The sequence below is a fragment of the Pristiophorus japonicus genome, chromosome 9 (assembly GCF_044704955.1).
Source record: "Pristiophorus japonicus isolate sPriJap1 chromosome 9, sPriJap1.hap1, whole genome shotgun sequence".
Classification (NCBI taxonomy): domain Eukaryota; kingdom Metazoa; phylum Chordata; class Chondrichthyes; family Pristiophoridae; genus Pristiophorus; species Pristiophorus japonicus.
This window is the reverse complement of record NC_091985.1, coordinates 191,055,246-191,127,334: the sequence shown is the minus strand read 5'-3', so window position 1 is coordinate 191,127,334 and position 72,089 is coordinate 191,055,246. Positions and strand designations below refer to the sequence as shown.

The following is a 72,089-nucleotide window of genomic DNA, read 5'->3' as shown; positions in this document are numbered from 1 at the left end:
TGTCGCACAAAAGGGTACTGCACAAGGTAAAAGTTCATGGTGTTGCAGGTAATAGATTAGCATGGATGGATGATTGGCTAACAAACAGAAAACATAAAATCTGGATAAATGCTTCATTCTCTGGTTGGCAATTAGTAACGTGTGGGGAGCCGCAGGGAGCAGTGCTGGGACTCCAGCTATTTCAAAACTATATGAATGACTTGGAAGAAGGGGCCGAGTGTAAGTTAGCTAAGTTTGGTGATGATGCAAAGATGGGAGTAAAAGCAATGCGTGAGGAGGACATATAAAGTTGCAAATGAATATCGACAAGCTAAGTGAGTGGGAAAATAACGATAGAGTATATTGTTGGAAAGTGTGAGGTCATGCACTTGGGCAGAAAAAAATCAGAGAGCAAGTTATTATTTAAATTGAGAATGATTGCAAAATGCTGCAGTACAGCGTGACCTTGGACTACTTGGATATGAAACAAAAAAGGATAGTATGCAGGTACATCAAGGGATCAGGAAGGCCAATGGTACCTTGGCCTGTATTGCAAAGGGGATGGAGCATAAAAGCTGGGAAGCTTTGTTACAGCTGTACAGAGTAGTGGGTGAGGTCACTCCTGGAATACTGCGTGCAGTTTTGGTTTCTATATTTACGAAAGGATATATTTGCTGCGGAGGCAGTTCAGAAAGGTTCACTAGGTTGATCCCGGTGATGAGGGGGTTGACTTATGAGGAAGGCTTGAGTATCTTGGGCTTCTACTGATTGGAAATCAGAATAATGAGAGGTGACCATATCGAATCGTCTCGAATTATGAGGGGGCTTGACAAGGTGGATGCAGACAGGACGTTTCCACTCGTGGGGGAGAGTAGAACTACAGGGCATGATCTTAGAATAAGGGGCCGCCCATTTAGAACTGAGATGAGGAGAAATTTCTTCTCTCAGTGGATTGTGAAGCTGTGCAATTCGCTGCGTCAGAGTGCTGTGGAAGCTGGAACATTAAATACATTTAAGACAGAAATGGAAAGTTTCTTAACCGAGAAGGGAATAAGGGGTTATGGGGAGCCGGCGTGGAAATGGAGCTGAGTCCATGATCAGATGAGCCATGATCTTATTGAATGGCGGAGCAGGTTCGAGAAGCCTTATGGCCTAATCCTGTTCCCATTTCTTTTGTTCTTATAATAATTGTTAGGCCAATGGGGAAAAACAGCTTGTTTAGCAAGAAAACTATTGTGATTGATAACGGATATGTAAATTAATTCTCATTATATTGCGTTGAATTGTAACGATTATATAATTATGTAACACAGAATTGTGTGGCAGCGGATGTGAGAGCAATTTAAAGAAAATAACTGTTTGTAATGAGGGTTAGACATTTTAAAAGCCGAAGGTACTCAGCTTGGAACGATGACACATTCGAGTGATCAAGGAACCATCATCAGAAGTCAAAGCAAAATGCACCATTCAACGTGTGTTTAAGTGCTATTGCATGTACCGGGTGTTCAAACTACTTATATCACGTCACTTCAATGTTGAAGAACCTTATTGTATCCCTCCCTGTCACAATAGCCTTAGTAAATTAAATGTCAATGCGCTTCATTTATTAATTGTGATTAAGGTGAAACCTTACCCGGCGCTTTTTAACATTCCACTTGATCCTGAGATTCACCAAAAGCCAAACTCCACATGGTTGCAGGCCCCCCGTGTATCCCCGGCTCTACCAGTCCGGCTGGCATCTAGCTCCTGGGAAAAGTGCGAGTGCATTGCGGGCAGTTTTGTGCAATAGGTACTTTCTCATTGAACGTACAACAATATTTAAGCCTAACCGACAACACGTAGAGGTTTTAATTCTGTCAGGCAGCGTAGCCACTGCACGCAGCTGCCAGCACGAGAAGCCGAGTTGAAAGTGACCATATACTTCAATATGTGCAGGTAAAACAGAAATCAAAATTTGCCATTACATTATGGTGTCACACTTCATCCCATGCAGTAATCGCCCCTATTTCTAATTGAACAGTTGACGTGTATCCTTGACATTCTCTATTTACAATGTTAATGGGCAATGCTGACAGTCTCGCTTCCTCCATTTGTTATTAACCAGGTAAAATCTTTCCATGTCCTCTATTTCTAAATAAATGGCTAATCTGCCACACCATGTCCCTAGTTACATTTAACCTAAATTCCCCTCTTTTTTTATACTTAAGCATTTAATGCATTCCACTAACTTTTCCCATTCTCTAATTCTAACTAAACATTCACTGTGTTACCTTTACTGCCCCTGTCCTCTGGTTCTAATTAAACTGTCACCGTGTTCGCCTTACTGACACCATTCTCTCTTTCTATTTAGACACTCACTCATCTCCACTTACTGCCCCTGCTCTCTATTTATAATGAAACACTCACTCTGTCCTCCTCACTGCCCCCACTCTCTTTTTATAATTAAACACTAACTGTGTACCCATTACTGATCCCACTCTCTATTTCTATTTAAACACTCACTGTATTCCCCTTACTGCCCAAATTCTCTATTTCTAATTAAACACTCACTGTGTTCCCCTTACTGCCCCCACTCTTATTTCTAATGAAATACTCACCGTGTTGTCCTTAGTGCCACACTCTATATTTCTAATTACACACTCGCTAGGAACCACTTACTGCCCCACTCTCTATTTCTATTAAAACATTCATCGTGTTCCCCTTAATGCCCCCACTCTCTATTTCTAATTAAACACTCACTTTGTTCCCCTTACTCTCCCTATTCTCTATTTCTAACAAAACATTCGCTGTGTTCCTCTTATTGCCCCAACTCTCTATTTCAAATTAAACAGTGACGGTGTGCCACTTACTGCACCCACGCTCCATTTCTAATTAAACACTCACTGTGTTCTACTTACCGCCTTCATTCTCTGTTTCACATAAAACACTCACATTGTTCCCCTTACCGCCGCACTCTAAATTTCTAATTAAACACTCACTGTGTTCCTCTGACTGCTCCCACTCTCCATTTCTAATTAAACACTCACTGTGTTCCACTTACTGCCCTCACGCTCTATTTCTAATTAATCACTCACTGTGTTCACCTTACTACCCGCACATTCTGTTTCAAATTATACTCTCATTGTGTTCTCCTTACTGCCCCCATTCTCTATTTCAAATTAAACACTCACCATGTTGCACTTACTGCACCCACTCTCTATTTCTAAGTAAACACTGTCGTGTTCCCCTTACTGCCTCCTCTCTCTATTTATAATTAAACACTCACTATGTTCCCCTTACTGCCCCCACTCTCTGTTTCAAATTAAACAATCACTGTGTTCACCTTCCTGCCCCCACTCTCTATTTTAATTAAACACTGATTATGTTCCCCTTACTGCGCCCACTCTCAATTTCTAATTAAACACTCAAAGTGTTCCCCTTATTGCACCCACTTTATATTCTAATTAAACACTCACTGTCTTCCCCTTACTGCCCCTTCTCTATTTCTAATTAAACACTCACTATGTTCCCCTTACTGTCCCCACTTTCCATTTCTAAATAAACAATCACTGTGTTCACCTTCCTGCCCCCACTCTCTATTTTAATTAAACACTGATTATGTTCCCCTTACTGCGCCCACTCTAAATTTCTAATTAAACACTTAAAGTGTTCCCCTTATTGCACCCACTTTATATTCTAATTAAACACTCACTGTCTTCCCCTTACTGCCCCTTCTCTATTTCTAATTAAACACTCACTATGTTCCCATTACTGCCCCCACTCTCCATTTCTAAATAAACAGTCACATTGTTCCTCTTACGACCCCGTTGTCTATTTCTAATTTCTAATACACACTCACTGCCCACAATCTCTCATTATAGTTAAACATTCACGGTTTTACCTTTACTGCCTCACTCTCTATTTCTACTTAAACACTTACAGATTTTCATACTGCCCCCACACTTCCTTTCTAGTTTAACACTCACTGTTTTCCGCTTACTGCCCCTACTCTCTATTTCTAATTAAATACTCACTGTGTTCCACTTACCGCCCACTCTCTATTTCCAATTAAACATTAATTGTGTTCACCTTACTGCCCCCCAATGTCTCATTCTGATTAAACACTCAGTTTTACCCTTACTGCCCCACTCTCTATTTCTACTTAAACAATCACTGTGTTCGTCTTAACGCCCCCATCCTCTATTTCTAATGAAACACTCACTGTGTTTCCCTTCCTGCCCCCAGTCTCTATTTCTAATTAACAACCCACTGTGTTCACCGTACTACTCCCACGCTCTATTTCTAATTAAACTGTCAATGTGTTCTATTTACTGACCTGCTCTCTATTTCTAATTAAACGATACTATGTTCCCCTTACTGAACTCACTCTCTACTTCTAATTTTCGAGTCACTGCATTCCCCTTCCTGCCCTCACCCTATATTTCTAATTCACGATTCATTGTTGTCCCTTTACTGACACACCCTCTATTTCTAATTAAACGCTCACTGTGTTCTAATAACTGCCCCCAAGCTTTACTTCTTATTAAACACTCATTGTGTTCCACTTACTGCCCCCTCTCTCTATTTCCAATTAAACACTCACTGTGGTCAGCTTACTGCCCCCACGCTCTATTTCAAATTAAACACTGATTGTGTTCCCGTTACTGCTCCAATTCTCAATTTCTAATTAAAACCTCACTCTGAAGCCCTTACTGCCCCAGTCGCAATCTCTATTGAAACAATCAGTGTTCCACTTACTGCCCCCATTTAAACACTAACTGTTTTCATCTTACTGCCCCCACTCTCTATTTCTAATTAAGACCTCACTGTGTTCCCCTTACCGACCCCACTCACTTTTTCTAATTAAACACTCAGTGTTTTCCCCTTGCCGCCGCCATTCTCTATTTCTACTTAATCACTCATTGTGTTCCACTTACCGCCTCCACTCACTTTTTCAATTGAACAGTCACTATATTCCTCTTTCAGCCCACATACTCTATTTCCAATTAAACACTCACTCAGTTCCCCTCACCGCCCGCACTCACTATTACTAATTAAACACTCACTGTGCTTCCATACCGCACCCAATCTCTATTTCTAATTAAACACTCACTGTGATCCACTTACTGCCTCCTCTCTCTATTTCTAATTCAACACTCAATGTGTTCCCCTTACTGCCCCCACTCTCTATTTCAAATTAAACACTCACCGTGTTGCTATTCCAGCCTTCACTCTGTATTTCAATTAATCACTCACTGTGTTCCACTAACTGCCCCCAATCTCTCATTCTCGTGAAACACTCACACTTTTACCCTTACTGCCCAACTCATTATTTCTAAATAAACACTCACTGTGTTCCCCTTACTGCCCCTCTCTCTATTTTTAATATAAGACTCACTGTGTTCCGCTTACTGTCCCCACTCTCCATTTCTCCTTAAGCACACGGTCTTCGCCTTGCTGCCCCCAATCTCTCTTTCTAGTTTAATAATCACTGTTTTCTGCTTACAGCCCCCACTCTCTATTACAAATTAAATACTCACTCTGTTCCACTTACCGCCCCACTCTCTATTTCCAATTAAACACTCGTTGTGTTCCCCTTACTTCCCCCACTCTATATTTCTAATTAAACAATGACTGTGTTCCCCTTACTGCCCCGACTCTCTATCGCTAATTAAACACTCACTGTGTGCCCCTTACTGCCCGCATTCTCTATTTCTAATTCAACAATCGATGTGTTCTAGTTACTGACCCACTCTCTATTTCCAATTAAACAGTCACTCTGTTCCCGGTACTGAACCCACTCTCTACTTCGAATTATACAGTCACTGTTTTCCCTTTACTGCCCTCACTCTATATTTCTAGTTAACGATTCAATGTTTTCCCTTTCCTGACACACCATCTATTTCTAATTAAACGTTCACTCTTTTCTACCTACTGACCCCAAGCTTTATTTCTTATTAAACACTAATTGTGTTCGCCTTACTTCCCCCACTCTCAATTTCCTATTAAATACTCACTGTGTTCCCCTCTTTGCCCCCACTCTTTATTTCTAATTAAAGAATGACTGTGTTCCCCTTGCTGCCCCGACTCTCTATTGCTAATTAAACACTCACTGTGTGCCCCTTACTGAACTTTCTCTATTTCGAAGCAAACACTTTGTTCCCCTTGCTGCCAACACTCTCTACTTCTAATTAAACAGTCGCTGTTTTCCCCTTACTGCCCCCACTCTGTATTTCTAGTTTAACAATCACTGTGTTCCAATTCTTCCCCCAACTCTCTATTACTAATTAAACACTCACTGTGTTCCCCTTACCGCCCACACTCTCAATTTATAATTAAATACACATTGTGTTCCATTTACTGCCCCACTCTTTTTTTCTAATTAAACACTCACTGTGTTCCCCTTACTGTCCCCACTCTCCATTTCTACTGAAGCACTCAATGTTCGGCTTCCTGCCCCCACTCTCTCTTTCTAGTTTAACACTCACTGCTTTCCGCTTACTGCCCCCAATCTCTGTTTCTAATTAAACGCTCACTGTGTTCCAGTTACCGTCCGACTCTCTATTTCCAATTCAAGACTCAATGTGTTCCCCTTACTGCCCCCACTATCTATTTCTAAATAAACACTCGCTGTGTTTCCCTTCCTGCACTCCACTCTCTATTTCTAATTAAAAACTCACTGTGTTTCCCTTCCTGCTCCCCACTCTCTATTTCTAATTAAAAACTCACTGTGTTCCCCTTACTGCCATCACGCTCGATTTCTAATTACACACTAATTTTGTTCCCCTTACTGTCCCCACTCCCTATTTCGAATTAAACACTTACTGTCTTCCCCTGACTGTCCCCACTCTCTATTTCTAATTAAACACTCACTGTGTTCCCCTTACTGCACCCACACTCTATTTCTAAATAAACCTTCGCTGTGTTTCCCTTACTGCCCCCACTATCTCTTTCTAAATAAACACTCGCTGTGTTTCCCTTCCTGCACTCCACTCTCTATTTCTAATTAAAAACTCACTGTGTTTCCCTTCCTGCTCCTCACTCTCTATTTCTAATTAAAAACTCACTGTGTTCCCCTTACTGCCATCACGCTCGATTTCTAATTACACACTAATTTTGTTCCCCTTACTGCCCCCACTCTCTATTTCGAATTAAACACTTACTGTGTTCCCCTGACTGTCCCCACTCTCTATTTCTAATTAAACACTCACTGTGTTCCCCTTACTGCATCCACACTCTATTTCTAAATAAACCGTCGCTGTGGTTCCCTTACTGCGCCCACTCTCTATTTCTAATTAAACACTCACTTTGTTCCCCTTAGTGCCCCCACTCTCTATTTCCAATTAAACACTTAATGTGTTGCCCTTCCTGCCCCACATTCTCTATTTCTAATTAAACAAACAACGTGTTCCCTTTACTGCCCCGATTCGGTTTGCTTTTCCAACACTCACTGTGTTCCATTTACGAACCACACTCTATTTCAAATTAAACACTCATTGTGTTCTCTTTTCTGCCACCAATCTCTATTTCTATTTAAACACTCACTGTGTTCCCTTACTACCGCCACTCTCTATTTCAACTTAAATACTCACTGTGTTCTCCTTTGGCCACCACTCTCAATTGCTAATTAAACACTCACTTTGTTCCCCTTACTGCCCCCACTCTCTATTTCCAATTAAACACTTAATGTGTTGCCCTTCCTGCCCCACATTCTCTATTTCTAATTAAACAAACAACGTGTTCCCTTTACTGCCCCGATTCGGTTTGCTTTTCCAACACTCACTGTGTTCCATTTACGAACCACACTCTATTTCAAATTAAACACTCATTGTGTTCTCTTTTCTGCCACCAATCTCTATTTCTATTTAAACACTCACTGTGTTCCCTTACTGCCGCCACTCTCTATTTCAACTTAAATACATACTGTGTTCTCCTTTGGCCACCGCTCTCAATTGCTAATTCCCACTCACTGTGTTCCCCTTACTGCCCCCACGCTCCATTTCGAACTTAGCACTTAATGTGATCCCCTTACAGCACGCACTCTCTGTATCTAATTAAACATTCACTGTGTCCCCCTTACTGCCCCCACTCTCTTTCAAATTAACAATTGCAGAGTTCACCTGACTGCCCGTCTCTATTTCTATTTAATCACTTACTGTTTTCGCCTTACTGCCCCCAATCTCTATTTCCAATTAAACGCTCACTGTGTTCCCCTTCCTGCACCCATTCTCTACTGCTAATTAAACAATCCCTGTTTTCCCCTTACTGCCCCCACTCTCTGTTTCTATTTAAACACCTATTGTGTTCCCTTACTGCCCTTAATCTCTATTTCTAATTAAACACTCACTGTGTTCCCCTTACCGCCGCCACTCCCTATATCTAAATAAACACTCACTATGTCCCCCTTACTGCCAACACTCTCTATTACAAATTAAACAATCACTGTTTTCGCCTTACTGCCCCCACTCTCTATTTCTAATTAAACACTCACTGTGTTTCCCTTACTACTCCATATCTCTATTTCTAACTAAACACGCACCGTGTTCCCCTTAATGCCCCCACTCTCTAATTCCAAAAAACACTCACTATGTTCCCTTACTGCCGCCACTCTCTATTACTTTTAAACACTCTGTGTTCCCCTTAAAGTCCCCACTCTCTCTTTCTAAATAGGCACTCACTGTGTTCCACTTACTGCCAGCAATCACTATTTCTAATTAAATGCTCACTGTGTTCCCCTTACTGCCCCCATTCTCAATTGCTTTTTAAACTGTCACTGCGTTCCTCTTACTGCCCCCTCTCTCTATTTCGAATCAAACACTCACTCTCTTCCCCTTACTACCCTCACTCTCTATTTGTATTAAACAAGCTGTGTTCCCCTTGCAGTCCCCACGCTCTATTTCAAATTAAACACTCACTTTGTTCTCCTTAGGCCCCCACTCTCAATTTCCAATTCACACTCACTGTGTTCCACTTACTGCCCCCACGCTCCATTTCGAATTTAGCACTTAATGTGAACCCCTTACTCTACCCACTCTCTGTATCTAATTAAACAATTGCAGTGTTCACCTGATTGCCCCGACTCTCTATTTCTATTTAAGCACTTACAGTGTTCCGCTTACTGAGCACAATCTCTATTTCTAATTGAACACTCATTGTGTTCCACTTACTACCCCCACGCTCCATATATAATGAAAAACGCACTGTGCTCTCCTTACTGCCCCCACTCTCTATTTCCAATTAAACGCTCACTGTGTTTCCCTTACTGCACCCACTCTCTATTTCTAATTAAACACTCACTGTGTTCCCCTTACTGCCGCCACTCTCTTTTTCTAATTAAACGCTCAATGTGTTCCCCTTACAGCCCCTACTCTCAATTTCTATTTAAACACTTACTGTGTTCCACTTACTGCCCCCATACCTCTATTTCTAATTAAACACTCACTGTCTTCCAATTACTGCCGCCACGCTCAATTTCTTATTGAACACACACTCTGTTCCCCTTACTGCCCCCACTCGCTATTTCAAATTAAACGCTCACTGTGTTCCCCTTACCGCCGCCACTCTCTATTGATAATTAAACACTCCCTGTGTTCCCCTTACTGCCTCCAATCTCTATTTCTAATCAAACACTTACTCTGTTTCGCTTACTACACCCAATCTCCATTACTATTAAACACTCGGTGTTCCCCTTCAAGTCCCCATTCTCTATTTGTAATTACACATTCACTGTGTTCCACTTACTGTCTGCACTCACTATTTCTAATTAAACACTCGCTGTCTTCCCCTTACTGCCCCCCACTCTCCATTTCTAATTAAACACTCACTCTGTTCCCCTTACTACCCCCACTCTCTTTTACTATTAAACACTCTGTGTTCCCCTTAAAGTCCCCACTCTCTCTTTCTAATTAGACACTCACTCTGTTCCACTTACTGCCAGCAATCACTATTTCTAATTAAACGTTCACTGTGTTCCCCTTACTGCCCCCATTCTCTATTGGTAATTAAACACTCCCTGTGTTCCTCTTACTGCCCCCAATCTCTATTTCAAATCAAACATTCACTCTGTTTCCCTTACTACCCCCACTCTCTTTTACTATTAAACACTCTGTGTTCCCCTTCATGTCCCCATTCTATATTTGTAATTACACATTCACTGTGTTCCGCTTACTGTCAGCACTCACTATTTCTAATTAAACGCTCACTGTGTTCCCCTTACTGCCCACATTCTCGATTGCTTTTTAAACTGTCACTGCGTTCGTCTTACTGCCCCCTCTCTCTATTTCTATTCAAACACTCACCCTGTTCCCCTTACTACCCCCATTCTCTATTTGCATTGAACACTCTGTGCTCCCCTTGTAATCCCCACTCTCTATTTCAAATTAACTACTCACTGTGTTCTCCTTTTGCCACCACTCTCAATTTCTAATTCCCACTCATGGTGTTCCCCTTACTGCCCCCACGCTCCATTTCGAACTTAGTACTTAATGTGATCCCCTTACTGCACGCACTCTCTGTATCTAATTAAACATTCGCTGTATCCCCCTTACTGCCCCCACTCTCTTTCAAATTAACAATTGCAGTGTTCACCTGACTGCCCCGACTCTCTATTTCGATTTAAGCACTTACTGTGTTCCCCTTCCTGCACCCATTCTCTATTACTAATGAAACAATCCCTGTTTTCCCCTTACTGCCCCCACTCTGGGTTTCTAATGAAAGACTCACTGTGCTTCCCTTACTGTCCCCCCGCCTCTCTATTTCTAATTGAACACTTGCTGTGTTCCCCTTACTGCCACTACTCGCTATTTCTATTTAAACACTTACTGTGTTCCCTTACTGCCCTTCATCTCAATTTCTAATTAAACACTCACTGTGTTCCCCTTACTGCCCCCACGCTCCATTTCTTATTGAACACACACTGTGTTCCCTTTACTGCCCCCACTCGCTATTTCAAATTAAACGCTCACTGTGTTCCCCTTACCGCCGCCACTCTCTATTGGTAATTAAACACTCCCTGTGTTCCCCTTACTGCCCCCAATCTCTATTTCTAATCAAACACTCATTCTGTTTCCCTTACTACCCCCACTCTCCATTACTATTAAACACTCTGTGTTCCCCTTCAAGTCCCCATTCTCTATTTGTAATTACACATTCAATGTGTTCCACTTACTGCCAGCACTCACTATTTCTAATTAAACACTCGCTGTATTCCCCTTACCGCCCCCACTCTCCATTTCTAATTAAACACTCACTCTGTTCCCCCTACTACCCCCACTCTCTATTACTATTAAACAATCACTGTTTTCCCCTTACTGCCCCCATTCTCTATTGCTTTTTAAACCCTCACTGCGTTCCTCTTACTGTCCCCTCTCTCTATTTCGAATCAAACACTCACTCTGTTCCCCTCACTAACCTCACTGTCCAATTGTATTAAACACTCTGTGTTCCGCTTGCTGTCCCCACTCTCTATTTCATATTAAACACTCACTGTGTACTCCTTAGACCCCGACTCTCAATTTCTAATTCACGCTCACTGTGTTCCCTTCACTTCCCCCACGCTGCATTTTGAATTTAGCACTTAATGTGAACCCCTTACTGCACCCACTCTCTGTATCTAATTAAACATTCACTGTGTCCCCCTTACTGCCCCCACTCTCTTTCAAATTGAACAATTGCAGTGTTCACCTGGCTGCCCCGACTCTCTATTTCTATTTAAGTACTTTCTGTGTTCCGCTTACTGAGCCCAATCTCTATTTCTAATTGAACACTCATTGTGTTCCCCTTACTACCCCCACGCTCCATTTATGATGAAACACTGACTGTGCTCGACTGACTGCCCCCACTCTCTATTTCCAATTAAACGCTCACTGTGTTCCCCTTACTGCACCCACTCTCTATTGCGAATTAAACAATCACTGTTTTCCCCTTACTGCCCCCACTCTCTATTTCTAATTAAACACTCATTGTGTTTCCCTTACTACTCCAGATCTCTATTTCTAACTAAACACGCACTGTGTTTCCGTTACTGCCCCCACTTTCTAATTCCAATTACACACTCATTATGTTCCCCTTACTGCCGCCACATCTCTTTTTCTAATTAAACGCTCAATGTGTTCCCCTTACTGACCCTACTCAATTTCTATTCAAACACTTGCTGTGTTCCCCTTACTGCACCTACTCTCTATTTCTATCTCAACACTTACTGTGTGCCACTTACTGCCCTTAATCTCTATTTCTAATTAAACAGTCAATGTGTTCCCATTACTGCCTCCACTCGCTATTTCAAATTAAATGCTCACTGTGTTCCCCTTACTGCCCCCACACTCTATTTCTAATTAAATACTCACTGTGCTCCTCTTGCTGCCCCCACTCTCGATTTGTAATTAAACACTCACTGTGTTCCCATTACTGCCTCCACTCGCTATTTCAAATTAAACGCTCACTGTGTTCCCCTGACTGCCCCCGCTCTCCATTTCTGATTAAGCACTCACTGTGTTCACATTACTGCCCCCACTCTCAATTTCTAATTAAACACTCACTGTGTTCACCTGACTGCCCTCACCCTTTATTTCTAATTAAACACTCACTGTATTCCACTCACTGCACCCACTCTCTATTGCTAATGAAAGACTCACACTATTCCCCTTACTGCCCCCACTATATATTTCTGATTAGAAACTCACTATGTTCCCCTTACTGCCCTCACTCTACTTCGATTTAAACACTCATTCTACTCCCCTTACTTCCCCCTCTCTATTTCTAATTAAACACTCACTGTTCCCCTTACAGCCCCGACTCTATTGCTATTTAAACACTCACTCTGTTCCCCTTACTGCCCCACTCACTATTTCAAATTAAACAATAACTGTGTTCCCCTTACAGATCATATTCTGAATTTCTAATTAAACACTCACTGCTTTCCCCTTACTGCCCCACTCTATTTTTATTTAAACACTCACTATATTCTCCTTACTGCCCCCACGCTCTATTTCTGATTAAGCGCTCACTGTGTTCCCCTTACTGCCCCCACTCTCTATTTCTAACTAAACACACACTATGTTCCCATTAGTGCCCCCACTCTATTTCTATTTCAACACTCACTGTGTTCCACTTACTGCTTCCACTCTCTATTTCTGATTACACACTCACTGTGTTCCCTTTACTGCCCTCACACTCTATTTCTACAATTAAACACACTATGTTCCCATTAGTGCCCCCACTCTATTTCTATTTCAACACTCACTGTATTCCCCTTACTGCACCCACTCGCTATTTCTAATGAAAAACTCACTCTATTCCCCTTACTGCCCCACTATCTATTTCAGATTAAACACTCACTGTGTTACCCTTGCAGCCTTCACGCGCTATTTCGAATTAAATACTCACTGTGTTCCACTTACTGCCCCCACTCTCTATTTATAATTAAACACTCACTGTGTTCCCCTTACTGGCCCCATTATCTATTTCTAATTGAATACTCGCTGTGTTCCCCTTACTGATCACACTCTCCATTTCTAATTAAACACTCACTGTGTTCCCCTTACTACTCCCATTCTTTATCTCTGATTAAACACTCACTGTGTTCCCCTTACTGCCCTGTTTCTATATTTGCGATTAAGCACTCACTGTGTTCCCTTGCTGCTCACATTCTCTATTTCTAATTAAACACTCGCTGTGTTCCCCTTACTGCCCCCATCCTCTATTTTTAATTAAACACTCACTGTGTTACCGTTACTGCCCCATTCTCTCTTTGTAATTAAGCACTCACTGTGTTCCCCTTACTGCCCACACGCTCTATTTCTAATTAAAAAACTCACTGTGTTCCCCTTACTGCCCCCCATCTCTACTTTCAATTGAACACTTACTGTGCTCCTCTTACTGACCCACTTTCTATTTCCAATTAAACACTCACTCTGCTCCCCTTACAGCCCACACTATCTAATTCTATTAAAAATTCACTGTGTTCCCTTACTGCTCCCATTCTCTATTTCTAATTAAACACTCACTATATTCCCCTTACTGCCCCCACTCTGCAATTCTAATTAAACACTCACTGCGATCGACTTACTGCCCACACTCTCTATTTCTAATTAAACACTCACTCTAGTCCCCTTACTGCCCCACTCTCTATTTCTGATTAAGCACTCACTGTATTCCCCTTACTGCCCTCACCCTCTATTTCGAGTTAAACACTCACTCTGTTAACCTTACTGCTCGCACTCTCTATTTATAATTAAACACTCACTCTGTTCCCCTTACTGGCCCTACTCTCTATTTCTAATTAAACACTCACTGTGTTCCTGCTCCTGACCCCACTCTCTATTTCTAATTAAACACTCACTTTGTTCCACTTACTGCTCCCACTCTCTATTTCTAATAAAACACTCAATGTGTTTCCCTTACTGCCCCCACTCCATGTTGCTAATTAAAGACTCAGTGTTCCCCTTACTGCCCCCAATCTCTTCTAATTTAACACTCACTGTGTTCCCCTTTCTGCCTCCGATATCTATTTCTAATTAATCACTGAGTGAGTTCCCTTTACGGCCCCCACTCAACGTCAAATTAAGTACTCACTGTGTTCTCCTTACTGCCCCGAGCATCAATTTCTATTTAAACAATGCGTTCCTCTTCCTGCCCCCAGTCACTATTACTAATTAAACAGTCACTGTGTTCCCCTAACTGGCCCAACTCTCTATTTCTAATTGGATACTCACTGTGTTCCACATACTGGCTCCACTCTATATTTCTAATTAAACGCTCTCTGTCTTCCCCTTACTGCCCCTTTCTCTGATTCTATTTGGATACTCACTGTGTTCCCTTACTGTCCACACTTTCTATATCTAATGAAACACTCACTCTTTTCCCCTTACTATTCTCACTCTCTATTTCTAATTAAACACTCACTCTGTTCCCCTTCCTGCCCACACTATCTATTTCTAATTAAACACTCACTGTGTTCCCTTACTGCTCCCATTCTCTATTTCTAATGAAACACTCACTATATTCCCCTTACTGCCCCCACTCTGCAATTCTAATTAAACACTCACTTCGATCGACTTACTGCCCACACTCTCTATTTCTAATTAAACGCTCACTCTAGTCCCCTTAGTGCCCCACTCTCTATTTCTGATTAAGCACTCACTGTGTTCCCCATTCTGCCCTCACCCTCTATTTCGAGTTAAACACTCACTCTGTTTACCTCACTGCTCGCACTCTCTATTTCTAATTAAACACTCACTGTGTTCCCCTTACTGCCCGCACTCTATTTCTATTTAAACACTCTATTCCCGTTCCTACTCCAACTCTCTATTTCTAATTGACACTCACTGTGTTCGCCTTACTGCCCCCACTATATTTCTATTTAAACACTAACTGTGTTCCCCTTACTGCCCCATCTATCTATTTATAATGAAATATTCACTGTGTTCCCCTGACTGCCCCTACTCTCTATTTCTAATTAAACGCTGACCCTGTTCCTGCTCCTGGCCCCACTCTCTATTTCTAATTAAACACTCACTTTGTTCCACTTACTGCTCCCACTCTTTATTTCTAATTAAACACTCACTGTGTTCCCCTTACTGCCCTCATTCGGTATTTGTGATTAAACACTCACTGTGTTCGCCTTACTGCCCCCAGCATCAATTTCTATTTTAAAGATGCGTTCCTCTTACTGCCCCCAGCTTCTATTTCTAATTAAACACTCACTGTATTCCCTTTACTTCCCCGGCTCTCTATTTCTAATTAAACACTCACTGCGTTCCACTTACTGATCCCATCTCTATTTCTAATTAAACACTCACTCTATTCCCCTTACTTCCCCGGCTCTCTACTTCTAATTAAACACTCACTGCGTTCCATTACTACTCTCACTCTCTATCTATAATTAAACACTCACTGTGTTCTTCTTACTGCCCTGATTATCTATTTGTGATTAAAGACTCATTGGGTTCGCCTTACTGCCCCCAGCATCAATTTCTATTTTAACAATGCGTTCCTCTTACTGCCCCCAGTCTCTATTTCAAATACAAAACTCACTGTGTTGCCCTTACTGCCCCAACTCTCTATTTCTAATTAAACACTCACTGTGTTCCATGATCCGCCCACTCTCTATTTCTAATTAAACACTCACTGTGTTCCACTTACTGCCCCCATTCTCTACATCGCTTTGAACACACACTGTGTTCCGCTTACTGCCCCCACTCTTTATATCTAATTAAACCCTCATCTTTTCCCCTTAATGCCCCCACTCTCTATTTCTAATTGTACACTCACTGTGTTACCATTGCTGCGCACACTCTCTATATCTAGATAAACATTCACTGTGTTTCCCTTACCGACCCGATTCTCTATTTCTGATTAAACACGCACTGTGTTCTCCTTACTGCCCCACTCTCTATTTCTAATAAAACACTCACAGTGTTCCCCTTACTGCCCCCACTTTCTATTTCTAATTAACCACTCACCGGGCTCCAGTAACTGCCCAAAATCTCTCTGTTTCTAATTAAATAGTCACTGTGTTCACCTTACCGCCCCCAATCTCTATTTCTAATTAAACACTCACTGTGTTTCCCTTGCTGCCCCCACTATCTATTTTTAATTAAACACTCACCATTTACGCTTACTGCCCACACTCTCTATTCAAATTAGACACTCACTGTGTTACCTTTTCTGCCGCCACGTTCATCTTCTAATTAAACATTCACTCTGCTCCCCTAACTGCCCCAACACTCTACTTCTAATTAAACACTAAATATGTTGCCTTACTGCCCCCACTCTCTGTGTCTAATTAAAGCTTCACAGTGTTCCCCTTACTTTCCCCACTCTCTATTTCTAATTAAACAATCACTGTGTTCCCCTTACTGCCCCCACTCTCTCTTTCTAATTAAACACTCACTGTGTTCCCCTTACTTTCCCCACTCTCTATTTCTAATTAAACACTCACTGTGTTCCCCTTACTGCCCCCACTCTCTATTTCTAATTAGATACTCACAGTGTTGGCCTTACTGCTCATACTCTCTATTTCTAATTAAACACTTACTGTGTTCCACTTACTGCCCCCATTCTCTCCTTCTCTTTGAACACTCACTGTGTTCCTCTTACTGCCCCCAGTCTCTAGTTCTATTTAAGCACTTACTGTGTTCCACTTACTGCCCCCATTCTCTCCTTCTTTTTGAACACTCACTGTGTTCCTCTTACTGCCCCCACTCTCTATTTCTAATTAAACACTCACTCTATTCCCCTTACTGTCCCAATCTCTATTTCTGATTAAACACTCACTGTGTAGCTCTTACTACTCTCGGTCTCAATCTCTAATTAAACACTCACTGTGTTCCCCTTACTGCCCTGATTATCTATTTGTGATTAAAGACTCACTGTGTTCGCCTTACTGCCCCCAGCAACAATTTCGATTTTATTAATGCGTTCCTCTCACTGCCCCCAGTCTGTATTTCTAATTAGAAACTCCCTGTGTTCCCCTTACTGCCCGAACTCTCTATTTCTAATTAAACACTCACTGCATTCCACTTACTGATCCCACTCTCTATTTCTAATTAAACACTCACTCTATTCCCCTTACTGCCCCCAATCTCTATTTCTGATTAAACACTCACTGTGTAGCTCTTACTACTCTCACTCTCTATCTCTAATTAAACACTCACTGTGTTCCTCTTACTGCCCTGATTATCTATTTGTGATTAAACACTCACTGTGTTCGCCTTACTGCCCCCAGCATCAATTTCTATTTTAACAATGCGTTCCTCTTACTGCCCCCAGTCTCTAATTCTAATTAAACACTCACTGAGTTCCCTACTGTCGTCATTCTCTATTTCTAATTAGATACTCACTGTGTTGGCCTTTCTGCCAATACTCTCTATTTCTAATTAAACACTTACTGTGTTCCACTTACTGCCCCCATTCTGTCCTTCTCTTTGAACACTCACTGTGTTCCTCTTACTGCCCCCACTCTCTATTTCTAATTAAACACTTACTGTGTTCCACTTACTGCCCCCATTCTCTCCTTCTCTTTGAACAATCACTGTGTTCCTCTTACTGCACCAAATCTCTATTTCTAATTAAACACTCACTGTGTTCCATGATCCGTCCCCTCTCTATTTCTAATTAAACACTCACTGTGTTCCACTTACTGCCCCCACTCTCTATTTCTAATTAAACACTCACTCTATTCCACTTACTGCCCCCAATCTCCATTTCTGATTAAACACTCACTGTGTAGCTCTTACTACTCTCACTCTCTATCTCTAATTAAACACTCACTTTGTTCCCCTTACTGCCCTGATTATCTATTTGTGATTGAAGACTCACTGTGTTCGCCTTACTGCCCCCAGCATCAATTTCTAATTAAACACTCACTGTGTTCCATGTTCCGCCCACTCTCTATGTCGAATTAAACACTCACTGTATTCCCCTTACTTCCCCAACTCTCTTTCTAATTAAACACTCACTGCGTTCCACTTACTGATCCCAGTCTCTATTTCTAATTAAACACTCACTCTATTCCCTTTACTGCCCCCAATCTCTATTTCTGATTAAACACTCAATGTGTAGCCCTCACTACTTTCACTCTCTATCTCTAATTAAACACTCACTGTGTTCCACTTACTGCCCCCATTCTCTACTTCTCTTTGAAGACACACTGTGTTCCCCTTACTGCCCCCACTCTCTATATCTAATTAAACACTCATCTTGTCCCCTTACTGCCCCCACACTCTATTTCTTATTGTACACTCACTGTGTCACCATTGCTGCGCACACTCTCTATTTCTAGTTAAACATTCACTGTGTTCCCCTTACCGACCCGATTCTCTATTTCTGATTAAACACTCACTGTGTTCTCCTTACTGCCCCACTTTCTATTTCTAATAAAACAGTCACAATGTTCCCATTACTGCCCCCACTTTCTATTTCTAATTAACCACTCACCGGGTTCCCGTTACTGCCCAAAATCTCTATTCTAATTAGACACTCACTGTGTTACCTTTTCTGCCGCCACGTTCAGCTTCTAATTAAACATTCACTGTGTTCCCCTAACTGCCCCAACTCTCCACTTCTAATTAAACACTAACTATGTTGCCTTACTGCCCCCACTCTCTGTGTCTAATTAAAGCTTCACAGTGTTCCCCTTACTTTCCCCACTCTGTATTTCTAATTAAACACTCACTGTGTTCCCCTTACTGCCCCCACTCTCTCTTTCTAAATAAACACTCATTGTGTTCCCCTTACTGTCGTCATTCTCTATTTCTAATTAGATACTCACTGTGTTGGCCTTACTGCCCATACTCTCTATTTCTAATTAAACACTTACTGTGTTCCACTTACTGCCCCCATTCTCTCCTTCTCTTTGAACACTCACTGTGTTCCTCTTACTGCCCCCAGACTCTATTTCTAATTAAACACTTACTGTGTTCCACTTACTGCCCCCATTCTCTCCTTCTCTTTGAACACTCACTGTGTTCCTCTTACTGCCCCAAATCTCGATTTCTAATTAAACACTCACTGTGTTCCATGATCCGCCCACTCTCTATGTCTAATTAAACACTCACTGTGTTCCACTTACTGCTCCCATTCTTTACTTCTCTTTGAACACACATTGTGTTCCCCTTACTGCCCCCACTCTCTATATCTAATTAAAAACTCACTGTGTTCCTCTTACTGCCCCAACTCTTTATTTCTAATTCAACACTAACTGTGTTCCCCTTCCTGCCACCCTCTCTACTTCTAATTAAACACTCACTGTGTTCCCCTTACTCACCCCACTCTCTATTTCTAATTAAACACTCACTGTGTTCCCCTGACTGCAGCCACTCACTCTTATTAATTAAACACTCATTGACAGGGGGCAGGTCACTGGGTGTGATAAGTGGCGGGTCACTTGCCGGACACGAGGCAGGACAGTTGGCAGGGCAGTGGGCAAGACATTGGGCGGGAGAGTGGGCGAGGCAGTGTCCGAGACAAGGGTAGAGGCAGTGGGCGCGACAAGGGGCGGGACAGTGGGCGGGACCACGGGCGGGAAAGTGGGTGGGACAGTCGCCTGTACTTTGGATTGGAAATTGGGCGGGACTTGCGGCGGGACCGTTGGTGGGTCAAGGGGAGGGACTTTGGGCGGGACTTTCTGTGGGAACGTCGACTGGACATAGCGCGGGTAAGTGGGCGGACCTTTTGGCTGGAAGTTGGGCGGGGCAATGGGCGGGAGAAGGGGCTGTGCAGTGGGTGGGGCAGTGGGCAGGAATATGGGAGGGGCAGTGAGCGGGACAGTGGGCGGGACAGTGGGCGGGGCAGTGAGCGGGACAGTGGTATCCTGGAAAAATACAAAATCCGCCTGTTGGAAAAAAGGCGCCTTCACCCATGGGTGTGTTTTTGGCACTCGAACCATGTTTGACAGGTACCGGCAGCGTATCCCCCTTCTTTAGCTCAGCTCAGCTCATGTCATGTCATGTCTTTTGATAATCAAAGATTTTATATATATAGCGTTTTGAATGCTGCTGCTGCTATTGCTGCTAGGCAAGCAGGCAATGCTTGAGGCGGGCCTCTGTGGATGCAGCCAAATGGCCAGCTATTGCACAGGACTCGCTTCTGGATTGTGTAAGTGTGTGTGTGTGTGTGTTGGGCTTGTTGTGTGCTGCAGGCTTGCCTTGTGGAGAGTGGCTTTGGCAGCAGGAGCCAGACAGTGGGATCGCCCTATTGTGCACCCTGGAAAAGTACAACAGCACGCATCTTCGAAACAAGGTGACTTCACGCAAGTGTTTTATTTAGGCACCCTAACAAGATGCGACAAGTTCGGTTCCGGCAGCGTAAACCCTTCTTTAGCTCAGCTCAGATCCTGTCATGTCATGTCATTTCCTTTGATAATCAAATATTTTACATATATATAGTCTTTGTCGATGCTGCTGCTGCTGCTAGGGAAGCAGGCAATGCATGAGGCGGGCCCCTGTGGAATGCAGCCAGCCAGCGAGCTATTCCACAGGGCTCCATTCTGGGGGGGACATTGCGCGGGACAGTGGGCGGGACAAGAGTGGGGACATCGTGCGGGTCAACGAGTGGAACATTGGGCGGGGCAGCACGCAGGTCAGTGGGCGGGACAATGGGCGGAACAGTGAGCAGGACAAAGGGCGGGGCATTGAGCGGGACAAGGGGAGAGACAAGGTGCGGGACAGTGAGCGGGACAGTGAGAGGGGCATTGGGCGGGGCACTGGGCTTGACAGTAGGCTGCGCAAGGGACGTGGCAGTGGACTGGGCAATGGTTGAGACAAGGGTCGGTGCAGTGGTCGGGTCAGGAGGCGGGACTGTGGGCCAGATAAGGGGCGGGGCAGTGGGCGGAACAACGGGCGGGGAACTGGGCGAGGCACGGGGCGGGGCAGTGGGCGGGACAGTATGCGGTAAAGAGGGCGGGAAAATGGCTGTGGCAGTGGGCGGGGCAAGGGACGGCGCAAATGGCGTGGCAGTATCCGGGACCAGGGGCGGAGCAAGGGGCGTGGCAGTAGGCGGGGCAAGGAGCGGGCTATGGGCCGGTGTAGTTGGCGGGTCAGGGGCGTGACAGTGGCCCAGATATGCGGCGTGGCAGTGGGCGGGACCACGTGCGGGGCAGTCGGCGCGGCACTGGGCGGGGCAATGGACGGAACAGTGTGCGGTATAGAGGGCGGGACAGGGGGCGGGAAAAGGGGAGTGGCAGTGGGCGGGACAGTGGTCGGGGAAAGGGGTGGGGCTGTGGGCGGCACAGTGTGATCCTGGAAAAATACAAAAGTCCGCGTGGCTGTGGGCGGTGCAAGGGCGGGATTGGGGCGTGGAAGTGGGCGGGACGACGGGCGGGGCAAGGGGCGTGGCAGTGGGTGGGACAAGAGGCGGGACAAGAGCTGTGGAAGTGGGCTGAACGACGGGCGGTGCAAGGGGCGTAGCAGTGGGCGGGGCAAGGTACGGGCTAAGGGGCGTGGCAGTGGGCGGGACGGAGGGTGGAGTATGGGGCGTGGCATTGGGCGGGGCAAGGGACGGACCAAGGGGCGGGTCACTGGGCGGCACAAGAGGCGTGGCAGTGGGCGGGGCAAGGGGCGCGACATTGTTTGGGGAATTGGGCGCGGCAAGTTTCGGAGCAGTGGGAGGGAGGAACAGTGGATGGGACAAGTGACGAGACTAGGTGTGGGGCAAGGGGCGAGACAGTGGGCGGGGCAAGAAGCGGGGCAGTGGGACGGGACAGTGGGCGGGGCAGTGGGCGGATATGGGGCGTGCCTGTGGGCGGCACAGTGTGATCCTGGAAAAATACCAAAGTCCGCCTGTTGGAAAAAATGCGACTTCACCCAGGGGTGTGTTTTTGGCTCCCTAACAAGGTGGGAAAGTTCCGGCAGTGTATCCCCTTTCTTTAGCTCAGCTCAGCTCAGCTCATGCTCATGACATGTCTTTTGATAATCAAATATTTGATATATATATAAATATATCTAAAACCTTTTTCAAAGCTGCTGCTGCTGCTGCTACACAAGCATGCAATGTTTGAGCCGGGTCACTGGATTGCAGCCAGCCGGCCAGCTATTTCTCAGGACTCTCTTCTGTATTGTGTGTGTGTGTGTTGGGTTTGTTGTGGTCTGCAGGCTTGCCTTGTGGACGTTGGATTTGGCAACAGGAGCCACACAGTGAGATCATGCTATAGTGCATCCTGGAAAAGTACAACAGCACGCATCTTCGAAATATGGCGACTTCACGCAAGTGTTTTATTTAGGCACCCTAACAAGATGCGACAGGTTCCGGCAGCGTATCCCCGTTCTTTAGCTCAGCTGAACTCATGCTCATGTCATGTCATGTCATGTCCTTTGATAATCAAAGATTTTAAAGTATTTTTCAATGCTGCTGCTCCTGCTGCTGCTAGGGAAGCAGGCAGTGGTTGAGGCGGGCACCTGTGGAATGCAGCCAGCCAGCCAGCTATTCTACAGGGTACCCTTCTGGCCGGGACAGTGCGTGGGACAGTGGGCGGCGCAGTAGGCGGCGCAAGGGGCGTGGCAGTGGTCGGACAAGGAGCGGGTCAGGGGGCGGGTCAGGGGGCGGGATGGGCCAGATAATGGGCGGGACAGTGGCACGGGACGCGGCGGGGCAGTGGGCGGGTCAGTGTGCAGGATAGAGGGCGGGACACGGGGCGGGGAAAGGGTCGTGGGTGTGGGCGTGGCTGTGTCCGAGACAAGGGGCCGGGCAGTGGGCGCGAGAAGGTGCAGGAGAGTGGGCAGGGCAAGCGGCGGGACAGTGAGTGGGACCAGGGTCGGGAAAGTGGATGGGACAGTCGCCCACACTTTGGGCGGGAAATTCGGCAGGACTTGCGGTTGGACTGTTGGTGGGACAAGGGGCGAAACTTTGTGCGGGACTTTGTGCGGGTAAAGTCGGCTGGACATGGAGTGGGACAGTGGTCGGGACTTTTGGCTGGAAGTTGGGCGGGGCAGACAAGGGGCTGGGCAGTGGATGGGGCAGTCGGCGGGACTGTGGGTGGGGCAGTGAGTGGGACAGTGGGATCCTGGAAAAATAAAAAATCCGCCTGTTGGAAAAATTGCGACTTCACCCATGGTAGTGTTTTTGGTCTTTCTAACAATATTTGATAGATACCGGCAGCGTATCCCCCTTCTTTAGTTTAGCTCAGCTCATGCTCATGTCATGTCTTTTGACAATCAAAGATTTAATATATATAGCGTTTTCAATGCTGCTACTGCTGCTAGGCAAACAGGTAATGCTTGAAGCGGGCCCCTGTGGATTGCAGCCAGACGGCCAGCTATTCCACAGGACTCCCTTCTGGAATTTTTGTGTCTGTGTGTTGGGGGTGTGATGTGCTGCAGGCTTGCCTTGTGGACAGTGGCTTTGGCAGCAGGAGCCACAGAGTGGGATCGTCCTATTATGCACTCTGGAAAAGTCCAACAGCACGCATCCTCGAAACAAGGTGACTTCACGCAAGTGTTTCATTTAACAAGATGCGACAGGTTAGGTTCCGGCAGCGTAACCCCTTCTTTAGCTGAGCTCAGCTGATGTCATGTCATGTCATGTATTTTGATAATCAAAGATTTTATATATATATAAATATATATAAAGACTTTTTCAATGCTACTGCTGCTCGGGAAGTAGGCAGTGCTTGAGGCGGGCCTCTGTGGAATGCAGCCAGCCAGCCGGCTGTTCCAGATGGCTCCCTTCTGGGCGGGACATTGTGCGGAACAGTGGACGGGACAAGGGGCGGGACAGTGGGCGGAACAACGAGCCGGAATTCATTGGGCGGGAGATTACGCGGGACATTTGGTGGGACAGTGAGCAGGACAGTGAGCAGGACAAAGGGCGGGGCATTGCGCGGGACAAGGGGAGAGACAAGGTGCGGGTCAGTGGGTGGGGCCGTGGGCGGGACAACGGGCGGGGCAGTGTGCGGGGCATTGGGCGGGATAAGGGGCGGGGATTTGGGCGGGACTTTGGGCGGGACCATGGGCGGGAAAGTGGACGGGTCAGCGGGCGGGTCAGCGGGTGGGACAAGCGGCGTGGCACTGGACTCGGCAGTTGGTGGGACTAGGGGCGGGAGAGTGGGCGGGGCAGTGGGCGGGACAAGAGGCGGGGCAGTGGGCTGGTCAGCGAGAGGGACAGTAGGCCTGATAAGGGGCGGGGCAGTGGGCCGTACAAAGGGCGGGGAATTGGGCGCGGCACGGGGTGGGGCCGTGGGCGGGACAGTGTGCGATAAAGACGGCGCGACAAAGGGCGGGAAATGTGGAGTGGCCCGCAGTAGGCGGAGCAAGGGGCGTGGTAGTAGGCGGGCGAAGGGGCGGGGCTGTGGGCCGGTCAGGGTGCGGTGCAAGAGGTAGATAAGAGGCGGGGCAGTGGGCGGGTCAGTGGGCGGGGCAGTGGGCGCGGCACTGGGCGGGGCAATGGGCGGAACAGTGTGCGGTAAAGAGGGCGGGACAGATGCCGGAAAAGGGGAGTAGCAGGTGGCGGTGCAGTAGGCGGGGCAGGGGGCGTGGCAGTGGTCGGGTCAAGGGCCGCGGCAAGAGGCGTGGCAGTGGGCGGGACGACGTTCGGAGCATGTAGCGTGGCAGTGGGCGTTGCAAGGGACGGACCAAGGGGCGGGGCAGTGGGCGGGACAAGGGCCGCGACATTGGGCGGGGCTGTGGGCGGGGCATGTTTCGGGGCAGTGGGAGGGACAGTGGACGGGACAAGTGACGAGGCAAAGTGTGGGACAAGGAGCGTGGTAATGGGCGGGTCATTGGGCGGGGCAAGGGGCGTGGCAGTCGGCGGGACAGTGGGAACCTGGAAAAATACAAAAGTGCGCCTGTTGGAAGCAAGGCGACTTCACCCAGAGTTGTGTTTTTTGTGGATTGTAGCCAGCCGACCAGTTATTCCACAGGACACCCTTCTGGATTGTGTCTGTGCGTGTGTGTGTTGGGGGTGTTGTGTGCTGCAGGCTTGCCTTGTGGACAGTGGCTTTGGCAGCAGGAGCCACAAAGTGGGATCGTCCGATAGTGCAATCTGGAAAAGTATAACAGCAGGCATCTTCGAAACAAGGCAAGTATTTTTCAATGATGCTGCTGCTGCTGCCAGGCAATGCTTGAGCCGGGCGCCTGTGGATTGCAGCCAGCCAGCCAGCTATTCCACAGGGCACCCACCTGGCCGGGATAGTGCGCGGGACAGTGGGCGGGACAAGGGGAGGGACAAAGTGCGGGTCAGTGGGCGGGACAACGGGGGGGGCATTGGCCGGGACAGTGGGCGGAGCATTGGGCGGGACAGTGGTGGGGCAATGAGTGGGGCATTGGGCGGGATAGTGGGCGGGATAAGGGGATGGAGAAGGTGCGGGGCATTGGGCGGGGCTTTGTGCGGGACAGTAGGCGGCGCAAGAGGCGTAGCAGTGGTCGTGGTCGTGGGCGGGGCAAGGGGCGCGGTAGTGGGCGGGACATTGGGCGGGAAGTGGGAGGGGCACTGGGCGGGACTTTGGATGGGACAATGCAGGGGGATGTGGGCCGGCCAGGGGGCATGGCAGTGGGCGGGACAAGGGGCATGGCAGTGGGCAGGTCAGTGTGCGGGATAGATGGCGGGACAGGGGGCGGGGAAAGTGCCGAGGGAGTTGGCGGGATAATGGGCGGCACAAGTGGCGTGACAGTGGGCGGGACAACGGGCGGGGCAAGGGGCGTGGCAGTTGGCGGGACAAGTGCCGCGGCACTGGGCGTGACAGTGGGCGGGGCAAGAGATGGGCCAATTTGCGGAGCAGTGGGCAGGATAAGTGGCGTGACATTCGGCGGGACAAGGGGCGCGTCATTGGGCGGGGCAGTGGGGGAGGCAAGGGGCGGGGCATTGGGTGGGAAAGTGGACGGCACAAGGGACGATACAAGGTGTGGGGCAATGGGCGTGGCAGTGGGCGGGGTAAGGGGCGCTGCAGTGGGACTGGGCAGTGGGCAGAACAAAGGACGGGGCAGTTGGCGGGGTCAGTGGCGGGCCAGCCGGCCGGACAGTGGGCGGGACAGTAGGCGGAACAACGAGCGTGACAGTGGGCGGGACAATGGGCGTCGCAAGGGGCGGGTCAGTGGGTGGGACAAGGGATGGGACATTGGGCGGGACAAAGGGCGGGTTATTGCGTGGGACAAGGGGAGGGGCTGTGGGCGGGGCTGTGGGCGGGACTAGGGCCGGGATAGTGGGCGGGACAAGGGACGGGGAAGTGGGCCGGACAGTGGGCGGGACAAGGGGCGGGGCAGTGGGCCGGACAGTGGTTGGGATAAGGGGCGTGGCAGTGGGCGGGACAAGGTGCGGGACATGTGTTGTGGCAGTGGGCGAGTCAATGGGCGTGGCAAGGGGCGGGGCAGTGGGCGCGGCAGTGGCCTGGATGGTTGGTGGGAAAGTGGGCGGTACAAGGGGTGCGGCAGTGGGCAGGACAAGATGCGGGACAAGGGACATTGCAGGTGGTGAGACATGGGGCGTTGCAGTGGGCGGGACAAGTGGCAGGAAAGCGGGCGGGTCAAAGGCAAGGTCCAAGGGGCGGGGCTGTGGTCCGAAATTTCAGCGCGAAGTGGGCGGGACATTGGGCGTGTAAGTGGCAGGGGCTTTCGGCTGGACAAGGGGCGGGACAGTGGCCGAAGCAAGGGGCGGGACATTGAGAGGGACAAGGGGTGGCATAGTGGAAGGGGCAGCGGTTGCGACAAGAGACGAGACAGTGGGCGGGACAGTGGGCGGGACACGGTGCGGGCAGTGGCCGGGACAAGTGGCGTGGGTGTGGGCGGGGCCGTGGGCGGGAAAAGGGGCGGGGCATTCGGCGGGACAATGGGCGGCGCAGTGGGCGGGAAAGTTGGTTTGACAAGGGGCGTGGCATTTGGCGGCACAGTGGGGCGTGCCAGTGGGCGCGACCAGGTGCGGCGCATTGAGAGTATCAGTGGGCGGGACCAGGGTCGGGGAAAGTGATGGGGCAGTGGGAGGGACAAGGGTCTCAAGCGGCTGGACTTTTGGCGGGAAAGTGGGAGGGACAGCGGGCGGGGTAGCGGGTGGGTCATTCAGCGGGAATGTGGTCGGCACTTTGGGCGGGACAAGGTTAAGGTAAGTAGGCGGGGCAAGGGGCGGAGGATTGGGCGTGGCAAGGGGCGGGACAGTGGGCAGGGCAGTAGTCGCGATATGAGGCGGGCCATTGGACGGAACAAGAAGCGGTACATTCGGCGGCACAAGGTGCGGGACAAGGGGGGGGGCAGTGGGCGGGACAGGTGGCGTGGCAGTAGGCGGGGCAAGGGGCGATACATTGGGAAGGGCATTGGGCGGGACTGTTGGCGGGACAAGTTCGTGGCAGTGGGCGGGACAAGGGGCCTGGCAGTGGGCGGGGAAGGGCAGGGACAAGGGGCGGGGCATTAGGCTGGACAAGGGGCGGTAATTTGGGTGGCACAATGTGCGGGACAAAGGGGAGCAGTGTGCGGGACAAGCGGCGTGGCAGTGGGCCTGGCAAGGCTCGGTACACTCGGCAGGGCATTGGGCGGGACAGATGGCGGGACAAGGGGCGTGGCAGTGGACGGGACAGTGGGCGGGACAACTAGCCGTGCTGTTGGCGGGACAAGGGCGATGCAGTGGGCGGAACATGGGGCGTGGCAGTGGGTGGAATAAGGGGTGGGAGAAGGGGCGTGGTATTGGGCGGGACAGCGGGAATTCCTATGACAGTGTAAGGATAAGTAGGTTAGGTGCAAGCAGAATCCAAGGACAGTAGAGATAAGGGTGTGTGGAAAACATCACGGGGCCATGAGTCAATCTCTAGTGAAACATGAGATGATCACGCAGTCTACTGGTGCCTGGGGACCAATTCCATTGGCCCAAAGGAATCGATTTGTCATCTATAATCATTATGATTGGATTGTGTCCAGCCGACATGGGCTGAGTAATTGTAATGAACTGTTGTGAATCATACACATATCGACAGATTTCTCTGTTCAACGGAGAGTAGTGCCTAGAGTAACCCAGAGGCTTTCTCCCCGCTGGAGTAAATAAACGGTTTTGACGTTTGGAACCGACCTGAGTGACGAGTGATTCTTCCAGAAAATATTTGCTCTAACAGTCCCATTGGAGGATAAGCCACACTCTGAAATTTCACAGGAATGGTTCACTGGTTCCGCCCATGCAATGGTCACCACGAGGATGGTTAGTGTAGGGTCACCACCAGTATTGTTAGAGTAAGGACATCACTAATAATGTTAGAGAATTGCCAATATCAATATCGTTAGAGTTGGAGCACCACGAGCAATTTGGGTTGGGTGATATCCTTCCTATGATAGGGCGACCTGAACTGCATGCGGTACTCCAGCTGTGGCCTTCCAAAAAATTATACAATTTAAGCCTAACCCCTGCTCTTATATTCTATGTCTTGGCCACTAAAGACAAGCATTCTATATCCCTTCTAAACCACCCGTTCCAGCTGGCCTGCTACTTTCAGGAATCTTTGGACAAGCACTCCAAGGTCCCTTTTGTCATCTACACTATTAAGTGGCCTACCGATTAATGTGTATACCCTTTCCTTATTAGCCCTACCAAAGTACATCACCTCACACTTCTCTGAATTAAATTCCATTTGTCACTGCTCTTCCACCTGAACACTAGATTCTTAGCCTCCTCTAGCCCATGACTTTTCGTTATCAACGACACTGCCAATTTTAGTGTTGTCTGCAACTTCATAATCATACTCCCTATATCCGAATCTAAATCATTGATATATACCACAAAATGCAAGGGACCCAGTACTGAGTCCTGCGGAACCTCACTGGAAACGTCCTTCCGGTCACTAAAATATCCATCAATCATTTCCCTTTGCTTCCGGCCTCATACCTCCTAACTTCCTACACTAGAGATGGTGCGGAGGAGAATTACTAGGATGCTTCTTGGAAAGGCGAATCTTAGTTTGGATAGGCTGGGTTTGCTCTCATTGGAACAGAGGAGGTTGAGAGGAGACCTCATTGAGCTGTACAAAATATTGAGGGGCCTGCAAACAGTGGATAGTAAGGGCCAATTTCCATTGGTGGAGGTGTCTATTACGAGGGGGCATAGATCCAAGGTTTGTTGTTTGGAAGGTTTAGAGGAGATTTGAGTGTGGGGCTTCTTTACGCAGACGGTTGTGGGGATTTGGAACTCGCTGCCTGGAAGAGTGGTGCATGCAGAAACCCTCACCACTTTTAAGAGATGGTTGGATGGGCACTTGAAGTACCATCGTCTGCAGGATTACGGACCTAGAGCTGGTAATTTGTATTAGAGGGGATGACCTTTTGTTGGACGGCGCAGAAAAAAGGATGTGCTGCTGGGAGTAGAATACGGCCAGGTTGGATCTCGTTGGGGCAAGTGTAGAATGTTTCAATATAAGAGGTGTCGCAGTTGTGTGAGGCGAACTGGTTGGGCTGGGCGCGTTTTGCCTTTCCATCATTGATCATAGGTTTATATGTAATCTTTAGGGCTGCTGACCAAGTGCCGTGCAGCTCTTTGTCAGCCGGTGTGGAGACAATCCTCTGAAATGGCCTCCTTCTGCGCTGTAAATCTCTGTGTTTCTATGTGACCACCGGTCATGTTAAAGTACGATCAGCACCAGTAATGTTAACACCAAAATGATAGAGTTGAGTCACCATCAGTAATGTTAGAGTAGAGTCACCACCAATAATGTTAAATTAGTATCAGCTCCAGTCATTTTGGCGTTGGATCACCACAACTAATGTTAGCGTTGGGACAAAACCAGTAATGTTAGTTTAGATTAACCAGCAGTACTTTAGATTAGCGAAACCAGCAGGAATGTTAGAATAGCGTCACCACCAGTATGGTGGAGAAGGGTCACCACCAGTAATGTTAGTGTCGGGACACCAAAATAAAGTTTGGAATAGGGTCATCATCATTAACGTAGTAGTCGTCTCAGAACCAGAAAAATAGAGTAGGGTCACCAGGAGTAATGTTAGATTAGGGTCACCACCAGTAATGTTATACTTGGTTCACGACGACTAATGTTGGAATAGATTCAATACCAGTAATGTTGTAGTTGGGTCACCATCCATACTGCTAAGCTAGGGTCAATATCATTAATGTTACATTAGGGCCAATAACATTATGATCAGTGTACAATCTGCACCATTAACATTGAAGTACAATCTCCACCAGTAATTGAAGTGTAGAGTCATCACCAATAATGTTACAATAGGGTCGCCACCATTAATGTCAGAGAAGGGTCACCACCATTAATGTTAGATGAGAGTCACCACTAGACTAGTAATGTTAGCGTAGCATCACCACTAATAATGTTAGAGCAGAGTTAACACCAGTACTGTTAGAGTAGAGTCTCCACCAGTCCTGTTAAAGTAGACGCACCACCAGAATGTTAGAGTAGGGTCACCACCAGTAATGTTAGAGTAGAGTCACCACCAGTAATGTTAGTGTAGGGTCACCACCAGTTATGTTAGAGTAGGATCACCACCAGTAATGTTAAGGGAGGAACACCAACACTAATGTTAGAGTAGGTCCACCACCAGTAAAGTTAGAGTCGGGTCACCAGCTGTAATGTGAGAAGAGGGTCATTACTATTAATGTTAGAGAAGAGTCACCACCAGTAATGTTAGAGTAGGGTCACCGCCAGTAATATTAGAGTAGGGGCACCATCAGTAATGTTATACTAGGGTCACCAGCAGCATGTTAGAGTAGGGTCACCACCAGTAATGTTTGAGTAGAGTCACCAGCAGCAAGGTTAGAATAGGGTCACTACCAGTAATGTTAGAGTAGAGTCAGCAGCAGTGATGTTAGAGTACGGACACCACCAGTAACGTTAGAGTAGCTTCACCACGAGTGATGTTACAGTACGGTCACCATCAGTAATGTTAGAATCACAACCACTAATATAATAGTAGCATCACCACTAGTGATGTTACAGTACGCTCATCATCAGTAATGTTAGAATCACAACCAATAATTTTAGAATTGCGTCATCTCCTGTACTGTTAGTATAGGGGCAGACCAGTAATGTTAAAGCCCATTCATAATAACAATACAAATTAATTGCAATTATGTATAACTTTCAATGAAGTAATATGAGGTTTCAAGAATCTGATGCAGAATCCGGAGGGAACTTCCCTTTAGTGTAAGTTCCCTCTGGGTTTATTTTTCGTTCATCGATTTAATAGACGGAGTTTCACTGACGGAGTTGTACAATTTCCCCATAGGCCTCCGGCCGCGCTGCGGAGGAAAATCTAGCCTTGTTTGTTAAGTGACTGAAACTAATGCCAATTATTGTATAAACTGACTTTCTCACCGGGGCACCGATTGTCCTATAAAGAGCGAGCGTTAACGGATCTCAGAGTCAGAATCGTGAAGCCGGACAGCAGTCAGATATTCTTCCAAAAATGGGACGGCCAATAATTTTTCAGTTTAGGGACTTTTACTATCCTTTCCTCGCAGCATTCGGTGTTCCCGGTAAGTCAATATACCCTGTTGCCTAACAACTTTTGTCAACGTCAATGTTAATGAATGTATTACAGATTACGAGAATTTCTTCATTGTAGTCACTGATGCACTGGGAGACGTCGGTGAATATCATCGGGAATCCTCCCAGTCCGCGCAGCTGCTGAGGCGCTGTTTTGGTTGCTGGTGCTTGGATGCCAGGAGGGCAACTTTTTTCAGTATACTGAGGGAGGGCAAGGCTGATTAGTTCACTACAGCTTAGTATAGTCATCACATATGTGCCTTTGTTCCCTGTCTCCATTCAGCTGATATTCCCTTGAACTGCAGCCAGCACCACCCAACAGGGGACTGTGAAAGATATTTGGAGCAATAATTGCCGCTCAGGGAGCTGCTCTGCTCCCCTCCGCTGCCAAGAACCTTCGCTGCTCCACCAGCTCCTGCTCTGTGAACGAACAGCTCCCTGCGCGATTGTAAATAGAAAATGCGCGGAACTTTGACACAAACTGAATGTTTGTCTCAGCTGGATGCTTTATTTGAACTGATACATTTCTGGGAATTTTTTGGAAATTATATGTAATATAGCTGACAGCCGATGCAACTCCCGGGATACAATTCCCCAATTAAACCAATGAAATTCAATGTAAAACCCCATCGATTACACCCTGCAGCAGTACCTTATAAAACTGGCTCCTTGCATCACACGGTACCAGCCTCATGGTGGGATGGTTTAAGTGCTCTAAACTGCATTGAAATATGTGTTTGGATGTATGTAAGGGAATCCGCTTCTTTATGTCTCTCGAATATGAACAATTTGGAGAAAAAGCCAAGTATCCACTTTTAGAGGCTTTTATCTTTAACTGTACCATCCCTGTACAATCCCTTGGCCTGGACCGCAAAGTTAGAGCATGCATCGAGCCTCAAACTGGTGTCACGGGCAGTAGCGATTGGAATAACAATCGGGAGAGATGTATGACAGAAGGCTGATCCAATGTCGCCCAGATTCAAAGTTGGCCTCCGACCTCCCCCAAGCCCTTGATCCATCTGTGCCTGGGTGTCGATGGTGGTGGGGTCGCTCTCCTTTACAATTTCCCCGATTGATTCCGAGTGACCGTTGACCACAGCCCCGACAACAGCTGACTGAGGTAAACACATAAAATGCAGGAAATCTCAGCGGGTCAGGCAGCATCTGTGAACAGAGAAACTGAGTTAACTTGTCAGGTCGATGACCGTTCATCAGAAAAGGCAATAGTTCGAAAAGTAACACATTGTTAAGGAAGTGATGGGGCCCTGAAAAGAGGAACATTGGGTCGGTGGAAATAGCAAAATGGAAGGTTATATGGTAGTGGGAAGGCAGAATGGATTTGAGACACAAAGGGGATGATGGGCTGAATTGAGATGGTAATAGCACAAGTTAGGAAACAAAAGATGAGTCTAGATGGGGTGTGAATGGCAGACTAATTGTCAGCTACTATGTAAAAGAGAGGGAAACAAAATAAAAAAAGGAGGTGGAAATGTTTGTAAACAAATAAGCGAGGAAAGGGAGCAAAGTGTGTGGAGAGGTTATGGTTTTAAATTGTTGAACTCGATTTTGAGTCCAGAAGCTGCAAATTGCCGAAACGAAAGATGATGTGCAGTTCCTCGAGCTTGTCTTGAGCTTCATTGGAACAGTGTAGGAGGCCGAGGACCGAGAGGTCAGAGTGGGAGTGGAGCGGACATTAAAGTGACGGGCAACCGGAAGCTCGGGGTCACCCTTGCGGAATGAACAGAGGTGTTCCTCAAAGCGGACACCCAATCTGCGTTTGTTCTCGCCAATGTAGAGGAGAACGTTCGACTGAAGTGTGCTGGACTCTGGGTTCTCAGCCCCTCGATATTGAGTGTAGAATGTACTTTTGCACAAAATGTCATCACCATTCGACTTGCTAAAAATGTAATAGGAAGACATCTTAACTTCTCCCAAAAATACATGTAAGATTTACCTGAGTTCCCTGGTACTGATTATTTACAAGCTATAATAACGCCTTAGAAGAAAGAACCGATTGTAATGTAGCCAAGTTTGTTGGCAATACAAAGATGGGAGGAAAAGCAATTGTGTGAGGAGAACACAAAACATCTGCAAAAGGACATCGACAGGTTAAGTGATTGGGCACAAATTTGGCAGATGGAGAATAATGTTGGAAAGTGTGAGGTCATGCACTTTGACAGAAAAAACATCAAAGAGCAATTTATTATTTAAATAGAGAAAGATTGCAAGGTGCCGCAGTACTGCGGGACACTGAGGGTAATTGTGCATGAAACATAAAAGGATATTATGCAGGTAAAGCAGGTATCATGAAGGCCAATGGTATCTTGACCTTTCTTTCAAAGTGGATTGAGTATAAAAGCAGGGAAATCTTCCTACAGCTATATAAGGTATTTGTGAGGACACACGTGGAATACTGCGTGCAGTTTTGGTTTCCATATTTACGAAAGTATAAACTTGCTTTGGAGGCAGTTCGCACAAGGTTCAGAAGGTTGATTCCGGGGATGAGGGGGTTGACTTATGAGGAAAGGTTGAGTAGGCTTGGACTCTACTCATTGGAATTCAGTAGAATGAGAGGTGATCTTATCGAAACGTATAATATTGTGAGAGGGTATGACAAGGTGGATGAAGAGAAGATGTTTCTACTGATGGGGGAGACTAGAACTAGAGGGCACGATCTTAGAATAACCGGTTGCCCATTTAAAACAGAGATGAGAAGAAAGTTCTTCTCTCAGAGGTTGTAAATCTGTGGAATTCGCTGCCTCAGAGAGCTGTGGAAGCTGGGACATTGGATAAATTTAAAGAGAAATAGACAGTTTCTTAAACGATAAGGAGATAACGGGTTATGGGGAGCGGGAGGGAACGTGGTTCTGAGTCCATGATGGCATCAGTCATGATCTTATTAAATGGCGGAGCAGGTTCGAGGGGCCGCATGGTCTCCTCCTGCTCCGGTTTCTTATGCTCTTATGTTCTTATGACCTCCTGTCCCTCTCTTACAGCGAACCTACTGACAATCGTGATCCTCTCCCGAGGAAACTGCGGCCTTTCCAAATGTATCTCTGTCTACATGGTGGCCATGGCAACAGCAGATCTACTGGTCATGATTTTCAACGTATTAGTGTATCAGATTTGTAGAAATCACTTTCCATATTCCTTTCTGTCCTACACTGCCGTTTGTAAGTTCAATATTTACCTCAATTCAAGCAACTTGAATATGTCGGTGTGGTTTACACTCTTGTTCACAGTTGACCGATATGTAGCTGTATGTTGTCAAAAGTTTAAAACAAAGTATTGCCGAGTGAAAACGGCAGCCGCGGTTATAACAACGGTCTCTGTCCTGATCTATTGCCACTGCCTCCCATTTTGGTTTGCTTATAAATTTGAACGAATAATTAACAATATTCATTGGGGTTGTCGCCCCAGTATTGACTTTTTTACTTCGCCTGCAGGCGTCGGATTCTCATGGACGGTTAGTGTATTAACGTCAATGATTCCGTTTGCTCTGATATTACTGTTTAATTGCTTGACCGTCAGACGTATTTTAATGGCCAGTAGAGCCCGCAGGGGACTCCGCGGTCACAGCAGTGAGAATCAGAGCGATCCCGAGATGGAGAACCGAAGGAAATCGATTATTTTACTATTCAGCGTATCGGGCAGTTTCTTAGTGTTGTGGCTGACACCATTCATTAGTTTTTTAACTACCAGACTGACAAACACCGCGCATTACCAAGGTGATTATACAGCTCCTGCATACATCGCCACAGAAACCGGATATATGCTCATGTATTTGAGTTCATGTACAAACACGTGTATGTATGCAGCTACTCAAACTAAATTCAGAGAAGAGCTGAATAAGGTGGTGAAATCTCCTTGGACATTGATTCTGATATTGGTTAAAAAATAAAAAATGGAACCAATGTATTTTCTCCTAACTAGAGCTAAATTACAGCCTGTGTTTCTGTTTAGAATGGCACCTTTCTGTTCGAACTAAAATGGTTTGCTTTTGTGATAATGAACTGGTATCAGAAAGAATTTCTCCCACTTTGTGCCGTACGTGTGATGCCTGCTGCTTTCACAGGCTGAACATTATCGATTCCCGCTGAAACAGCTTTCATCCCGTTCAAGATTCAAAGAAATTTCGTATAAATGCAAGTTGATGTATTAGACTAATTGATAATGTTGTTTGCTGTGACTAGTCAAAAGCTCCGTTACGAACTATACCAAGATTCACAAACGGCACAGATTATCAAAGTCATAAAACAGCAAACCAAGCAGTGGGGTTCATTTCTATGGGGATAGAATGGAAAACAGAGAAGTTATTTTGAAATTCATGGAAACGTGGTTTGACCATACTTGGATTACTGAGCATAGCTGTGGTCTCCATCATATTAAACGGGTATACAAGCATACTAGAAGCTCCAAAAACGACTGATGGAGACAGTAGGGAATTGACTCCTCAATGTGACCTTAGACATTTTTGTACACAGATATTTGCTAAGCATCTCAACTGGACATCAGAATGTTGAAATGTTCGAAGAGAGGAATTAACCTTTCGACCTAACCAGTCCTAGTCGGCGTTTACCCAACACCCTAAAAAATACTTTAAATCATTTATCAGCTCTGTCTCAACATCCATTCAACCTACATTACTTTATCGATCTCCTCAATTTAATCTTGGATATTGACATATTTTCTGACTCTGTTAATGCCACTATGCCACAACTCTCTCTGCAAAGAGGGTTCTCCGAATATCAGTTATCAATTGCTTACATTTATTCTTTAATCTATGGCATTTCTTTATAGATTCCACAACTAATGGAAGCAGCCTGCTTATACCTGCCCTGTCCCATCCCTTCTTAAAGCAAATCACCTGCGTACTAAGGGGCAAATAATATTAGCCTGGTATCAAAGCACAATCTATTCAATGTTAGAAAAGTGCAGCTAATATTGTTAATTGATACCTTCCTTTTGGAGATGGTTGTGTTTTTGCTTGTCCTGAACAATGAGAAGAAAGTATTTGATCGCTTGATCACCCAAAAAATTAGGACATTCAAGGGGAAATTCCAGTCAAACATGCCCAGACCCCGGATCCATTGATAGTTCGCCAAAAAGGGCAACTTTGGCTTGTATGAAATATTTGGTGCTTGCTGATTTTAAGACATTGGGGGGAAAATTACACTTTGAGGCGTCCTTCGGATGAACACATCCGAACCGAAACAATTCGACAAAACTACCTGTCTGTCCCCGAGATACGTTGGATTCCGGTCTGTCGCCTTCATTCACTGGTTATGCAGATATGACTTCACGCACAGATGTCTATATTGCAATGACGTGGACCTGAACCACGAATCACTATCTAGAATTCTGATTGAAGAAAATGGGAACTCGCTTTGTACGAGATCCCATTACCATCAATGAGAATAACCATTAAAATAAGAAACAAATCAAATACTTAACATTAATTGAAATTAAATGTAATCAAATGTTTGAGAACACATTTTATTTTTTATTTTCTAACGTGTTTTAATAGGGTTAAAATAAACTTACCTTAATGGACCGGGTTTTTAAACATAAAATAAATGATTAAATTACATTATCTACGGTCCTGCTTTTAGCAGACATAAAAGTTTGAAGAAGATTTGCTATGCATGAGTTAGGCAAATAGCCCAATCTCTGCCGCGTGGACATTGTTCTCCCCGGGGTGCGTTCCATCCGTCTCGAGAAATTTTGACAGATCAAAAAACGTCGATTTTCGGCGCATGCGCATTGTACCCCGAAATCCGGCGTTTGCGAGGCCTCTCCACGTCCGTGTACACTTCGCATGCACTCGGCGAGACCGCCATCTTCGGCCAATTGCTGTATTTTCAGAAATAATGTGTGGTCCATGAAGCAACCGACATGTGATATGCATGAAGAATATGTCCTGAGGAATGGTTCCAAAACATGGTCAGCCACGCTGACAAAATCACTGCATGAAATGGTTAATGTGGCTCGAGAGAGTGAGAACATGTGTAAAACCAAAGGGTGGAGTTCTGCGTAAATGTCGAGATAGATATATGATAATGTTGAGGTGTTGTTTTGTGATAGCATTAAGTATTCTAAAGTCAACAGAGGAGGCACAGTAAGGAAAGGATTAATCAGACTGTCCTCAACTATGATACTGCATTGGTTTTTCTTTATATTGCAATAATGCCAATCTTTAGCCTTTGCATGTTAAGTAGGGAAGTATAAATCATTCTAAATTACCACTTAGCTGATGGGTCATGGCTCACTGCAGGATGAAGGACTACGAGATTTAATTAAAGATATGTCACTCTTTACAGATTCATAAATCTCAGAGAAAGTTAATCATTTGAGAAAGTGTGGGATGGTGTTGGTCTGCAAGGGAAAACATCTTGGCACACATCATCATTTTAACAGACATCAGTGATACATAAACAAAACAAGACACATAATTCAAGGTTTTACTTGGTAGTATTGCAATTACATTTCTAACCTAACGAGCTAAGATTATAAAGATAATCAAGAAATAAAGGACGGTATGCGATTAAAAATGAAGATATACAAATCGGCCAAACTAGTGGGAGAGCAGAAGATTGGGAAGCTTTCAAAAGCAAGCAAAGAATGACAAAAAATGATTAAGAAAGGGAAGATAGACTATGAAAGAAACTTGCACAAAATACAAAAACAGATAACAAGATTTTCTATAGCTATATAAATAGAAAAAGAGCATCTGAAGTAAATGTTGCTCCCTTAGTGGATGAGACCGAGGAATTAGTAACGGGGAACATGAAGATGGCAAAAACTCTGAACAATTATTCTGCAGCAGTTTTTACGGTGAGGACATTAACAATATTCCAACAGTGGATAGTCAAGGGGCTGTAGGGCGGCGGGGGTGGGTGTGGGGAGGGGCGGGGTGTGGTGAGGCACGTAACACAATCACAATCACTAAGGAGGTGGTACTAAGTAAGATAATGGAACTAAAGCAGATAAATCCACTGGACTTGATGGCTTGCATCCTCGGGTCTTAAGAGAAGTAATGGCAGGGATTGTGGATGCATTGGTTGCAATTTACCAAATTTCCCTGGATTCTGGGGAGGTCCCAGCAGATTGGAAAGCTGCAAATCTGACGCCCCTATTCAAAAAAGGCGGCAGGCAAAAATCAGGAAACTATAGACCAATTAGTCTAACATCTGTGGTTGGGAAAATGTTGGAGTCCATTATTAAAGAAGCAGTAACAACACGTTGGGAAAAGCAAAAGTTGTACAGGTAGAAAGAGCGTGGCTTTATGAAGAGGAAGTCATGTTTGACAAATTTGCTGGAATTCTTTGAGGATATATCGAACAGGGTAGATAAAGGGCAACCAGTGGATGTGATGTATTTGGAATTTCAGAAGGCGTTTGACAAGGTGCCACTCAAAAAGTTACTGCACAAGATAAAATTTCACGGTGTTTTGGTTAATATATTAGCAGGGATAGAAGATTGGCAAACTAACAGAAATCAGATAGTCAGGTTAAATGGTTCATTCTCAGGTTGGCAATCAGTAACGAGCGGGGTGCCGCAGGGATCAGTGCTGGGACCCCAACTATTTACAATCTATTTTAACGACTTGGAAGATGGGACTGAGTTTAACTTAGCCAAGTTTGCTGACGATAAAAAGCTGGAAGTAAAAGCAATGTATGAGGAGGCCATAAAAAAGCTGCAAATGGATATAGACAAGCTTAGTGAGTGGGCAAACATTTGACAGATGGAGTATAATGTTCGAAAGTGTGAGGTCATGCAGTTTGGCGGAAAATAAATCAAAGAACAAGTTATTATTTCAATGGAGAATGATTGCAAAGTGCTGCAGTGCAGCGGGACCTGGGGCTACTTGAGCATGAAACACAAAAGGATAGTATGCAGGTACAGGCATGCCAATGGCCTTTATTGAAAACGGGGTGGAGTATAAAAGCAGGGAAGCCTTATTACAGTTGTACAGGGTATTGTTGAGGTCACATCTGGAATACTGAGTACAGTTTTTGTTTCCACATTGATGAAAGGATATATTTGCTGCAGAGGCAGTTCAGAGAAGCTTCACTAGGTTTATCCCTGGGATGTGGGGGTTAACTTATGAGGAAAGGTGTTTCTTAACCGAGAAGGGTATGAGGGGTTTTGGAGAGCGGGCAGAGAAGCGGAGCTGAGTCCATGGTCATATCAGCGATGATCTTATTGAAAGGCAGAGCAGGCTCGAGGGACCTTATGGCCTACTCCCGTTCCTATTTCTTATGTTCTTATAATGCTTGTTAGGCCAATGGGGAAAAACAGCGTGTTTAGCATGAAAACTATTGTGATTGGGAACAGATATTTAAATTAATTCTTTTTGTATTGCGTTGAATTTTAACGATTGTATAATTGTGTAATACAGAATTGTGTGACAGGGGAAGTGAGAGCAATTCAAAGAAATAGCTGTTTGAAATGAGTATTAGTCATTTTAATAGCCGAAGATACTCAGCTCAGAATGGTGACACATTTGAGTCATCAAGCAACATTCATCAGAAGTCGATGCAATATGCACCTTTTAACGTGTGTTTAAGTACTATTGTATATACTGCGTGCTCAACATATGTATACCACCCCACTTCAATGTTGAAGAACCTTATTGCAAACCTCCCTCTAACAATAGCCTTAGTAATTAAACTATCAATGGGTTTCATTTATTAATTGTGATCAAGTTGAAACTTTAGCCGGCGCACTATAACGTTCCATTTGATCCTGACATTCTGCAAAAGCAAAACTCTACATCGTTGCAGGCGCCCGTGTACCCAGGTTCTGCCAGTCCGGCTGGCATCCAGCTCTTGGGGAAAAGTGCTAGTGCATTGTGGGCAGTTTTGTGCAATAGGTACATTCGCTTTGAACGTGCAACAATATTTAAGCCCAACTGGCAACACGCAGAGGTTCTAATTCCGTCAGGCAGCGATGCTTCTGCAAGCAGCTGCCAACATGAGAAGCAAAGGTGCAAATTACCATATTATCCAATATGTACAGGTAAATCAGAAATCAAAGTTCACCATTACGTTATCGTGTCACACTCCATCCCATACATTCATCGCCTCTGTTTCTAATTAAACAGTTGACGTGTTGCCTTGACATTCTCAATTTCTAATGAATGATTTAATGTGCAAACCTGACAGTCTTGTTTCCTCTATTTGTTTTTAAATAGTTAAAGTCTTTCCATGTCCTCTATGTATAAATACATGATTTATCTGCCACACCATGTCCTCTTGTAGTAAACCTAAATTTCCCTCTTTGTTGATATTTGAACATTTACTGTGTTCCACTGACTGCCCCCACGCTCTATTTCTAATTAAACACTCACTGTGTTCCTCTTACTTCCAGAAATCTCTATTTCTAATTAAACACTCACTGTGTTCCAATTACTGTCCCTACTCTTTATTTCAAATCAAATTCTCACTGTGTTCCCCATACTGCCTCCATTCTCTATTCGGAATTAAACACTTACTGTGTTCCCCTTACTGCCTCACACCTATTTCTAATTAAACACTCACTGTGTTCCCATTACTGCCTCCACTCTCTATTTCTATTTAAACACTCACTGTGTTCCCCTTACTGCTCCCACTCTCTTTTTCTAATTAAACACTCACTCTATTCCTCTTACTGCCCCGACTCTCTTTTTCGACTTAAACATTCATTCTGTTCCCCTTACTGCCACCAGTCTATTTCTAATTAAACACTGACTGTGTTCCCCTTACTGCCCCACTCTCTATTTCTAATTAAACACTCACTGTGTTCCCCTTACTGCCCCTCTCTCTATTTCAAATTATACACTCACTGTGCTCCCCGACTGCCTCCACTCTCTAGTTCTGTTTCAACACTTACTCTATTCCCCTGACTGCCCCTACTCTCTATTTCCAATTAACCACTCATTGTGTTCCCCTTACTGCACATTTCTCTATTTATAATTAGACACTCACTGTATTCCTCTTATTGCCCCTCCTCTATTCCTAATTTAACACTCACTGTGTTCAAATACTGCCCTCAGTCTCTATTTTTAGTGAAACCCTCACTATGTTCCTCTTACTGTCCACACTCTCTATTTCTAATTAAACATTCACTGACATGCACTTATTGCGTCTACTCTCTATTTCGAATTAAACCGGTACACACTCTCTATTTCTAATTAAACATTCACTGACATGCACTTATTGTGTCTACTCTCTATTTCGAATTAAATACTCGCTTTGTTCCCCTTACTGCTCCCATTCTCTATTTCATATTAAACACTCACCGTTATTAATTTACTTCCCCCATTCAATAGTCATTCTGCTCCCCTTACTGCCGCCACTCTCTAATTAAACACTAACTATGTTCCCCTTACTGATCTCATTCTCAATTTCTAACTAAACACTCACTGTGTTCCCCTTACTGCACCCACTCTATTTCTATTTAAACACTCATTCTATTCCCCTTACTGCCCCCACTCTCTATTTCTGTTTAAACCCTTACTCTATTCCCCTTACTGCCCATACTCTCTATTTCCAAGTAAACACTCACTGTGTTCCACTTACTGCTCAGACTCTTTCTTTCTCATTATACACTCACTGTGTTCCCCTTACTGCCCCTATTCTATTTCTATTTAAACACTCACTCTGTTCCCCTTACTGCCCCCAATCTCTATTTGTAATTAAACACTGACTGTGTTCCCCTTGCAGAACCTATTCTCAATTTCTAATTAAACACTCACTGTGTTCCTCTTAATGCCCCACTCCATTTCTATTTAAACACTCACCCTTTTCCCCGTATTGCCCCCACTCTCCATTTCTGATTAAACACTCACTGTGTTCCCATTACTGCCCCATTCTCAATTTCTAATTAAATACTCACTCTGTTCCCCTGACTGCCCTCACCCTCTATTTCTAATTAAACGCTCACTGTGTTTCACTTACTGCTCCTACTCTTTCTTTCTCATTATACATTCACTGTGTTCCCTTTACTGCCCCTATTCTATTTATATTTAAACACTCACTCTGTTCCCCTTACTGCCCCCACTCTATTTCTAATTAAACATTGACTGTGTTCCCCTTGCAGACCCTATTCTCAATATCTAATTAAACACTCACTGTGTTCCCCTTAATGCCCCACTCTATTTCTATTTAAACACTTACCCTTTCCCCCTTATAGCCCCCACTCTCCATTTCTGATTAAACACTCACTGAGTTCCCATTACTGCCCCATTCTCAATTTCTAATTAAATACTCACTCTGTTCCCCTGACTGCCCCCACTCTCTATTTCTAATTAAACATTGACTGTGTTCCCCTTGCAGACCCTATTCTCAATATCTAATTAAACACTCACTGTGTTCCCCTTAATGCCCCACTCTATTTCTATTTAAACACTCACCCTTTTCCCCTAATAGCCCCCACTCTCCATTTCAGATTAAACACTTACTTTGTTCCCATTACTGCCCCCATTCTCAATTTCTAATTAAACACTCACTCTGTTCCCCTGACTGCCCTCACCCTCTATTTCTAATTAAACACTCACTGTGTTCCACTTACTGCACCCACTCTCTATTTCTAATGAAAAACTCACACGATTCCCCTCAATGCCCCCACTATCTATTTCTAATTAAACACTCACCTTGGTAAACTGACGGCCCTCACGCTCTAGTTTAAATTAAACAGTCACTGTGTTCCACTTACTGCCCCCCACTCTCTATTTCTAATTAAACACTAACTGTGTTCCCCTTACAGACCCTATTCTCAATTTCGAATTAAAAACTCATTGTGTTCCCATTACTGCCCCCATTCTAAATTTCTATTTAAACACTCACTCTATTCCCCTTACTGCCCCACTCTCTATTTCTGATTAAACACTCACTGTGTTCCCCTTACTGCCCCCCACTTTCTATTTCTAATTGAACACTCACTATGTTCCTATTAGTGCCCTCACTCTATTTCTATTTCAACACTCACTGTTTTCCCCTTATTGCCTCCAATCTCTATTTCTGATTCAACACGCACTGTGTTCCCATTACTGCACCCACTCTCTATTTCTAATTAAACACTCACTTTGTTCCCCTGACTGTCTTCACCCTCTAAACCTAATTAAACACTCACTATGTTCCACTTACTGCACCCGCTCTCTATTTCTGATGAAAGACTCACTCTATTCCCCTTACTGCCCCCACTATCTATTTCTAATTAAACACTCACTGTGTTACCCTTGTAGACTTCACGCGCTATTTCGAAATAAACACTCACTGTGTTCCTCTTACTGCCCCAACCCTCTATTTCTATTTAAACACTCATTCTATTCCCCTTACTGCCCCCACTCTATTTCTATTTAAACACTCACTCTATTCCCCTTCCTGCCCCCACTCTCTACTTCTAATTAAACACTCTCTGTGTTCCCCTTACTGCCCGCACTCTCTATTTCTAATTAAACACTCACTCTGTTCACCTGACTGCCCCCGCACCCTAGTTTTGATGAAACACTCATTATATTCCCCTATCTGTCCTACTCTCTATTTCAAATTAAACACCACTTTGTTCCCCTTACTTCTGCTGCAATCTATTTCTAATTAAAAACTGACTGTGTTCCCCTTCCTGCCCCCACTCTCTATTTCTAATTAAACACTCACTGTGTTCCACTTACTGCCCCCACTCTCCATTTCTAATTGAACACTAACTGTGCTCCCCTTACTGCCTCCACTTCCTATTTTTGGTTAAACAATCACTGTGTTCCCATAACTGCCCTACTCTCTATTCGAATTTAAACACCCACTATGTTCCCCTTACTTCTCCTGCATCTATTTCTAATTAAACACTCACTGTGTTCCCCTTACTGCCCCACTCTATTTCTATTTGAACACTCACTCTCTTCCCCTTACTACCCCCTCTCTCTGTTTATAATGAAACATTCACTCTGTTCCCCTTACTGCCCCTACTCTCAATTTCTAATCAAACACTCACTGTGTTCCTGTTACTGAACCCACTCTCTATTTCTAATTAAACACTCACTTTGTTCCACTTAATGCCTCCACTCCATGTTTCTAATTAAAGACTCAGTGATCCCCTTACTGCCCCCAATCTCTTCTTCTAATTTAACACTCACTGTGTTCTCCTTACTGCCCCCAGCATCAATTTCTATTTAAACAATGCGTTCCTCTTCCTGCCCCCAGTCACTATTTCTAATTAAACACTCACTGTGTTCCACATACTGGCTCCACTCTATTTTTCTAATTAAATGCTCTCTGTCTTCCCCTTACTGCTCCCATTCTCTGATTCTATTTGGATACTCACTGTGTTCCCCTGACTGTCCACACTCTCCATTTCTGATGAAACACTAACTGTGTTCCCCTTACTATTTTCACTCTCATTTTTAATTAAACACGCACTGTATTCCCATTACTGCCCCCAATCTCTCTTTCCAATTAAACACTCACTGTGTTCCCCTTACTGCTGCCATTCTCTATTTCTAATTAAACACTTACTGTGTTCCACTTACTGCCCCCATTTTCTACTTCTCTTTGAACACACACTGTGTTCCCCTTACTGCCCTCACTCTCTATTTCTAATTCAACACTCACTGTATTCCCATTGCTGCCGCCACGTTCAGCTTCTAATTAAACATTCAATGTGTTCCCCTAACTGCCCCAACTCTCTACTTCTAATTAAACACTAACTATGTTGCCCTTACTGCCCACACTCTCTGCGTCTAATTAAAGCTTCACAGTGTTCCCCTTACTTTCCCCACTCTCTATTTCAAATTGAACACTCACTGCATTCCCCTTACTGCCCCATTCTCTACATCTAATTAAACAGTCACTGTGTTCCCCTGCTCCCCCATTCTCTATTTCTAATTGAACACTAACTATGTTCTCCTTACTGCCCCCATTCTCTATATCTAATTAAACACTCACTGTGTTCCCCTTTCTGCCGCCACGTTCTGCTTATAATTAAACACTCACTGTGATCCCCTTACTACCCCCACTCTCTATTTCTAATTAAACACCCACTGTGTTCCCCTTACTGCTGCCACTCACTATTTTTAATTAAACACTCATTGGCAGGGGGCGGGTCACCCGGTGCGATAAGTGACGGGTCAGTTGGCGGACACGAGGCATGACAGTGGGCAGGGCAGTGGGTGAGACATTGGGCGGGAGAGTGGGCGAGGCATTGTCCAAGACAAGGGGAGGGGCAGTGGGCGCAGCAAGCGGCGGGACAGTGGGCGGGGCAAGCGGCGGGACAGTGGGCGGGACCACGGGCGGGAAAGTGGGTCGGACAGTCGCCCGTACTTTGGACGGGAAATTGGGTGGGACTTGCGACGGGACTGTTGGTGGGACAAGGGGCGGGACTTTGGGCGGGACATTCTGCGGGAACGTAGGCTGGACATGGAGCGGGACAGTGGGCAGGACTTTTGGCTGGAAGTTGGGCGGGGCAATGGGCGGGAGAAGGGGCTGGGCAGTGGGTGGGACTGTGGGATCCTGGGAAAATACAAAATCCGCCTGTTGGGAAAAAGGCGCCTTCACCCATGGGTGTGTTTTTGGCACTCGAACTGTGTTTGACAGGTACCGGCAGCGTATCCCCCTTCTTTAGCTCAGCTCAGCTCATGCTCATGTCTTGTCTTTTGATAATCAAAGATTTTATATATATAGCGTTTTAAATGCTGCTCCTGCTACTGCTGCTAGGCAAGCAGGCAATGCTTGAGGCCGGCCCCCGTGGATGCAGCCAGACGGCCAGCTATTCCACAGGACTCCCTTCTGGATTTTGTGTGCGCGTGTGTATTGGAGAGGTGTGGTGTGCTGAAGGATTGCAGCAGGAGCCACACAGTGGGATCGTCCTATTGTGCACCCTGGAAAAGGACAACAGCACGCATCTTCGAAACAAGGTGACTTCACGCAAGTGTTTTATTTAGGCACCCTAACAAGATGCGACAGGTTAGGTTCCGGCAGCGTAACCCCTTCTTTAGCTCAGCTCAGATCCTGTCATGTCATGTCATTTCTTTTGATAATCAAAGATTTTACATATATATAAATATATATAAAGTATTTTATAATGCGGCTGCTGCTGCTAGGGAAGCAGGCAATACTTGAGGCGGGCCCCTGTGGAATTCAGCCAGCCAGCCAGCCATTCCACATGGCTCCATTCTGTGCGGGACATTGCGCGGGACAGTGGGCGGGACTAGAGGTGGGACATCGGGCGGGATAACGAGCGGAACATTGTGCGGGACAGTACGCGGGGCAACGGGCGGGGCATTGGGCTCGACAGTGAGCAGGACAAAGGGCGGGGCATTGGGCGGGACCACGTGCGGGGCAGTCGGCGCGGCACTGGGCGGTGCAATGAACGGGACATTGTGCGGTAAGGACGTCGGGACAGGGGGCGGGAAAAGGGGAGTGGCAGTGGGCGGGACAGTGGGCGAAGAAATGGGCGTGGCAGTGGGCGGGACAAAGAGCGGGGCAAGTGGCGTGGAAGTGGGCGGGACGACGGGCGGGGCAAGGGGCGTGGCAGTGGGTAGGACAAGCTGCGGCTAAGGGGCGTGGAAGTGGGCGGGACAAGGGGCGTGACATTGGGCGGGTTAGTGGGCGTGGCAAGTTTCGGAGCAGTGGGAGGAACAGTGGCGGGACAATGACGAGACAAGGTGTGAGGTAAGGGGCATGGCACTGGGCGGGGCAAGGGGCGTGGCAGTGGGCGGGACGACGGGCGGAGCAAGGGGCGTGCTATTGGGCGGGGCAAGGGACGGACCAAGGGGCGGGTCAGTGGGTAGGACAAGAGGCGTGGCAGTGGGCGGGACAAGGGGCGCGACATTGGGCGGGGCATTGGGCGAGGCAAGTTTCGGAGCAGTGGGAGGGAGGGATAGTGGATGGGACAAGTGACGAGACAAGATGTGGGGCAACGGGCGTGGCAGTGGGCGGGACAAGGGGCGAGGCAGTCGGCCGGACAGTCGGCGGGGCAGTGGGCGGGATATGGGGCGTGGCAGTGGGCGGGCCTGTGGTTTGCTGGAAAAATACAAAAGTTCGCCTGTTGGAAAAAAGGCGACTTCACCCACGGGTGTTTTTGGCTCCCGAACAAGGTGGGAAAGTTCCGGCAGTGTATCCACCTTCATTCGGTCAGCTCAGCTCTTGCTCATGTCATGTCTTTTGATAATCAAATATTTGATATATATATAAATATATATAAAAGCTTTTTCAATGCTGCTGCTGCTACGGAAGTATGCAATTCTTGAGCCGGCTCAATGTGGATTGCAGCCAGCCGGCCAGCTATTTCACAGGACTCCCTTCTGGATTGTGTGTGTGTGTGTGTGCATTGGGTTTGTTGTGTGCTGCAGGCTTGCCTTGTGGACAGTGACTTTGGCAGCAGGAGCCACACAGTGAGATCATCCTATAGTGCACCCTGGAAAAGAACAACAGCACGCATCTTCGAAACAAGACGACTTCACGCAAGTGTTTTATTTCGGCACCCTAACAAGATGCGACAGGTTCCGGCAGCGTATCCCCCTTCTTTATCTCAGCTCAACTCATGCTCATGTCTACTTGGTGCGCAGGGGAACAATGGGGTAAGTTTGGAATAGGGTCATCAGCAGTTATGTAATAGTCGTCTCAAAACCACTAATAATAGAGTAGGGTCACCAGCAGTATTGTTAGAGTAGGACCATAATCATGAATGTTAGATTAGGGTCACCATAAGTAATGTTTTATTTGGTTCACCACCAGTAATGGTGGAGTAGATTCAACAGCAGTAATGTTATATTTGGTTCACTACGACTAATGTTGGAGCAGATTCAACACCAGTAATGTCAGAGTAGGTGACCGTCGATAATTCTAGCCTAGGGTTAATATAATTAATGTTACATTATGGTCAATAGTATTATGATCAGTGTAGAATCTGCTCGATTAACATTAAATTAGAATCTCCACCTGTAATGGAAGTGTAGGGTCATCACCAATAACGTTAGAAAAGGGTCACCACCAGTAATAACAGAAAAGGGTCACCACCATTAATGTTAGACTTGAGTCACCACAAGCAATGTTAGCGTAGAATCACCACTAGTAATGTTAGAGCAGAGTTAACACCAGTAATGTTAGAGTAGTTTTATCACCAGTAACGTTGGATTAGGTCCACTACCAGTAATGTTAGGGTAGGGTCACCACCAGTGATGTTAGAGTAAGGTCACCGCCGGTAATGTTAGAATAGTGTAACTACCAGTAACGTTAGATTAGTGTCACCACCAGTAATGATACATTAGGTTCATCACCATTAATGTTGGAGTAGGGTCACCACCAGTAATGTTGGAGTAGGGTCACCAACAGTAATGTTAGAGTAGGGTCACCACCAGTAATGTTATAGTGTCACCACCAGTAACGTTAGAGTAGATTCATCAGCTGTACCTTTAGAGTAGAGTCACCAGCTGTAATGTTAGAGCAGGATCACCAGCAGTAATGTTAGACTAGGGTTACTATCAGTAACGTTAGAACAGCTTCACCACAAGTGATGTTAGAAAAGCTTCACCACCAGTGATGTTACATTACGCACACCACCAGTAATGTTACAATCACAACCAGTATTTTAGAGCAGGGTCACAACCATTAATATTACAGTACGGTCATCATCGGCATGTTAGAAACACAACCAGTAATGTTAGATACTTCACCACCAGTGATGTTACAGGACGGTCACCACCAGTAATGTTCGAGTAGATTCACCACCAGTGATGTTACAGTACGGCCACCATCAGTAATGTTAGAATAACAACCAGTAATTTTAGACTAGCGTCATCTCCAGTAATGTTAGTATAGAGGTACACCAGTAATGTTAAAGCCCATTCATAATCAAAATACAGGGCAATTGTAATTATGTATAGCTTTCACTGAAGTAATATGAGGCCGAAAAATCTGATGCAGAATCCGGGGGCGGTGGGTGGGGGGGGGGGGGGGGATCTTCCCTTGAGCGTAAATTCCCTCTGGGCTTATTTTCCCTTCATTGATTTAATGGACGGAGTTTCACTGACGGAGTTGCACAATTTCCGCATAGGCCTACGGCCGCGATCTAGTGGAAAATCTAGCCTTATTTGTTAAGTGACTGGAAGAGACGCCAATTAGTTTATAAACGGACTTTCTCAATGGGCACCGATTGTCCTATAAAGGGTGCGCGTTAACGGATCTCAGAGGAACTACAGTCAGAATCGTGAAGCCGGACAGCAGTCAGATATTCTTGCAAAAAATGGTACGGCCAACAATTCTGCAGTTTCGGGACATTACCTATCGTTTCCTCGCAACATTCGGTGTTCCAGGTAAGTCACTATATCCTGTTGCCGAACAGCTTTTGACAACGTCACTGTTTATGATTGTATTATAGAATCCGAGAATTTCTTCATTGCAGTCAATGATGCACTGGGAGAAGTCGGTGAATAGCACAGGGAAACCTCCCAATCGGCGCAGCCGCTGAGGCGCTGTTCAGGTTGATGGTGAATGGGTGCCAGGAGCTAAACTGTGGTCCCTATACTGAGGGAGGGCGAGGCTGATGCCCCGGCACACCACAACTTAGTATAGTCATCACATATGTGCCTTTGTTCCCTGTCTCTATTAAGATGATAATTCCTTGTACTGCAGACAGCACCACCCAACAGCGGACTGTGAAAGATATTTGGAGCAATATTTGCCGTTCAGGGAGATTCTCCCCTCCCTTCGGCTGCCAAGAAGCTTCGCAGCTCCACCAGCTCCCGCTCTGTTAGCGTACAGCTCCCTCCGGGTGATTGGATACAGAAACGCATGAAGGTTTGTCCCAAACTTAATGTTTGTCTCAGCTGAATATTTTATTTGAAGTGATATATTTCTGCTAATTGTTTTGAAATTATATTTAATACAGCTGACACCCGATTCCACTCCCGGGTTCCACTTCGCCAATTAAACCGATCAAATTTAATGTAAAAGCCCATCAGTTACCCTCTGCGGCAGTACCTTATAAACCTGGCTCCTGGCATCACTCAGTACCAGCCTCATGGTGGGATGGTTTAAGCGCTCCACACTGCATTGAAATGTGTGTTTGGATGTATGGAAGGGAATCTTATTCTTTATTATCTCTCGAATATGAACAAGTTACAGAACCATCCAACGATGCAATACTTTTGCACACAAGGTCATCACCACTCGACTTTATAGGGTTTTTTTCCCGTAACTGTACCATCCCTGAGAGGTACTGCAGCTTGGCGTGGACTGCAAAGTCAGATTCTGCATAGAGCCTCAAACTAGTGTCAAGGGCAGTATCGATTGGAATAACAATCAGGACAGATGCATGACGGACGGCTGATCAAATGTCGCCCAGATTCAAAGTTGGCCTCCGACATCGCCCCAGCTATTGATCCATCCGTGCTTGGGTGTCGGTGGTGGTGGGGTCGCACTCCGTTGCAGTTTCCCCGATTGATTCGGATTGACCCTCGGCCACAGCCCCGATAATAGCCGACTGAAGTAAAAATTGAAAAAGCTGGAAATCTCAGCGTTCAGGCAGCAACTGTGGAGAGAGAAACGGAGGTAACTTGTTAGGTCGATGACCATTCGTCAGAACAGGCAATAGTTGGAAAAGTAACAGATTTTATGGAAGTGCTGGGGCCCTGAACAGGGGAGGAGCTGGGTAGGTGGAAAGAAAAAATGAAAGGTTACTTGATAGGGGGGAAGGCAGAATAGGTTTGATGGACAAAGGGGATGATGGGCTTTATTGAGATGGTAATAGCACAAGATAGGAAACAAAAGTTGAGTCTAGATGGCCTGTGATTGGCGGACCAATTGCCAGCTATCATGGAATACAGCTGGAAACAAAATAAAAATAAAGCAGAAGGAAAGTTTGTACAAAAAGAAAGCGAGAAAAAGGATCAAAGTGTGGGGAGAGATTGTGGTCTGAAAATATAAAACCCGATGTTGAGTTCAGAAGGCTGTAAAGTGCCTAAAAGAAAGATGATGTGCAGTTCCTCGAGCTTGCCTTGAGCGTCATTGGAACAGTGTAGGAGGCAGAGGATTGCGAGGTCAGAGTAGGAGTGGAGTGGAGATTTAAAGTGACAGACGACCGTAAGCTTGGGGTCACCCTTGCAGAATGAACAGAGGTGGTCCGCAAAGCTGTCACCTAATCTGCGTTTGGTCTTCCAATGTAGAGGAGAAGGTCTGACTTCCCTGCTTTTATACTCGATCCCCTTTGCAATCCGTCTGACTAAAGTATGCTAGACTGCAGGTTCTCAGTCCTTCGATATTGTGTGTAGAATGATGTAATATTTAGCACAAAATGTCATCATCACTCGACTTGAAAGAAATGTAATAGGAAGACATCTTAAAATCTCCCGAAAGGACCTGCAAGATTTACCTGAGTTCCCTGTTACTGACTATTTACAATCGATATTGACGACTTGAAAGAAAGGACCCAGTGTAACCTAGCCAAGTTTACAGACAGTACAAAGATGGGAGGAAAAGCAATGTGTGAGAAGGACACCAAAAAGATCTGCAAAATGACATAGACAGGCTAAGTGAGTGGGCAAACATTTGGCAGATGGATTATAATGTTGGAAAGTTTGAGGTCATGCACTTTGTCAGAAAAATCAAAGAGCAAGTTATTATTTAAATTGAGAAAGATTGCTAGGTGCCGCAGTACAAGAAGTACAAAACGATAGTATGCAGCTAAAGCAAGTGATCAGGAAGGGCAATGGTACTTTTGCAATTATTGCAAAGGGGATGGAGTATAAAAACTGGGTAGTCTTACTACAGCTTTTTAAAGTATTGGTGAGGACACACCTGAAATACTGCGTGCAGTTTTGGTTTCCATATTTACGAAAGGATATACTTGCTTTGGAGACAGTTCGGAGAAGGCTCACTAGGTTGATTCCGAGATTGACTTATGAGGAAATGTTGAGTAGGTTGGGCCTCTACTCATTGCAATTCAGAAGAATGAGAGGGGATCTTATCGAAACGTATAAGATTATTGAGGGGGCTTGACAAGGTGGATGCAGAGAGGAGGTTTCCACGGATGGCGTAGATTGAACTCGAGGGCACGATCTTTGAATAACGAGCCGCCCATTCAAAACAGAGAAAACTGAGATGAGGAGAAATCTCTTCTCTCAGAGGGTTATAAATCTGTGGAATTCGCTGTCTCAGAGAGCTGTGAAAGCTGGGACATTGAATAAATTTAAAGAGAAATAGACAATTTCTTAAATATAAGGGGATAAGGCGTTATGGGGAGCGGGCGGAGAAGTGGAGCTGAATCCATGAGCAATTCAGCCATGATCTTATTGAGTGACAGAGCAGGCTCGAGGGGTCATATGGCCTACTTCTGTTCCATTTTCTTATGTTCTTATGTTCTTATGACCTCCTGTCTCTCTCTCTCTTACAACGAATCGACTGACAATCGTGATCCTCTCTCTCGAGGAAACTGCGGCCTTTCCAAATGTATCTCTATCTACATGGTGGCCATGGCAACAGCAGATCTACTGGTCATGATCTTCAATGTAATAGTGTATCACATTTTTACATATCACTTTCCACATTCCTTCCCGTCCTACACTGCCGTTTTTAAGTTCATTATTTACATCAATGCTGTCAGCCTGAATATGTCGGTGTGGTTTACAACTTGTTCACAGTTGACCGATTTGTAGCTATATGTTGTCAAAGGTTTAAAGCAAAGTATTGTAGAGTGAGAACGGCAGCCGCGCTTGTAACAACGGTCTCTGTCCTGATCTATTTCCAGAGCATCCCATTTTTGTTTGCGTATAAATTTGAACGAATAATTAACAATATTGATCGGGGTTGTCGCCCCAGAATTGACTTTTTTACTTCGCCTGCAGGCATCGGATTCTCATGGCTGCAAAGTGTGCTAACGCCATGGATTCCGTTTACTCTGATATTACTGATTAATTCCTTGACAGTCAGACGTATTTTAGCTGCCGGTAGAGCCCGCAGGGCACTTCGGGGTCACAGCAGTGAGAATCAGAGCGATCCAGAGATGGAGAACCGAAGAGAATCTATCATTTTATTGTTCAGTGTATCGGGAAGTTTTTTGGTGTTGAGGCTAACAACTATGGTTAGTTGTTTAACTACCGGACTGAGGAACACTGCGCATTACCGAGGTGATTATACATCTCCTGTATACATCGCTGCAGAAACCGGATATGTGCTCATGTATTTGAGTTCATGTACAAACAGATGTATCTATGCACTGACCCAAACTAAATTCAGGGAAGAGCTGAAGAAGGTGGTGAAATCTCCTTGGACATTGATTCTGATATTGGTTAAAAAATAAAGAATGGAACCAAAGTATCCTGTCCTAACTACAGCTAATGTACAGCCTGTGTTCCTGTTTAGAATGGCCGTCTCTCTGTTAGGAGGAAAATTATTTGTTTTGTTATAACGAACAGGTGTGAGAAAGCATTTCTCCCACATTGTGCCTTACGTGTGATGCCTGCAAATTTCCCCGGCTGAACATTATCGATTCCCGCTGAAACAGCTTTCATTCTTTTCAAGATTCAAAGCAATTTCGTATAAATGCAAGTTGATGTTTTAGACTAATTGATTGGATGTTGTCTGCTGTGACTAGTCAAAAGCTCCGTTATCAGCTATAACAAGATTCAAAAATGACACCGATTAACAAAGCCATAAAAAAGTAAACCAAGCACTAGGGTTCATTTCTATGGAGATAGAATGGAAAACAGAGAAGTTATGTTGAAATACATGGAAACGTGGTTAGACCATGCTTGGAGTACTGAACATAGCAGTGGTCTCCATATTAGAAAAAGGCTATACAAGCACTCTAGATGGTGCAAAAACGCCCGACCAAAACTACGAGTTTATACCTATCAAGAAAGTTTGATCAGGCTGCGGGGTGATTTTATAGAGGTCCTTAAGATTATGAAACGGTTTGCTAGGGTAGATAAAGAGATGGTGTTTCCACTTGCAGGGGAGACCAGAAATAGGGGCCATACATATGAGATATTCATTGATATTTCGATTAGGGAAATCAGGAGCAATTTATTTATCCAGAGAATGGGGAGAATGTGGAACTCGCTACCACATAGAGGAGTTGAAATGAATAGCATAGATGCAATTAAGCGGAAGTCAGATGAGCACATGGGGGAGAGAAGCATATGTTGATGGGGTTAAATAAAGAAGGGTGGTGGAATGCTCTTGTGGTACATAAACAACGGAATTATCCCGTTGGGACGAATATCCTGTTTCTGTGCTGTAAATGCTTTGTAATACTATGCAGAAACAGTCATGACAGGAACTTCTGCAGTGGAGTAGAACGTGTGGATATCGGCGTTAACTACCTCACACTGCAGGGACTGGTATGTGATGTTCAGGTTAATTAACAGACAATTTTTCTTTTAGTGCCTCCAAACTGCAACAAATCTACGCACCTACGTGATGGTCCTGGATCCACTGAGATTCACGTTTCTGGGCTTCCATGAGTAGCCATGATTATTGGCCCACTTATACCAGGGACACCAGCGGGTTGCAAGCGCCCTTGAAATATGTGGGGCGGCCCAAGGCCCAACCAATGAAAGAAGGTAATCCCCATTCATGCATATGGGGATTGAAATCTCATAAGCATGAATAGGGATCACATAAAAGCACATTTACATAATAAACAAAAAAATAACATATTTAAAATTGTTGAATTACAATATCATTCAACATATGAAACATAAATTTTATTTTTTGAAAAAATAACTTAAATGTTTTAACGGAGCTGGAAGTAAACGTAACTTATTTCACAGCTATGTTAGTGTTTAAAAAATAGATTTTTAATAAAATGTGCATTACCATTACGCTGATAAATGCAGGCCGTATACTTCATATTACAAGATGTCCGAATTTCACGAGTATTCGCTGGACAGCAGTTGAGGAAATAGCCCAAATCTCCACCTGTCAATACCCTCTTTCGCGGCATGCGGATGATCTGTCAAGCAGATGCATGACAGATCGCAAGTTCTGGATTTCCGTGCATGCGCTGTCACACAAAAACCCAAAATTTGTGCGATCCTTACAGGTATATATGCACCTGGTGCGTATCCGGCAGGTGCCGACATGTCTTGCTCTTAATGCTACAGGCGCCAGTCTCCACATCAGACTCCGCCCCCATTATCTCCTGGACCAATATAAAGGAGCCGTGTCTCCTGATCAGTGTCTAATGATGGAGACAGTAGGAACTTGACTCTTTTGACATCTTTGTTCACAGATATTTGCTAACCATCTCACCTGGTCATCACAATGTTGAAATGTTCCAACAGGGTAATTACCCATTCGACCCAACCAGTTTCAGTCATCGTTTACCCAACAGCCTAAAAAGTATTTTCAATCACTTTATCGGCTCTGTCTCAACATCCCTTCAACCTACATTTTTTTATTGATCTTGGATATTGACACATTTTCTGACCAGTTTAGTGCCACTATGCCACAACACTCCCTGTAAAAATGGTTCTCCTGCTATCAGTTTTCAATTGCTTACATTAATCTTTAACCTATAGCATTTCTTTGCAGATTCCACAACTAATGGAAGCAGACAGCATGTACCTGCCCTATACCATCCCTTCTTAAAATAAATCACCTGCTTAATACAGGACAAATGATATCAGCCTGGTATCAACGCACAATCTATTAAAAGTTAGAAAAGTTTCGATAAAATTGTTAATTGATACCTTACTTGTGGAGATGGTTGAGTCCTCGCTTGTCGTGAACAATGAGAAGAAAATGTTTGACAACTTGATCACTAAACAAAATCAGGACTTTCAAGGGGAGATTCCAGTCAAACACGTCCACACCCGGTATCCATTGATAGGTCGAAAAAAAAGGCAGCTTTGACTTGTATGAGATATTTGATGCTGCCTGATCTGAAGACACTGAGGGGAAAATTGCGGTTGGAGGCTTCCTTTGGACGACCACATCTGACCAGAAACAAATCTACCAAACTACCTGGAAATACGTTGGATTCCGGTCTGAGGCCTTCATTCACTGTGCACGCAGATATGACTTTAACATACAGACGTCTATGTTGCAATGACGTGGACCTGGACCACCAATCACCATCTAGAATTCTCATTGATAAACATGGGAACTCCCTCTGTACGTGTTCCCATTACTATCAATGAGAATAACCCCGAAAATAAGAAACACAGCACAAAAAATAAAGAATACACCTCACATACTTAAAATTAATTGATGTTAAACGTAATTAAATATTTTAGAAAAAAATTGGATTTTTCAATGTGTTTTAACACGGTTAACGGTAAACTTACCTCAATGGCAGGGTTTTTAACTTAAAAATGAATGATTAAATTAAATTGTCTATGTTTTAAAAGTGTTACGCTAGTAAAAGTGAGCCAAGCCCCTGCTTATAGCAGATGTAAAAGTTTGAAGAAGATTCGCTGGGCATGAGTTGGGCAACTAGCTCAATCTCTGCCGCATGGATGTCATTCTCCTGGGAATGCGTTCCCTCTTTCTAGAGAAACGTTTATAGATCGGAAAAACAGGTTTTTGGCGCATATGCATTGCACCCCGAAATCAGGCTTTTGCAAGGCTTCACCGGGTCCATGCAGACTTCGCTTGGACCCGGCGAGATTGCAATTATCGGTCCATTGATGTATGTGGAGAAATAATGTCCAATCCATGAAGCAACCAGCATGTGATATGCATGAAAAATATGTCCTGAGGAACGGTTCCAAAACAGTCAAGCTGACAACATCACTGTATGAAATGGCTAATTTGACTCTAGAGAGTTAGAACATATGAAAAACCAAAGGGTAGTAATCGGCGAAAATGTCAAGATAGATATATGATAATGGTGAGATGTTGTTTCGTGACAGCATTAAGTATTCTATTGTCAACAGATGAGGCACAGTAAGGAAAGGATGAAGCAGAATGCCCTGAACTGTGATAATGTTATACTGTATTGGTTTCTCTTTATATTGCAGTAACGTCAATCTTTCGCCTTTGCATATTAAGTATAAATCACTCTAAAGTACAGTTGGCTGATGGGTCAAGGCTGACTGCAGGATAAATGAATACAAAATGTAATTAAAGACATGCATTGGATACAGATTCATAAATCTCAGAGAAAGTTAATCATTTGAGAAAGTGTGGGGTAGTAGTGGTCTTCAAGGGAAAACATCTGGGCACCCATCATCATTTTCATTACAATCAATGACACATAAATAAAACAAGACTCATAACTTAAAGTTTCCCTTGGTACGATTGCAATTATATTGATCAAGGGTGAAACTATCGATAAGCTAACGAGCGAAGATTATAATGCTTGTTCGGCCACTGGGAAAAATAGCTTGTTTGGCAAAAAAAACTATTTTGATTGATAAGCGTTCTGTAAATTAATTATCATAATATCGCGTTGAATTTTAACTATTATATAATTATGTAATACAGAATCGTGTGGTAGGGGAGTGAGAACAATTTAAAGAAAATAACTGTTTGTAATGAGTATTAGACATTTTAAATGCCTAAGATACCCAGCTCAGAACTGTGACACATTTCAGACATCAAGCAACCATCATCAGAAGTCGATGTAACGTGCACCTTTTAAGTGTGTGTTTAAGTTCTGTTGCATGTACTGCGTGCTCAACACACCTATACCACCTCACTTCAATGTTGAAGAACCCAATTGAAAACCTCCCTCTAACAATAGCCTTAGTACTTTAAGTGTTAATGGGCATCATTTATTAATTATGATTAAGTGGACACTTTACCCGTTGCATTTTAAGGTTTCACTTGATCCTGAGATTCTCCAAATGCCGAACTCCACCTGGTTGCATGTCCCCGTATAACCCAGGCTCTGCCAGTCCAGCTGGCATCGAGCTCCCGGGTAAAGTGCTAGCGCGTTGCGGGTAGTTTTGTGCACTCGGCACATTCTCATTGAACGTGCAACAAATTTAAGCCCAACTGGCAACAGGCAGAAGTTTTAATTCCTTCGGGCAGCGATGTATCTGCACGCAGCTGCCATCATGAGAAGCCGAGGTGCAATTGACCCTATCATTCAATATGTATAGGTAAAACAGAAATCAAAGTTTACCATTACATTATCGTATAACACTCCGTCCCATACATTCATTGCCCCTGTTTCTAATTATACAGTTGATGTGTTGCCTTGACTTTCTCTATTTCCAATTAATTCATTAATGTGTAAACCTGACAGCCCCAATTCGTCTATTTGTTATTAAACAGTTAAAGTCTTCCCATGCCCTCTGTTTCTAAATAAATGTTTTATCTGCCACCCCATGCCCCTATTTTTAAACAAATAGCTCCAGCAAACCCCAAAATTCCCATCTTTGTTTCTACTAAAACATTTACAGCGTTCCACTAACTTTCCCCATTCTCTATTTCGATTTAAACAGTCACTGCGTTCCCCTTACTGCCTCCATTCTCTATTTCTATTTAAGCAGTCAGCCTTCAGTTTTGTGCTTATCGTCCAAAAATGGGCGTTATTTTCGGTATGGGCATTAAAAAAGAGAGATCAGATCGCCGGTTTCTCGCCCACTCTCAAACCACCTTTCCACTTCATATCGACCATCTATAGCCCATCTAACGCCCAAAACGGACTTCTATCGCCCATTTTGAGCAAAAAGTGCGAACTAGGCCCAAAACATCACCAGAAAAACAGGTGCCAAAGTTTCCACTTTAATCACCGAGATGATCGCCCAAATGATTGTCCACACAAGGCCCATCCCAAATTTCCGCACGTAGCATGCACTTCGCTGGGCCGATGCAAGGCCCAACGGAGTGTTGAGAAATAGATTTACTGGGTTGAAGTGAAGGAAATGGGCACTACGATCGCCATTTTGAAGATCGGAGGAAGGGTGGAGGCAACAGAAAAGGAGCTAAATAGTTGTGAGTTATTTAGAGGGTTAATTTAAAGATAATTCTACTCAGAATATTAGATCAGGGTATATAAGTTATTTTGGAAATAGCTTTTATACAATGAAATTCTTCTGGAAATAGCATTTACATAGTGAAATTATTTACTGATATTGTTGGGGCCTATTAAACTGACTGGTATACAACGTATAGAATACAGAGTGTACAGAGTACAGCGATTAGAAAGTAGAGAGATTATGTTAAATTAGTGAAAGTAATTATTGATAGTGATATGGGGCCATTAATTGCAACTGCGCACACACTGGTTATTGAAAGGATCAATCGAAGAGGTGGCAGAGTAATGCGTAGACGGAGACGAAGACATCGGAGGAGACCATATAGCCAACGAAGGTATTTGGAAAAGCAATCTTACCTGAACTTGTCTGAACATGCTTGTCTTTGGAGGCTGCGATTCCGGAAAGAGATAATCGATGAGATATGTCAACTCGCCAAGGCTGATCTGCAACCTTCCAGCACCATCAGAACCGCACTGTCCGTTGAACTAAAGCTTACTGCTGTCTCTCCTTCTATGCATAGCGATCTTTTCAAGCTTCAGCTGGTGACATCTGCCATATCTCTCAGCTGCACACTGCTGCATTCGACAGGTGACCGAATCCTTTTACGCTCGCAGGATGGACTTCATAAGCTTCCGAATGGCCAGCGAGGCACAGACCGAGAGGGCTTTGGGTTTTGCGAGAATAGTACACATGCCCAAGGTGCAGGGAGCAATCGACTGCACGCACATTGCCTTGAAAGCACCCTTGAAGAACGCGGAGGTATTTCGTAAGGGTGCCACTCACTAATTGCACAGCTTGTTGCCGACCACAATCAAACAATTATGACAGTAAATGCTATATTTCCTGGCAGCATCCATAATATGCATCTCTTTAGTGAAAGTGCTATTCCTGACCTGTTTGTCAATCAGCCAGAAGGTTACGGTTGGATGCTGGGGGATAAAAGATATGGCCTGGCCAGTTGGCTGATGACCCCTCTGCATAATCCAGTCACTGAAGCACAGAAGCCGTATAATGAAAGTCACATAGCGCCTCGCAACATCGTTGAGCAGACAATTGGAGTCCTAAAGCAGCGCTTCAGATGCCTGGATCATTCAGGAGGCAGCCTGCAGTACCACTCTGACTAGGTCGCAGAGCTTATTGTGGTGTGTTGCATGCTGCATAACCTAGCTTTAAAGAGAGGATAAGTAATGCCAGATCTGCCTGCAGGTCCACGTCCAGAAGGAGCGAAGAAAGAAGAACCAGTTGGTGAGGATAAAGAGGAGGAAGAAGTCAAAGAGGACGCAGGCGAGTACATAGCAAAGGGCAATCAGCCTGGCAATCTAGCACGGGTACCACCACCCGCTCCAGAAGACCAGTGGCAGTTACACGGCTGCTAAGCTATTCTGTCAGCAGCTCACTAATGAACGCTTTGCATGAACCATCATTGTGGATATTCAAATGTTCATTTACAGTTACGGTTATTCAAAAATTTTCTTTTGCGTGGGGTTTCCTTGTTGTCTTGCCTGCACTGGCCTATCATCGGCATTAATGCTTACTTTAAGTACAGTTTAAGTAAAGTACTGCTATAATAAAATAATAAAGCTTTAAGGATGAATAACTGTAAATTTGTTAACTAATACAGCTAAGAGAGAAGGCACATCATTTGTTGAATTAAAGCTTTTTTTTATTAATAAAGACAGCAAACGAATTTTTAAAAAACTATTTAGTAACACCCTCCCTGCACCCCCGCCCCAGCCCCCAACCAAACCTTCCCCCAAATCCCAATGATCCTTGAACAAAAATTTAAAAGAAGGAAAAACAATTCAATAATGAAAAATACCACCCCTTCTCGACATGTGGCCACGTTTCCCTCCAGGTCCACCCCGTGTTCTTAACCCACCCGCCCGTTTTGATCGACGCCGACCGACACAAACGTGTTGTGCAGTGTGGGATGGCAAGACTTCCTGCAGTGGTGGAGGTGACAGAATGGAAAGAGAAGCCTGAGGCTCCACTTCTGAGTCAGGAGGAAATGTGGCCTCTGTACTCGCTTGCGTTCTCGGGGTCTCGCTGTGAGCTGAAATGACACCTTGGAATGCAACGCCGTGTCCAGTCAGCAATGCATGCCGAAGGACATTGGTTGCGCCTGTCTGCTGATGAATGGCCTCCATTGCAGAGAAACCCACAAAACCCTGGATAAGGTCGCGACCAATCACGACCGTCTCCCTGCATAGGGCTATCGAGCTCTCCGTCTGGCCCTCCATGGTAGGTGATTGCTCACCCCGCTGACTGGGCCTCTGTGGGCTCATTGTCTGCATGATTTCATGCCTTGGCATCACCACCTGCACACTGCTTGGTCCTGGTGCCTCATCCATCTCAATAGAGATGGCCGCAGGTTGTTCCCCCCCCCACCAACAAGAAGAATTTTGTCGTCATCCTCCTCCTCGTCCTACTCTTGCTCCACAGTTGGCAGCAGTTCCTCCTCTTCTTCCTTGCGAGGTATTTGTGCAGAAGTAGCGGATGAGTCCATTGATTCGAACCACACGTGACCTTAAAAAGACAAATTACATTTCTGAACAACTTATTAGGACATTAATTGTGCTCATTATAAGTAAACATACATATCAATACATATCAATTTTTCAATAACCCATAAAATAAGAATACTTTTCAATACCCCAGATGAACGAAGATTCAACTGGGCTACCATGACCGCATTCGTAAATCAAGCGTACATCAAATGTATATATCATATTGCATTATAATTGCAGAACATTACATGTGTAATTACGATATATTTAACATGCATTTAATAATGTTTGACACGTTGCCCAGTTCCCATTACTCACGAGACTCGAAGGTGGGTTCGGCCACACCACGGATTGTGACTGGACGACGGTCAGGCCCCACTAAGGCGACAGCAAGCCCCTCGTATTCGGATAACATCAGCACCTGAGCAGAGCCGCTGCCTGTCCTCCTCCACTCGATGCGATTGATAGATATCTTCTTCTGTAAATGATAAGATAACTTTGCAAAGCATAAGCTAATTGACTTGGTAATAAACATTAAGACTGACAGATTTAAATGTTCGATTAGAAATTAGCATTGCATTGCAAATTAATAATATTTTCATAATATAAAATTTAACTTAGTGTTAGGATGCATACATTAATTCATTATTTAATTAATACTCTAAAGAAATTACTTTTTAGATTCAAATTATAATTTGCATGCATCGTTTAAATATTCGATATGTAAAATTCAGACCAGGCAGCTTGGCCACCACGGATTGATTTCCTCTGCGGTTTGAATTCGGGAACCAAGGGATTAATTCAAAAGCTAGCTTCTCACATCTTTTCAGCGCCAGAGAAAGCATGAGACACTCATATTCTGGGGAGGGTGTGTTTCAAGATGACGTACAAGTTGATCCTGAATTTATGTTTATCCCATCTGAGTTGAGCTCATGCGTGCAGAAAGCAAGAAATACTGATCAAGTTTGGCCGAAAACGAACACGGGTTTAGGTTGTCCATCGAGACATAGAGCCGAGTACATGTGAGATACCTTAACTTTTCTCGGTTGGATGAATTTCACTTTGCTTCAGTGAAACTCTGGGATTTGGACGCTGTGGGAACAAGGCGTGAAATTATACGTTTCACCTTGAAATAGTTCTGCTTTTCTTCACATGTCGACCGTCTGTGAGAAGCGGAACTTTGACAAAAAGATGGCGGGCTCATTCGGGATTTAAATCCGGGGCCACTCGCTTTTCAACTCTGAAGATAACAAAGCGCGAATCATACCGCTAGACAAACGAACCGCCGATACTGAGCGGCGTAGCTCTTAGATTCTAACGGTAGTGAGAAAGCTATTCGGCCCATCGTGTCTCTGAGAGTGCTATCTAATTTGTCCCCAACTCCGCAGCCCTTTTAATCTTTTCCATTTGATGAATATGTTATTAATTTGAGACAGGAACTGACCAACGTGCAGCACCCGTGACAATAAAAGCTGAATTTGGGAATTGAAAAACAGGCAGAAGCTTAAAATCTGTAACACAATAGCGACGATAATGGAATTCCTACGTCATTCGTGCAGAGCGCAAAGGATTAGCAGCCCATCAACTTAACCTCTTGGCCACTCGTCAACTATTTGTGGCAACGTCAGCCATTCGATCTCCTGCTTTTGGAGATGTTATTTGAAGATTGCAGATTCGAGTTCTGCTGTGATCATTTAACACGCTGCGCGAAATTTGATATCATCTTTGTAAATCTGTCTCAAAACCCAGAATGTCGTAAAGTTACTCACCTGAAATAATGTTGATTAAGAAGCTGATGGCACATTTTCAATGGTGTCGATGTGGTTGCACGCGGTGAACTGGACATTCTTGCAGGTTATTTCTGTTTGGATGCCAAAAGCAGGAGATTGAATGGCTGCTGTTGCGATACTTGGGGGCGGCCAAGAAGTTCAGGCAAGGAACTATTAATCTATTGTGTTCTATACGCGTGGGGTTCAATCCCATTCTCGTCGTTATTGTGTTACATAATTAACGCTTCTGTATGTTTTGTCAATGACAAATCCTTGCCAAATTCAGCTTTTATTTTCACGGATGATGCACTTTGGTCATGTCCTGCCTCAAATTAGTAATATATTCATAAAACGGAAAACATTAATAAGGCGATGGAGAGAGGGACTTAATAGGCAGCAGTCTCAGAGACATTACACTGGCACAATGGGCCGAATAGCTTTCTCACAACCGTTAGAATCTGAGAGGTACGCTGTTCATTGTCGCCGGCTCATTTGTCTTGGGGAATGATTCTCGCTTTACGATCTTTACTGTTGAAATGCGAGAGGTCCCCGGTTCAAATCCTGGACGAGCCCTCCCATCTTTTATTCAAAGATCCGCTTCTTACAGCCGATTGACATGCGAGAAAATATAAATATTTCAAATTAAAATGGGAGATGTCGCTCCTTATTCCCACAGAGTACAAATCCCAGACGTTCACAGTAGCAAAGTGAAATTCACCCTACTGAGTTAAGTTAAAGTTCTCAGATGTACTCGGCTCTGTGTCGCATTGGAGACCCTAAACCCGTGTTCGATTCCAGCTAAACTTGATCAGTATATCTTCCTTGCTGCACGCATGAACTCGCATCAGTTGGGATAAACATAGATTCAGCATGAATCTGTACGCCAACGTGAAACACACTCTGCCCTGAATATGATTGTGTCATGCTTTCTCTGGCGCTGAAAAGATGTGAGAAGCTCACTTTTGAATTAATCCCTTGTTTCCCGAATTCAAACCTTACAAGAAATCAATCTGTGTTGGCCAAGCTACCTGGTCTGATTAAAAGTTTTTGCAACCTACCTTTCGGTTACGCATGTGATAATCTTCTGGCCTTAGTAATACATTCAACAACTCGGATCACAAGCACCGCTCCCATAGTCTGGGGCAGCAGATGATGCTAATGGTTCTGCTCTTTCCACTAATAACTGCTATGGAACATCCTTTCTTACTTTATTGCTCGATTACCACCCACTTTGCCTTTTCCAATTGTGCCATTTATTATTTAATCAATCCTGTATCATAGCTCTTTTGTCCTTTCTCACTGTCTATTTTTTTCCAGGCGCTGCTGTTGTTGCAATAATCTGTGAAGTTTAACTTTTTCAAAAAGATCTGAATGATCATCCGACTGAACTTGAAACCGGGTTCTTCATCCACGGAATCTGAACGACCTGCTGAGTTTTACAGAATTCTTTGTTTTTATTCATTCTGTTTCCGTATCGCTTTTAAGGCGCTGTGCTGTCTGTCCGGTATCATTCTCTGTCTGTTTATTTGGATGTGTTATCAGTCCTGGATCAATCTGTGTCTGTTTAAAAAGGATGTGCTGTCTGTCCCGGAATTCAAATGTAAAATTTCGAAAGATGCCTTCGGAGGATGCAGGGATTTTAGTTAGTTGTTGAGTTCGTGTATAACTGAGATAGCGAGTGCAAACGTGCTGTGCGATCTTACTGTACATGTCATGTCATGTGTGAAAAAAGGCATTACATGCAACTTGATGCCATGCTGATTTGATTGAAGACTCCTTCGAGGACTGTCTGACAGTAGAAGAATGTGCTGCGGGATTTTGCTGTTCCACATTTGAAAAAAGGCAAAATACACAAGTTAGAAACATAGCGATTTCAGCCAGGGCTTGCGTGTGGGCCGTGTGACATGACGCCCTCCTCCCCCTTTATTTTCAAATTCAAATCAATTCAAGACAAGACAAGACATGACATGACTGACTGACTGAATGACTTTGTTTTTATATATATATATGTATATTGATATATAATATATACATCCCTGCTTTGTAACTTTCACATTACATGTGCTTTTTCTATTCTACCTGTACTGGGCTCTATTGCTATTGACCTCTTTTCCAGCACAAGCAGCTGCTGTTGGATAGTGACATCTGAGTAACAGCAGAAAAACACACGCTACTTTATAAGCTCGCTACTGCAGCCCAAATCTTCCGTCGTGGTTCGCTTTCCAATATGGGCTTAATGTATTTTTGGGTGTTTACTGCGTGCTCCCCCTGATTTACAATGGTACCCATCCAGACACACAAGCTAAGTTCGATCAAAAAATATATAGGTTATTAATTTATTATATATTGACTAAAAACAAATGCAAATCAATTTTTTTACACATAATTTAAATGCATTTCTTTTTAAAAACTTTTATGTGTATACATTTTTATTGGCTTTTTCTGAGTTGGTTTCATTTCCCAACCCCTTACTGTCTGTCTATCCCTGGGTCTTCAATAACTGTCTCAGCCGCGCGTGGTCCTGAGCTCCACGCTCAATTACGGCACTGCACAATTACCTTCAGGGATGATAGAAATCTCACTTCATTCTTTTAAAAGGGATGTGCTGTCAGTTCAGGATCATGCTGCATCTGTGTAAAAGGGATTTGTTTGCAGTCCCGAATCATTCTGTGCCTGTTTATAAGGGATGGTTGTCAGTTTCGATTCATAATCTCTCTCTTTTAGGCGGGTTTTCTCACAGCACCGGCTTGTTCTGTGTATTTTTAAAACGAATGCGATTTCAACTGTGGTGACCGAATTGTTAAGCAGTTGTCTTCCAAGTTACCAAGGCTTCCCAGGGCCGTTGCGAACGCAGATCGGAGCGCACCTGTTCAATTACTCGACATATGCTCATCTTCACCTCAATCCATTCCTCCATATCGCTGTTGCACCGATTTTTCTCCCAATATAGGGAACGACAATTGTTTGTTGCAGACAGCGGAAGCGCGGTCGAATGGATAAATTTCGGACTACGGCTCTAACTGCGATGTTATTAGAAGATTGCAGATTCGATTCCTGCCGTGGTCAATTAACTCGCTGCGCAAAATTTGATGTCATCTGTTGTGAATTTGTCTCAAAACCAAGGATTTTGTAAAGTTACTCACCTGAAATAATGTTTGATTAAGAAGCTGATGGCATATTTTCAACAGTGTCGATCTTGTTGCACGTGGTGAACTGGACATTCTTGCAGATTATTTCTGTTTGGATGCCAAAAGCAGGAGATTGAATGGCTGCTGTTGCGATACTTGGGGGCGGCCAAGAAGTTCAGGCAAGGAACTATTAATCTATTGTGCTCTATACGCGTGGGGTTCGAATCCCATTCTCGTCGTTATTGTGTTACATAATTAACGCTTCTGTATGTTTTGTCAATGACAAATCCTTGCCAAATTCAGCTTTTATTTTCACGGATGATGCACTTTGGTCATGTCCTGTCACAAATTACTAATATATTCATAAAACGGAAAACATTAATAGGGCGATGGAGAGAGGGACTTAATAGGCAGCACTCTGAGAGACATTACACTGGCACAATGGGCCGAATAGCTTTCTCACCACCGTTAGAATCTGAGAGGTACGCTGTTCATTGTCGCCGGCTCATTTGTCTTGGGGAATGATTCTCGCTTTACGATATTTACTGTTGAAATGCGAGAGGTCCCCGGTTCAAATCCTGGACGAGCCCTCCCATCTTTTAGTCAAAGATCCGCTTCTTACAGCCGGTCGAAATGCGAGAAAACATATATATTTCAAATTAAAATGGGAGATGTCGCTCCTTATTCCCACAGAGTACAAATCCCAGACGTTCACAGTAGCAAAGTGAAATTCACCCTACTGAGTTAAGTTAAAGTTCTCAGATGTACTCGGCTCTCTGTCGCATTGGAGAACTTAAACCCGTGTTCGATTCCAGCTAAACTTGATCAGTATATCTTCCTTGCTGCACGCATGAACTCGCATCAGTTGGGATAAACATAGATTCAGGATCAATCTGTACGCCAACGTGAAACACACTCTGCCTGAATATGATTCTGTCACGCTTTCTCTAGCGCTGAAAAGATGTGAGAAGCTCACTTTTGAATTAATCCCTTGTTTCTCGAATTCAAACCTTACAAGAAATCAATCTGTGTTGGCCAAACTACCTGGTCTGATTAAAAGTTTTTGCAACCTACCTTTCGGTTACGCATGTGATAATCTTCTGGCCTTAGTAATACATTCAACAACTCGGATCACAAGCACCGCTCCCATAGTCTGGGGCAGCAGATGATGCTAATGGTTCTGCTCTTTCCACTAATAACTGCTATGGACCATCCTTTCTTACTTTATTGCTCGATTACCACCCACTTTGCCTTTTCCAATTGTGCCATTCATTATTTAATCAATCCTGTATCATAGCCCTTTTGTCCTTTCTCACTGCCTATTTTTTTCCAGGCGCTGCTGTTGTTGCAATAATCTGTGAAATTTAACTTTTTCAAAAAGATCGGAATGATCATCTGACTGAACTTGAAACCGGGTTCTTCATCCACGGAATCTGAACGACCTGCTGAGTTTTACAGAATTCTTTGTTTTTATTCATTCTGTTTCCGTATCGCTTTTAAGGCGCTGTGCTGTCTGTCCGGTATCATTCTCTGTCTGTTTATTTGGATGTGTTATCAGTCCTGGATCAATCTGTGTCTGTTTAAAAAGGATGTGCTGTCTGTCCCGGAATTCAAATGTAAAATTTCGAAAGATGCCTTCGGAGGATGCAGGGATTTTAGTTAGTTGTTGAGTTCGTGTATAACTGAGATAGCGAGTGCAAACGGGCTGTGCGATCTTACTGTACATGTCATGTCATGTGTGAAAAAAGGCATTACATGCAACTTGATGCCATGCTGATTTGATTGAAGACTCCTTCGAGGACTGTCTGACAGTAGAAGAATCTGCTGCGGGATTTTGCTGTTCCACATTTGAAAAAAGGCAAAATACACAAGTTAGAAACATAGCGATTTCAGCCAGGGCTTGCGTGTGGGCCGTGTGACATGACGCCCTCCTCCCCCTTTATTTTCAAATTCAAATCAATTCAAGACAAGACAAGACATGACATGACTGACTGACTGAATGACTTTGTTTTTATATATATATATGTATATTGATATATAATATATACATCCCTGCTTTGTAACTTTCACATTACATGTGCTTTTTCTATTCTACCTGTACTGTGCTCTATTGCTATTGACCTCTTTCCCAGCACAAGCAGCTGCTGTTGGATAGTGATTTGCACATCTGAGTAACAGCAGAAAAACACACGCTACTTTATAAGCTCGCTACTGCAGCCCAAATCTTCCGTCGTGGTTCGCTTTCCAATATGGGCTTAATGTATTTTTGGGTGTTTACTGCGTGCTCCCCCTGATTTACAATGGGACCCATCCAGACACACAAGCTAAGTTCGATCAAAAAATATATAGGTTATTAATTTATTATATATTGACTAAAAACAAATGCAAATCAATTTTTTTACACATAATTTAAATGCATTTCTTTTTAAAAACTTTTATGTGTATACATTTTTATTGGCTTTTTCTGAGTTGGTTTCATTTCCCAACCCCTTACTGTCTGTCTATCCCTGGGTCTTCAATAACTGTCTCAGCCGCGCGTGGTCCTGAGCTCCACGCTCAATTACGCACTGCACAATTACCTTCAGGGATGATAGAAATCTCACTTCATTCTTTTAAAAGGGATGTGCTGTCAGTTCAGGATCATGCTGCATCTGTGTAAAAGGGATTTGGTTGCAGTCCCGAATCATTCTGTGCCTGTTGATAAGGGATGGTTGTCAGTTTCGATTCATAATCTCTCTCTTTTAGGCGGGTTTTCTCACAGCACCGGCTTGTTCTGTGTATTTTTAAAACGAATGCGATTTCAACTGTGGTGACCGAATTGTTAAGCTGTTGTCTTCCAAGTTACCAAGGCTTCCCAGGGCCGTTGCGAACGCAGATCGGAGCGCATCTGTTCAATTACTCGACATATGCTCATCTTCACCTCAATCCATTCCTCCATATCGCTGTTGCACCGATTTTTCTCCCAATATAGGGAACGACAATTGTTTGTTGCAGACAGCGGAAGCGCGGTCTAATGGATAAATGTCGGACTACGGCTCGAACTGCGATGTTATTAGAAGATTGCAGATTCGATTCCTGCCGTGGTCAATTAACTCGCTGCGCAAAATTTGATGTCATCTGTTGTGAATTTGTCTCAAAACCAAGGATTTTGTAAAGTTACTCACCTGAAATAATGTTTGATTAAGAAGCTGATGGCATATTTTCAACAGTGTCGATCTTGTTGCACGTGGTGAACTGGACATTCTTGCAGATTATTTCTGTTTGGATGCCAAAAGCGGGAGATTGAATGGCTGCTGTTGCGATACTTGGGGGCGGCCAAGAAGTTCAGGCAAGGAACTATTAATCTATTGTGCTCTATACGCGTGGGGTTCGAATCCCATTCTCGTCGTTATTGTGTTACATAATTAACGCTTCTGTATGTTTTGTCAATGACAAATCCTTGCCAAATTCAGCTTTTATTTTCACGGATGATGCACTTTGGTCATGTCCTGTCACAAATTACTAATATATTCATAAAACGGAAAACATTAATAGGGCGATGGAGAGAGGGACTTAATAGGCAGCACTCTGAGAGATATTACACTGGCACAATGGGCCGAATTGCTTTCTCACCACCGTTAGAATCTGAGAGGTACGCTGCTCATTGTCGCCGGCTCATTTGTCTTGGGGAATGATTCTCGCTTTACGATCTTTACAGTTGAAATGCGAGAGGTCCCCGGTTCAAATCCTGGACGAGCCCTCCCATCTTTTAGTCAAAGATCCGCTTCTTACAGCCGGTCGAAATGCGAGAAAACATATATATTTCAAATTAAAATGGGAGATGTCGCTCCTAATTCCCACAGAGTACAAATCCCAGACGTTCACAGTAGCAAAGTGAAATTCACCCTACTGAGTTAAGTTAAAGTTCTCAGATGTACTCGGCTCTCTGTCGCATTGGAGAACTTAAACCCGTGTTCGATTCCAGCGAAACTTGATCAGTATATCTTCCTTGCTGCACGCACGAACTCGCATCAGTTAGATAAACATAGATTCAGGATCAATCTGTACGCCAACGTGAAACACACTCTGCCCTGAATATGATTGTGTCACGCTTTCTCTGGCGCTGAAAAGATGTGAGAAGCTCACTTTTGAATTAATCCCTTGTTTCCCGAATTCAAACCTTACAAGAAATCAATCTGTGTTGGCCAAGCTACCTGGTCTGATTAAAAGTTTTTGCAACCTACCTTTCGGTTACGCATGTGATAATCTTCTGGCCTTAGTAATACATTCAACAACTCGGATCACAAGCACCGCTCCCACAGTCTGGGGCAGCAGATGATGCTAATGGTTCTGCTCTTTCCACTAATAACTGCTATGGACCATCCTTTCTTACTTTATTGCTCGATTACCACCCACTTTGCCTTTTCCAATTGTGCCATTCATTATTTAATCAATCCTGTATCATAGCCCTTTTGTCCTTTCTCACTGCCTATTTTTTTTCCAGGCGCTGCTGTTGTTGCAATAATCTGTGAAGTTTAACTTTTTCAAAAAGATCCGAATGATCATCTGACTGAATTTGAAACCGGGTTCTTCATCCACGGAATCTGAACGACCTGCTGAGTTTTACAGAATTCTTTGTTTTTATTCATTCTGTTTCCGTATCGCTTTTAAGGCGCTGTGCTGTCTGTCCGGTATCATTCTCTGTCTGTTTATTTGGATGTGTTATCAGTCCTGGATCAATCTGTGTCTGTTTAAAAAGGATGTGCTGTCTGTCCCGGAATTCAAATGTAAAATTTCGAAAGATGCCTTCGGAGGATGCAGGGATTTTAATTAGTTGTTGAGCTTGTGTATAAGTGAGATAGCGAGTGCAAACGTGCTGTGCGATCTTACTGTACATGTCATGTCATGTGTGAAAAAAGGCATTACATGCAACTTGATGCC

General features: G+C 44.7%; 1 protein-coding gene across 1 annotated transcript; it reads left to right on the top strand.

Moving 5' to 3' along the window:
• The first annotated feature begins 31,781 nt into the window (after positions 1 to 31,781).
• On the top strand, positions 31,782 to 35,762 carry LOC139272800 (probable G-protein coupled receptor 139). The gene is made up of 2 exons (XM_070888907.1): positions 31,782 to 31,851; positions 34,858 to 35,762. The coding sequence occupies exons 1-2, from the start codon at positions 31,782 to 31,784 to the stop codon at positions 35,760 to 35,762; spliced, it is 975 nt and encodes a 324-aa protein (XP_070745008.1).
• The last annotated feature ends 36,327 nt before the right edge of the window (positions 35,763 to 72,089 follow it).

Coding starts and splice junctions, on each gene's coding strand:
- LOC139272800 (XM_070888907.1), top strand. CDS start 31,782: ATGGGACGGCCAATAATTTTTCAGTTTAGGGACTTTTACTATCCTTTC. Junction 31,852..34,857: donor CGCAGCATTCGGTGTTCCCG/GTAAGTCAATAT, acceptor CCTCTCTTACAG/CGAACCTACTGACAATCGTG.